The following is a 72,089-nucleotide window of genomic DNA, read 5'->3' on the forward strand; positions in this document are numbered from 1 at the left end:
CATCGGAATTAAATAGAAAAGGCACAATGCCGACTTAAGTACAAGAAAAGTGACTCTTCTTACTGTCTATTTTTTGAACCATTCCTGTGACACTAGTTATAGATTCCGATGCTTCACTTCAGGTTTACTGTATCCGTGTGACCTTCTTATTGACGATGAAACACAGAAATTGCATCGGAATTAAATATAAAAGTCACAATACCGACTCAAGTACAAGAAGACTGGCTCTTCTTACTGTCTATGGTTTGAACCTTTCCTGTGAGACCGGTTTTAGATTCCGATGCTTCACTTCGTGTTTACTGTATCCCTTGGACCTTGTTATTGACGACGAAACACAGAAATTGCATCGGAATTAAATAGAAAAGGCACAATGCCGACCTAAGTACAAGAAAACAGACTCTTCTTAATATCAATGTTTTGAATCATTCCTGTGACACTAGTTATAGATTCCGATGCATCACTTCAGGTTTACTGTATCCCTCTGACCCTTTATTGACGATGAGACACAGAAAATGCATCGGAATTAAATACAAAAGGAACAATGCCGACTTAAGTACTAGAAGACTGACTCTTCTTACTGTCTATGTTTGAACCATTCCTGTGACACTAGTTATAGATTCCGGTGCTTCACTTCAGGTTTACTGTATCCCTCTGACCGTCGTATTGACGATGAAACACAGAAATTGCATCGGAATTAAATACAAAAGGCACAATGCCGACTCAAGTACAAGAAGAATGGCTATACCTCCTGTCAATGTTTGAAACCATTCCTGTGACACTAGTTATACATTCCGATGCTTCACTTCAGGTTTACTGTATCCCTATGACCCTCTTATTGACGATGACACACAGAAATTGCATCGAAATTAATTACAAAACTCACAATGCCGACTCCAGTACAAGAAGACTGGCTCATCTTACTGTCTATGGTTTGAACCATTTCTGTGACACTAGTTATAGATTCCGATGCTTCACTTCAGGTTTACTGTATCCCTCTGACCTTCTTATTGACGAGGAAACACAGATATTTCATCGGAAATAAATACAAAAGGCACAATGCTGACTTAAGTACAAGAAGACTGACCCTTCTTACTGTCTATGTTTTGGACCATTCCTGTGACACTAGTTATAGATTCCGATGCTTCACTTCAGGTTATCTGTATCCCTCTGACCTTCGTATTGACGATGAAACACAGAAATTGCATCGGAATTAAATACAAAAGGCACAATGCCGACTTAAGTACAAAAAGAAAGACTCTTCTTACTGTCTATGGTTTAAACCATTCCTGTGACACTAGTTATAGATTCCGATGCTTCACGTCAGGTTTACTGTACCCCTCTGACCTCCTTATTGACGAAGAAACACAGAAATTGCATCGGAATTAAATACAAAAGACACAATGCCGACTTAAGTACAAGAAATCTGACTCTTCTTACTGTCTATGTTTTGAACCATTCCTTTGACACTAGTTATAGATTCCGATGCTTCACTTCAGGTTTATTGTATCCCACTGAGCTTCTTATTGACGATGAAACACAGAAATTGCAATGGAGTTATATACAAAAGGCACAATGCCGACTTAAGTACAAGAAGACTGACTCTTCTTACTGTCTGTGTTTTGAACCATTCCTGTGCCACTAGTTATTGATTCCGATGCTTCACTTCAGGTTTACTGTATCCCTCTGACCGTCGTACTGACGATGAAACACAGAAATTGCATCGGAATTAAATACAAAAGGCACAATGCCGACTTAACTACAAGAAAGCTGACTCTTCTTGCTGTCTATGTTTTGAACCATTCCTGTGACACTAGTTATAGATTCCGATGCTTCACTTCAGGTTTAATGTATCCCTCTGACCTTATTATTGACGATGAAACACAGATATTGCATCTTAATTTAATACAAAAGGCACAATCGAGACGTAAGTACAAGAAGACTGACTCCTCTTACTGTCTATGCTTTGTACCATTCCTGTGACACTAGTTATAAATTCCGATGCTTCACTTCATTTTTACTGTATCCCTCTGACCTTACTATTGACGATCAAACACAGAAAATTCAACGGAATTAAATACAATAGGCGCAATGCCGACTTAAGTACAAGAAGACTGGCTCTCCTTACTGTCTATGTTTTGAACCATTCCTGTGACACTAGTTATAGATTCCGATGCTTCACTTCAGGTTTACTGTATCCCTCCGACCTTCCTATTGACGGTCAAACACAGAAAATTCATCGGAATTAAATGCAAAAGGCACAATGCCGACTTAAGTACAAGAAGACTGGCTCTTCTTACTGCCTATGTTTTGAATGATTCCTTTGGCGCTAGTTATAGATTCCGATGCTTCACTTCAGGTTTACTGTATCCCTCTGACCTTCTTATTGACGATCAAACACAGAAAATTCATCAGAATTAAATACAAGAATTAAGTACAAGTAGACTGACTCTTCTTACTGTCTACGTTTTGAACCATTCCTGTGACACTAGTTATAGATTCCGATGCTTCACTTCGGTTACACTGTATCCCTCTGACCGTCTTATTGATGATGAAACACAGAAATTGCATCGGAATTAAATACAAAAGCCACAATGCCGACTCAAGTGCTAGAAGACTGAATCTTCTTACTAACTATGTTTTGAACCATTCCTCTGACACTAGTTATAGATTCCGATGCTTCACTTCAGATTTATTTAAACCCCCTGACTGTCGTACTAACGATGAACACAGAAATTGCTTCGGAATTAAATACAAAAGACACAATGCCGACTCAAGTACAAGAAGACTGGCTCTTCTTCTTGTCTATGTTTTGAACCATTCCAGTGACACTAGTTATAAATTCCGATGCTTCACTTCAGGTTTACTGTATCCAGCTGACTTTCTTATTGACGATGAAACACAGAAATTGTATCGGAATTTAATACAAAAGGCACAATGGCGACTTAAGTACAAGTTGAGTGACTCTTCTTACTGTCTATGTTTTGAACCGTTCCTGTGACACTAGTTATAGATTCCGATGCTTCACTTCAGTTTTACTGTATCCCTTTGACCGTCTTATTGATGATGAAACACAGAAATAGCATCGGAATTAAATACGAAAGGCACAATGCCAACTCAAGTACTAGAAGACTGACTCTTCTTACTCTCTATGTTTGAACCATTCCTGTGACACTAGTTATAAATTCCGATGCTTCACTTCAGGTTTACTGTATCCAGCTGACCTTATTATTGACGATAAAACACAGCAATTGCAGCGGAATTAAATACAAAAGGCAAAATGCCGACTTAAGTACAAGAAGACTGACTCTTCCTACTGTCTGTGTTTTGAACCATTCCTGTGACACTAGTTATAGATTCCGATGCTTCACTTCAGGTTTACTGTATCCCTCTGTCCGTCTTATTGACGTTGAAACACAGAGATTGCCACAGAATTAAATACAAAAGGCACAATGCCGACTCAGGTACAAGAAGTCTGGCTCTTCTTACTGTCTATGTTTTGAACCTCTCCTGTGAGACCGGTTTTAGATTCTGATGCCTCACTTCTGGTTTACTGTCTCCCTTGGACCTTCTTATTGACGACGAAACACAGAAATTGCATCGGAATTAATTAGGAAAGGCACAATGCCGACACAAGTACAAGAAAACTGACTCTTCTTCCTGTCTATGTTTTGAACCATTCCTGTGACACTAGTTATGGATTCCGATGCTTCACTTCAGGTTTACTGTATCCAGGTGACCTTCTTATTGACGATGAAACACAGAAATTGCATCGGAACTAAATACAAAAGGCACAATGCCAACTCAAGTACTAGAAGACTGACTCTTCTTACTCTCTATGTTTTGAACCATTCCTGTGACACTAGTTATAGATTCCGATGCCTCACTTCAGATTTATTGTAACCCCCTGACCGTCGTACTAACGATGAACACAGAAATTGCTTCGGAATTAAATACAAAAGGCACAATGGCGACTTAAGTACAAGTTGAGTGACTCTTCTTACTGTCTTTGTTTTGAACCATTCCTGTGACACTAGTAATAGATTCCGATGCTTCACTTCAGATTTACTGTATCCCTTTGACCGTCTTATTAATGATGAAGCACTGAAATAGCATCGGAATTAAATACAAAAGGCACAATGCCACCTCAAGTACTAGAAGACTGACTCTTCTTACTCTCTATGTTTTGAACCATTCCTGTGACACTAGTTATAGATTCCGATGCTTCACTTCAGGTTTACTGTATCCCTCTGACCGTCTTATTGACGATGAAACACAGAGATTGCATCGGAATTAAATACAGAATGCACAATGCCGACTCAGGTACAAGAAGACTGGCTCTTCTTCCTGTCTATGTTTTGAACCTTTCCTGTGAGACCGGTTTTAGATTCCGATGCTTCACTTCGGGTTTACTGCCTCCCTTGGACCTTCTTATTGACGACGAAACACAGAAATTGCATCGGAATTAAATAGAAAAGGCACAATGCCGACTTAAGTACAAGAAAACTGACTCTTCTTAATATCTATGTTTTGAACCATTCCTGTGACACAAGTTATAGATTCCGATGCTTCACTTCAGGTTTACTGTATCCAGCTGACCTTCTTATTGACGATGAAACACAGAAATTGCATAGGAATTAAATACAAAAGGCACCATGCGACTTAAGTACAAAGAGACTGACTCTTCTTACTGTCTATGTTTTGAACCATTCCTGTGACACTAGTTATTGATTCCGATGCTTCACTTCAGGTTTACTGTATCCCTTGGACGTTCTTGTTGACTACGAAACACAGAAATTGCATCGGAATTAAATAGAAAATACACAATGCCGACTTAAGTACAAGAAAAAAGACTCTTCTTAATATCTATGTTTTGAACCATTCCTGTGACACTAGTTTTAGATTCCGATGCTTCACTTCAGGTTTACTGTATCCCTCTGACCTTCTTATTGACGATCAAACACAGAAAATTGACCGGAATTAAATACAAAAGGCACAATGCCGACTCAAGTACAAGAAGACTGGCTCTTCTTACTGTCTATGTTTTGAACCATTCCTGTGACACTAGTCATAGATTCCGATGCTTCACTTCATGTTTACTGTATCCAGCTGACCTTCTTATAGACGACGAAACACAGAAATTGCATCGGAATTAAATACAAAAGGCACAATGCCGACTTAAGTACAAGAAGACTGACTCTTCCTACTGTCTATGTTTTGAACCATTCCTGTGACACTAGTTTTAGATTCCGATGCTTCACTTCAGGTTTACTGTATCCCACTGACCTTCTTATAGACGATGAAATACAGATATTGCATCGTAATTAAATACAAAAGGCACAATGCCGACTTAAGTACAAGAAGACTGACTCTTCCTACTGTCCATGTTTTGAACCATTTCTGCGACACTAGTTATAGATTCCGATGCTTCACTTCAATTTTACTGTATCCCTCTGGCCTTTTTACTAACGATTAAACACAGAAATTGCATCGGAATTAAATACAAACGGAACAATGCCAACTCAAGTTCTAGAAGACTGACTCTTCTTACTGTCTATGTTTTACCCATTCCTGTGACACTTGTTATAGAATCCGATGCTTCACTTCAGGTTTACTGCATCCCTCTGACCGTCGTATTGACGATGAAACACAGAAATTGTAACGGAATTAAATACAAATGGCAAAATGCCGACTCGAGTACAAGAAGACTGGCTCTTCTTACCGTCTATATTTTGAACCTTTCCTGTGACACTGGTTTTAGATTCCGATGCATCACTTCAGGTTTACTGTATCCCTCTGACCTTCTTATTGACGATGAAACACAGAAATTGCATCGGAATTAAATATAAAATGCACAATGTCGACTTAAGTACAAGAAATCTGATTCTTCTTACTGTCTACGATTTGAACCATTCCTGTGACACTAGTTCTTGATTCCGATGATTCACTTCAGGTTTACTGTATCCCTCAGACCGTCTTATTGACGAAGAAACACAGAAATTGCATCGGAATTAAATACAAAAGGCACAATGCCGACTAAAGTACAAGAAGACTGGCGCTTCTTACTGTCTATGTCTTGAACCTTTCCTGTGATACCGGTTTGAGATTCCGATGCTTCACGTCAGGTTTACTGTATCCCTTGGTCCTTCTTATTGACGACGAAACACAAAAACTGCATCGGAATTAAATACAAAAGGCACAATGCCGACTTTTGTACCAGAAAACTGACTCTTCTTACTGTCTATGTTTTTAACCATTCCTGTGACACTAGTAATAGGTTCCAATGCATCACTTCAGGTTTACTGTATCCCTCTGACCTTCATATTGACGATGAAACACAGAAATTGCATCGGAATTAAATACATAACGCACAATGCCGACTTATGTATAAGAAAACTGACTCTTCTTACTGTCTATGTTTTGAACCATTCCTGCGACACTAGTTATAGATTCCGATGTTTCACTTCAGGTTTACTGTATCCCTTTGACATTCTTATTGACGATGAAACACAGAAATTGCATCGGCATTAAATACAATAGGCACAATGCCGACTTAAGTACAAGTAAACTGACTCTTCTTAGCGACTATGTTTTGAACCATTCCTGTGACACAAGTTATAGATTCCGATGCTTCACTTCAGTTTTGCTGTATCCCTCTGACCTTCTTATTGACGATGAAACACAGAAATTGCATCGGAATTAAATACAAAAGGCACAATGCCGACTTAAGTACAAGAAGACTGACTCTACCTACTGCCTATGCTTGAACCATTCCTGTGACACTAGTTTTAGATTCCGATGCTTCACTTCAGGTTTACTGTATCCCTCTGACCGTCGTACTGACGATGAAACACAGAAATTTCATCGGAATTAAATACAAAAGGCACAATGCCGACTCGAGTATAAGAAGACTGGCTCTTCTTACTGTCTATGTTTTGAACCACTCCTGTGACAGTTTTATAGATTCCGATGCTTCACTTCAGGTATACTGTATCCCTCTGACCTTCTTATTGACGATGAAACACAGAAATTGCATCGGAATTAAATACAAAAGGCACAATGCCGACTTTTCTACAAGAAAACTGACTCTTCTTAGCGACTATGTTTTGAACCATTCCTGTGACACAAGTTATAGATTCCGATGCTTCACTTCAGTTTTGCTGTATCCCTCTGACCTTCTTATTGACGACGAAACACAGAAATTGCATCGGAATTAAATACAAAAGGCACAATGCCGACTTAAGTACAAGAAGACTGACTCTTCTTGCTGTCTATACTTTGAACCATTCCTGTGACTCTAGTTTTAGATTCCGATGCTTCACTTCAGGTTTACTGTATCCCTCTGACCTTCTTATTGATGATCAAACGCAGAAAATTGATCGGAATAAAATACACAAGGCACAATGCGGACTCAAGTACAAGAAGACTCGCTCTTCTTACTGTCTATGTTTTGAACCATTCCTGGGATACTAGTCATAGATTCTGATGCTTCACTTCAGGTTAACTGTATCCAGCTGACCTTCTTATTGACGATGAAACACAGAAATTGCATCGGAAGTAAATACAAAAGGCACAATGCCGACTTATGTACAAGAAGACTGGCTCTTCTTACTGTCTATGCTTTGAACCATTCCTGTGACACTAGTTATAGATTCCGATGCGACACTTCAGGTTTACTGTATCCCTCTGACAGTCTTATTGACGATGAAACAAAGAAATTGCATCGGAATTAAATACAAAAGGCACCATGCGACTTAAGTACAAGGAGACTGGCTCTTCTTACTGTCTATGTTTACAACCATTCCTGTGACACTAGTTATTGATTCCGATGCTTCACTTCAGGTTTACTGTATCCCTTGGACGTTCTTGTTGACTACGAAACACAGAAATTGCATCGGAATTAAATAGAAAATACACAATGCCGACTTAAGTACAAGAAAAAGACTCTTCTTAATATCTAAGTTTTGAACCATTCCTGTGACACTAGTTTTAGATTCCGATGCTTCACTTCAGGTTTACTGTATCCCTCTGACCTTCTTATTGACGATCAAACACAGAAAATTGACCGGAATTAAATACAAAAGGCACAATGCCGACTCAAGTACAAGGAGACTGGCTCTTCTTACTGTCTATGTTTTGAACCATTCCTGTGACACTAGTCATAGATTCCGATGCTTCACTTCATGTTTACTGTATCCAGCTGACCTTCTTATAGACGACGAAACACAGAAATTGCATCGGAATTAAATACAAAAGGCACAATGCCGACTTAAGTACAAGAAGACTGACTTTTCCTACTGTCTATGCTTTGAACCATTCCTGTGACACTAGTTTTAGATTCCGATGCTTCACTTCAGGTTTACTGTATCCCACTGACCTTCTTATAGACGATGAAATACAGATATTGCATCGTAATTAAATACAAAAGGCACAATGCCGACTTAAGTACAAGAAGACTGAATCTTCCTACTGTGCATGTTTTGAACCATTTCTGTTACACTAGTTATAGATTCCGATGCTTCACTTCAGTTTTACTGTATCCCTCTGACCTTTTTATTAACGATTAAACACAGAAATTGCATCGGAATTAAATACAAACGGCACAATGCCAACTCAAGTACTAGAAGACTGACTCTTCCCACTCTCTATGTTTTACCCATTCCTGTGACACTTGTTATAGAATCCGATGCTTCACTTCAGGTTTACTGCATCCCTCTGACCGTCGTATTGACGATGAAACACAGAAATTGTAACGGAATTAAATACAAATGGCAAAATGCCGACTCGAGTACAAGAAGACTGGCTCTTCTTACTGTCTATATTTTGAACCTTCCCTGTGAGACTGGTTTTAGATTCCGATGCATCACTTCAGGTTTACTGTATCCCTCTGACCTTCTTATTGACGATGAAACACAGAAATTGCATCGGAATTAAATACAAAATGCACAATGTCGACTTAAGTACAAGAAAACTGATTCTTCTTACTGTCTACGATTTGAACCATTCCTGTGACACTAGTTATTGATTCCGATGCTTCACTTCAGGTTTAGTGTATCCCCCTGACCGTCTTATTGACGAAGAAACACAGAAATTGCATCGGAATTAAATACAAAAGGCACAATGCCGACTAAAGTACAAGAAGACTGGCGCTTCTTACTGTCTATGTCTTGAACCTTTCCTGTGATACCGGTTTGAGATTCCGATGCTTCACGTCAGGTTTACTGTATCCCTTGGTCCTTCTTATTGACGACGAAACACAGAAACTGCATCGGAATTAAATACAAAAGGCACAATGCCGACTTTTGTACCTGAAAACTGACTCTTCTTACTGTCTATGTTTTGAACCATTCCTATGACACTAGTAATAGGTTCCAATGCATCACTTCAGGTTTACTGTATCCCTCTGACCTTCATATTGACGATGAAACACAGAAATTGCATCGGAATTAAATACATAAGGCACAATGCCGACTTAAGTACAAGAAGACTGACTCTTCCTACTGCCTATGCTTGAACCATTCCTGTGACACTAGTTTTGGATTCCGATGCTTCACTTCAGGTTTACTGTATCCCTCTGACCGTCGTACTGACGATGAAACACAGAAATTGCATCGGAATTAAATCCAAAGGCACAATGCCGACTTAAGTACAAGAAGACTGACTCTTCCTACTGTCTATGCTTTGAACCATTCCTGTGACACTAGTTTTAGATTCCGATGCTTCACTTCAGGTTTACTGTATCCCACTGACCTTCTTATAGACGATGAAATACAGATATTGCATCGTAATTAAATACAAAAGGCACAATGCCGACTTAAGTACAAGAAGACTGAATCTTCCTACTGTGCATGTTTTGAACCATTTCTGTTACACTAGTTATAGATTCCGATGCTTCACTTCAGTTTTACTGTATCCCTCTGACCTTTTTATTAACGGTTAAACACAGAAATTGCACCGGAATTAAATACAAACGGCACAATGCCAACTCAAGTACTAGGAGACTGGCTCTTCTTACTGTCTATGTTTTGAACCATTCCTGTGACACTAGTCATAGATTCCGGTGCTTGACTTCATGTTTACTGTATCCAGCTGACCTTCTTATAGACGACGAAACACAGAAATTGCATCGGAATTAAATACAAAAGGCACAATGCCGACTTAAGTACAAGAAGACTGACTCTTCCTACTGTCTATGCTTTGAACCATTCCTGTGACACTAATTTTAGATTCCGATGCTTCACTTCAGGTTTACTGTATCCCACTGACCTTCTTATAGACGATGAAATACAGATATTGCATCGTAATTAAATACAAAAGGCACAATGCCGACTTAAGTACAAGACGACTTAATCTTCCTACTGTGCATGTTTTGAACCATTTCTGTTACACTAGTTATAGATTCCGATGCTTCACTTCAGTTTTACTGTATCCCTCTGACCTTTTTATTAACGATTAAACACAGAAATTGCATCGGAATTAAATACAAACGGCACAATGCCAACTCAAGTACTAGAAGACTGACTCTTCTTACTCTCTATGTTTTACCCATTCCTGTGACACTTGTTATAGAATCGGATGCTTCACTTCAGGTTTACTGCATCCCTCTGACCGTCGTATTGACGATGAAACACAGAAATTGTAACGGAATTAAATACATATGGCAAAATGCCGACTCGAGTACAAGAAGACTGGCTCTTCTTACTGTCTATATTTTGAACCTTTCCTGTGAGACTGGTTTTAGATTCCGATGCATCACTTCAGGTTTACTGTATCCCTCTGACCTTCTTATTGACGATGAAACACAGAAATTGCATCTGAATTAAATACAAAATGCACAATGTCGACTAAAGTACAAGAAAACTGATTCTTCTTACTGTCTACGATTTGAACCATTCCTGTGACACTAGTTATTGATTCCGATGCTTCACTTCAGGTTTACTGTATCCCCCTGACCGTCTTATTGACGAAGAAACACAGAAATTGCATCGGAATTAAATACAAAAGGCACAATGCCGACTAAAGTACAAGAAGACTGGTGCTTCTTACTGTCTATGTCTTGAACCTTTCCTGTGATACCGGTTTGAGATTCCGATGCTTCACGTCAGGTTTACTGTATCCCTTGGTCCTTCTTATTGACGACGAAACACAGAAACTGCATCGGAATTAAATACAAAAGGCACAATGCCGACTTTTGTACCTGAAAACTGACTCTTCTTACTGTCTATGTTTTGAACCATTCCTGTGACACTAGTAATAGGTTCCAATGCATCACTTCAGGTTTACTGTATCCCTCTGACCTTCATATTGACGATGAAACACAGAAATTGCATCGGAATTAAATACATAAGGCACAATGCCGACTTATGTATAAGAAAACTGACCCTCCTTACTGTCTATGCTTTGAACCATTCCTGTGACACTAGTTATAGATTCCGATGCTTCACTTCAGGTATACTGTATCCCTCCGACCTTATTATTGACGATGAAACACAGAAATTGCATCGGCATTAAATACAATATCCACAATGCCGACTTAAGTACAAGAAAACTGACTCTTCTTAGCGACTATGTTTTGAACCATTCCTGTGACACAAGTTATAGATTCCGATGCTTCACTTCAGTTTTGCTGTATCCCTCTGACCTTCTTATTGACGATGAAACACAGAAATTGCATCGGAATTAAATACAAAATTCACAATGCCGACTAAAGTACAAGAAGACTGACTCTTCCTACTGCCTATGCTTGAACCATTCCTGTGACACTAGTTTTAGATTCCGATGCTTCACTTCAGGTTTACTGTATCCCTCTGACCGTCGTACTGACGATGAAACACAGAAATTGCATCGGAATTAAATACAAAAGGCACAATGCCGACTCGAGTACAAGAAGACTGGCTCTTCTTACTGTCTATGTTTTGAACCACTCCTGTGACAGTTGTTATAGATTCCGATGCTTCACTTCAGGTTTACTTAATCCCTCTGACCTTCTTATTGACGATGAAATACAGATATTGCATCGGAATTATATGCAAAGTGCACAATGCCGACTTAAGTACAAGAAGACTGACTCTTCTTGCTGTCTATACTTTGAACCATTCCTGTGACTCTAGTTTTAGATTTCGATGCTTCACTTCAGGTTTACTGTATCCCTCTGACCTTCTTATTGATGATCAAACGCAGAAAATTGATCGGAATAAAATACAAAAGGCACAATGCGGACTCAAGTACAAGAAGACTCGCTCTTCTTACTGTCTATGTTTTGAACCATTCCTGTGACACTAGTCATAGATTCTGATGCTTCACTTCAGGTAAACTGTATCCAGCTGACCTTCTTATTGACGATGAAACACAGAAATTGTATCGGAATTAAATACAAAAGGCACAATGCCGACTTATGTACACGAAGACTGGCTCTTCTTACTGTCTATGCTTTGAACCATTCCTGTGACCCTAGTTATAGATTCCGATGCGACATTTCAGGTTTACTGTATCCCTCTGACCTTCTTATTGACGATCAAACACAGAAAATTAATCGGAATTAAATACAAAAGGCACAATGCCGACTCAAGTACAAGAAGACTAGCTTTTCTTCCTGTCTATGCTTTGAACCATTCCTGTGACACTAGTTATAGATTCCGATGCTTCACTTCAGGTTTACTGTATCCCACTGACCTTCTTATAGACGATGAAATACAGATATTGCATCGTAATTAAATACAAAAGGCACAATGCCGACTTAAGTACAAGGAAACTGAATCTTCCTACTGTGCATGTTTTGAACCATTTCTGTTACACTAGTTATAGATTCCGATGCTTCACTTCAGTTTTACTGTATCCCTCTGACCTTTTTATTAACGATTAAACACAGAAATTGCACCGGAATTAAATACAAACGGCACAATGCCAACTCAAGTACTAGGAGACTGGCTCTTCTCACTGTCTATGTTTTGAACCATTCCTGTGACACTAGTCATAGATTCCGATGCTTGACTTCATGTTTACTGTATCCAGCTGACCTTCTTATAGACGACGAAACACAGAAATTGCATCGGAATTAAATACAAAAGGCACAATGCCGACTTAAGTACAAGAAGACTGACTCTTCCTACTGTCTATGCTTTGAACCATTCCTGTGACACTAGTTTTAGATTCCGATGCTTCACTTCAGGTTTACTGTATCCCACTGACCTTCCTATAGACGATGAAATACAGATATTGCATCGTAATTAAATACAAACGGCACAATGCCAACTCAAGTACTAGAAGACTGACTCTTCTTACTCTCTATGTTTTACCCATTCCTGTGACACTTGTTATAGAATCGGATGCTTCACTTCAGGTTTACTGCATCCCTCTGACCGTCGTATTGACGATGAAACACAGAAATTGTAACGGAATTAAATACATATGGCAAAATGCCGACTCGAGTACAAGAAGACTGGCTCTTCTTACTGTCTATATTTTGAACCTTTCCTGGGAGACTGGTTTTAGATTCCGATGCATCACTTCAGGTCTACAGTATCCCTCTGACCTTCTTATTGACGATGAAACACAGAAATTGCATCTGAATTAAATACAAAATGCACAATGTCGACTTAAGTACAAGAAAACTGATTCTTCTTACTGTCTACGATTTGAACCATTCCTGTGACACTAGTTATTGATTCCGATGCTTCACTTCAGGTTTACTGTATCCCCCTGACCGTCTTATTGACGAAGAAACACAGAAATTGCATCGGAATTAAATACAAAAGGCACAATGCCGACTAAATTACAAGAAGACTGGCGCTTCTTACTGTCTATGTCTTGAACCTTTCCTGTGATACCGGTTTGAGATTCCGATGCTTCACGTCAGGTTTACTGTATCCCTTGGTCCTTCTTATTGACGACGAAACACAGAAACTGCATCGGAATTAAATACAAAAGGCACAATGCCGACTTTTGTACCTGAAAACTGACTCTTCTTACTGTCTATGTTTTGAACCATTCCTGTGACACTAGTAATAGGTTCCAATGCATCACTTCAGGTTTACTGTATCCCTCTGACCTTCATATTGACGATGAAACACAGAAATTGCATCGTAATTAAATACATAAGGCACAATGCCGACTTATGTATAAGAAAACTGACTCTTCTTACTGTCTATGCTTTGAACCATTCCTGTGACACTAGTTATAGATTCCGATGCTTCACTTCAGGTATACTGTATCCCTCTGACCTTATTATTGACGATGAAACACAGAAATTGCATCGGCATTAAATACAATATCCACAATGCCGACTTAAGTACAAGAAAACTGACTCTTCTTAGCGACTATGTTTTGAACCATTCCTGTGACACAAGTTATAGATTCCGATGCTTCACTTCAGTTTTGCTGTATCTTTCTGAACTTCTTATTGACGATGAAACACAGAAATTGCATCGGAATTAAATACAAAAGGCACAATGCCGACTTAAGTACAAGAAGACTGACTCTTCCTACTGCCTATGCTTGAACCATTCCTGTGACACTAGTTTTAGATTCCGATGCTTCACTTCAGGTTTACTGTATCCCTCTGACCGTCGTACTGACGATGAAACACAGAAATTGCATCGGAATTAAATACAAAAGGCACAATGCCGACTCGAGTACAAGAAGACTGGCTCTTCTTTCTGTCTATGTTTTGAACCACTCCTGTGACAGTTGTTATAGATTCCGATGCTTCACTTCAGGTTTACTTAATCCCTCTGACCTTCTTATTGACGATGAAATACAGATATTGCATCGGAATTATATGCAAAGTGCACAATGCCGACTTAAGTACAAGAAGACTGACTCTTCTTGCTGTCTATACTTTGAACCATTCCTGTGACTCTAGTTTTAGATTTCGATGCTTCACTTCAGGTTTACTGTATCCCTCTGACCTTCTTATTGATGATCAAACGCAGAAAATTGATCGGAATAAAATACAAAAGGCACAATGCGGACTCAAGTACAAGAAGACTCGCTCTTCTTACTGTCTATGTTTTGAACCATTCCTGTGACACTAGTCATAGATTCTGATGCTTCACTTCAGGTTAACTGTATCCAGCTGACCTTCTTATTGACGATGAAACACAGAAATTGCATCGGAATTAAATACAAAAGGCACAAAGCCGACTTATGTACAAGAAGACTGGCTCTTCTTACTGTCTATGCTTTGAACCATTCCTGTGACACTAGTTATAGATTTCGATTCGACATTTCAGGTTTACTGTATCCCTCTGACCTTCTTATTGACGATCAAACACAGAAAATTAATCGGAATTAAATACAAAAGGCACAATGCCGACTCAAGTACAAGAAGACTGGCTTTTCTTCCTGTCTATGCTTTGAACCATTCCTGTGACACTAGTTATAGATTCCGATGCTTCACTTCAGGTTTACTGTATCCCTCTGACAGTCTTATTGACGATGAAACACAGAAATTGCATCGGAATTAAATACAAAAGGCACAATGAAGAGTGAAGTACAAGCAGTCTTGCTCTTCTTACTGTCTATATTTTGAACCTTTCCTGTGATACCGGTTCTATATTCCGATGCTTCACTTCAGGTTTACTGTATCCCTTGGACCTTCTTAATGACGACGAAACACAGAAATTGCATCGGAATTAAATAGAAAAGGCACAATGCCGACTTATGTGCAAGAGGACTGAATCTTCTTCCTGTCTATGTTTTGAACCACTACTGTGACACTAGTTATAGGTTCCGATGCATCACTTCAGGTTTACTGTATCCCGCTGACCTTCTTATTGACGATGAAACACAGAAATTGCATCGGAATTAATTACAAAAGGCACAATGCCGACTTAAGTACAAGAAAACTGACTATTCTAGCTGTCTATATTTTGAACCATTCCTGTGACACTAGTTATACATTCCGATGCTTCACTTCATGTTTACTGTATCCCTCAGACCTTCTTATTGACGATGAAACACAGAAATTGCATCGGAATTAAATACAAAAGGCACAATGCCGACTTACGTACAAGAAGACTTGCTCTTCTTACTGTCTATGTTTTGAACCATTCCTGTGACACTAGTCAAAGATTCTGATGCTTCACTTCAGGTTTACTGTATCCAGCTGACCTTTTTACTGACGATGAAACACAGAAATTGCATCGGAATTAAATACAAAAGGCACAATGCCGACTTATGTACAAGAAGACTGACTCTTCTTACTGTCTATGCTTTGAACCATTCCTGTGACACTAGTTATAGATTCCGATGTGACACATCAGGTTTACTGTATCCCTCTGACCTTCTTATTGACGATCAAATACAGAAAATGGATCGGAATTAAATACAAAAGGCACTATGCCGACTCAAGTACAAGAAGACTGGCTCTTCTTACTGTCTATGCTTTGAACCATTCCTGTGACACTAGTTATAGATTCCGATGCTTCACTTCAGGTTTACTGTATCCCTCTGACAGTCTTATTGACGATGAAACACAGAAATTGCATCGGAATTAAATACAAAAGGCACAATGAAGAGTGAAGTACAAGCAGTCTTGCTCTTCTTACTGTCTATATTTTGAACCTTTCCTGTGATACCGGTTCTATATTTCGATGCTTCACCTCAGGTTTACTGTATCCGTTGGACCTTCTTAATGACGACGAAACACAGAAATTGCATCGGAATTAAATAGAAAAGGCACAATGCCGACCTAAGTGCAAGAGAACTGAATCTTCTTCCTGTCTATGTTTTGAACCACTACTGTGACACTAGTTATAGGTTCCGATGCATCACTTCAGGTTTACTGTATCCCTCTGTCCTTCTTATTGACGATGAAACACAGAAATTGCATCGGAATTAAATACAAAAGGCACAATGCCGACTTAAGTACAAGAAGACTGGCTCTTCTTACTGTCTATGTTTTGAACCACTCCTGTGACACTAGTTATAGATTCCGATGCTTAACTTCATGTTTACTGTATCCCTCTCATCTTTTTATTGACGATGAATCACAGATATTGCATCGGAATTAAATACAAAAGGCATAATGCCGACTTAAGTACAAGATGACTGACTCTTCTTACTGTCTATGTTTTGAACCATTCCTGTGACACTAGTTATAGATTCCGATGTTTCACTTCAGGTTTACTGTCTCCCTCTAACATTCTTATTGACGACGAAACACAGAAATTGCATCGAAATTAAATACAAAAGGTACAATGATGACTTAAGTACCAAAAGACTGACTCTTCTTAATCTCTATATTTTGAACCATTCCTGTGACACTAGTTATAGATTCCGATACTTCACTTCAGGTTTACTGTATCCCTCTGACCTTCTTATTGAGGATGAAACACAGAAATTGCATCGGAATTAAATACAAAAGGCACAATGCTAACTTTAGTACAAGAAAACTGACTCTTCTTACTGTCTATTTTTTGAACCATTCCTGTGACACTAGTTATAGATTCCGATGCTTCACTTCAGGTTTACATTATCCCTCTGACCTTCTTATTGACGATGAAACACAGAAATTGCATCGGAATTATATACAAAAGGCACAATGCCGACTTAAGTACAGGAAGACTGACTCTTCTTACTGTCTATGATTTGAATCATTACTGTGGCACTAGTTATAGATTCCGATGCTTCACTTCAGGTTTAGTGTTACCAGCTGACCTTCTTATTGACGATGATACGCAGAAATTGCATCGGAATTAAATACAAAAGGTACAATGCCCTACTAAAGTACAAGAAGACTGACTCATCTAACTGTCTATGTTTTGAATCACTCCTGTGACACAAGTTATAGATTCCGATGCTTCACTTCAGTTTTACTGTATCCCTCTGACCGTCTTATTGACGATGAAACACAGAAATTGCATCGGAATTAAATACAAAAGGCACAATGCCGACTCAAGTACTAGAAGACTGACTTTGCTTACTGCCTATGTTTTGAACCATTCCTGTGACACTAGTTATAGACTCCGATGCTTCACATCAAGTTTACTGTATCCCTCAGACCGTCGTATTGTCGATGAAACACAGAAATTGCATCGGAATTAAATACAAAATGCAAAATGCCGACTCGAGTACAAGAAGACTGGCTCTTCTTCCTGTCTATGTTTTGAACCATTCCTGCGACACTAGTTATAGACTCCGATGCTTCACGTCTGGTCGACTGTATCCAGATGACCTTCTTATTGACAATGAAACACAGAAATTGCATCGGAATTAAATACAAATGGCACAATGCCGACTTAAGTACAAGAAGACCGACTCTTCTTACTGTCTATGCTTTGAACCATTCCTGTGACACTAGTTATAGATTCCGAAGCTTCACTTCAGTTTTACTGTATCCCTCTGACCTTCGTATTGACGATGAAACACAGATATTGCATCGGAATTATATACAAAAGGCACAAAGCCAAATCAAGTACTAGAAGACTGACTCTTCTTACTGTCTATGTTTTGAACCATTCCTGTGAGACCGGTTCTAGATTCTGATGCTGCACTTCAGGTTTACTGTATCCCTTGGACCTTCTTATTGACGACGAAAAATACAGAAATTGCATCGGAATTAAATAGGAAAGGCACAATGCCGACTTAAGTACAAGAAAACTAACTCTTCTAACTGTCTATGTTATGAACTATTCCTGTGACACTAGTTATAGATTCCGATGCTTCACTTCAGGTTTACTGTTTCCTTCTGACCTTCTTATTGACGATGAAACACACTAATTGCATCTGAATTAAATACAAAAGGCACAATGCCGACTCAAGTACAAGAAGACTGGCTCTTCTTACTGTCTATGTTTTAAACCGTTCCTGTGAGACCGGTTTTAGATTCCGATGCTTCACTTCAGGTTTACTGTATCCCTTGGACCTTCTTATTGACGATCAAACACAGAAATCGCATCGGAATTAGATACAAAATGCACAATGCCGACTTAAGTACAAGAAGACTGACTCTTCTTACTGTCTATGCTTTGAACCATTCCTGTGACACTAGTTATAGATTCCGATGCTTCACTTCAGGTTTACTGTATCCCTCCTACCTTTTTATTGATGATGAAATACAGAAATTGCATCGGAATAAATACAAAAGGCACAATGCCGACTTAAGTACAAGAAATCTGATTCTTCTTACTGTCCATGTTTTGAACCTTTCCTGTGAGACCAGTCTTTGATTTTGATGCTTGACTTCAGGTTTACAGTAAGCCTTGGACCTTCTTATTGACGATGAAACACAGAAATTGCATCGGAATTAAATAGAAAAGGCACAATGCCGACTTTAGAACAAGAAAACAGAGTCTTCTTACTGTCTATGTTTGAACCATTCCTGTGACACTAGTTATAGATTCCGATGCTTCACTTCAGGGTTTTAGTATACCTCTGACATTCTTATTGACGATGAAACACAGAAATTGCATCGGAATTAAATACAAAAGGCACAATGCCGACTTAAGTACAAGAAATCTTATTCTTCTTACTGTCTATGTTTTGAACCTTTCCTGTGAGACCAGTCTTTTATTTTGATGCTTGACTTCAGGTTTACAGTATCCCTCTGCCCTTCTTATTGACGATGAATCACAGAAATTGCATCGGAATTAAATACAAAAGGCACAATGCCGACTTACGTATAAGAAAACCGACTCTTCTTACTGTCTATGCTTTGAACCATTCCTGTGACACTAGTTATAGATTCCGATGCTTCACTTCTGGTGTACTGTATCCCTCTGTCCTTTTTATTGACGATGAAACACAGAAATTGCATCGGAATTAAATACAAAAGGCACAATGCCGACTGAAGTACAAGAAGACTGGTTCTTCTTACTGTCTATGTTTGAACCATTCCTGTGACACTAGTTATTGATTCCGATGCTTCACTTCAGGTTTACTGTAACCCTCTGAACATCTTATTGACGATGAAACACAGAAATTGCATCGGAATTAAATAGAAAAGGCAGAATGCCGACTTTAAAACAAGAAAACAGAGTCTTCTTACTGTCTATGTTTGAACCATTCCTGTGACACTAGTTATAGATTCCGATGCTTCACTTCAGGTTTATAGTATACCTCTGACCTTCTTATTGACGATTAAACACATAAATTGCATCGGAATTATATACAAAAGGCACAATGCCGACTTAAGTACAAGAAGACTGACTCTTCTTACTGTCTACGTTTTGAATCATTCCTGTGGCACTAGTTATAGATTCCGATGCTTCACTTCAGGTTTACTGTATCCCTCTTACCTTCTTATTGACGATCAAACACAGAAAATTGATCGGAATTAGATACTAAAGGCACAATGCCGACTCAAGTACAAGAAGACTGGCTCTTCTAACTGTCTATGTTTTGAACCATTCCTGTGACACTAGTTATAGATTCCGATGCTTCACTTCAGGTTTACTGTATCCAGCTGTCCTTCTTATTGACGATGAAACGCAGAAATTGCATCGGAATTAAATACAAAAGGTACAATGCCCTAGTTAAGTACAAGAAGACTGACTCATCTTACTGTCTATGTTTTGAATCACTCCTGCGACACAAGTTATAGATTCCGATGCTTCACTTCAGTTTTACTGTATCCCTCTGACCTTCTTATGGACGATGAAACATAGAAATTGCATCGGAATTAAATACAAAACGCAGAATGCCGTCATAAGTACAAGAAGACTGACTCTTCCTACTGCCTATGTTTTGAACCATTCCTGTGACACTAGTTTTAGATTCGGATGCTTCACTTCAGGTTTACTGTATCCCCCTGACCTTCATATTGACGATGAAACACAGAAATAGCATCGGAATTAAATACAAAAGGCACAATGCCGACTCAAGTACTAGAAGACTGACTTTTCTTACTGCCTATGTTTTGAACCATTCCTGTGACACTAGTTATAGACTCCGATGCTTCACATCAGGTTTACTGTATCCCTCAGACCGTTGTATTGACGATGAAACACAGAAATTGCATCGGAATTAAATACAAAAGTCACAATGCCGACTCGAGTACAAGAAGACTGGTTTTTCTTCCTGTCTATGTTTTGAACCATTCCTGCGACACTAGTTATAGATTCCGATGCTTCACTTCAGGACTACTGTATCCAGCTGACCTTCTTATTGACGATGAAACACAGAAATTGCATCGGAAATAAATACAAATGGCACAATGCCGACTTAAGTACAAGAAGACTGACTCTTCTTACTGTCTATGCTTTGAACCTTTCCTGTGACACTAGTTACAGATTCCGAAGCTTCACTTCAGTTTTACAGTATCCCTCTGACCTTCGTATTGACGATGAAACACAGATATTGCACCGGAATTATATACAAAAGGCACAAAGCCAAATCAAGTATTAGAAGACTGACTCTTCTTACTGTCTATGTTTTGAACCTTTCCTGTGAGACGGGTTTTAGATTCCGATGCTTCACTTCAGGTTTACTGTATCCCTTGGAGCTTCTTATTGACGACGAAAAATACAGAAATTGCAACGGAATGAAATACAAAAGGCACAATGCCGACTTAAGTACAAGAAAACTGATTCTTCTTACTGTCTATGTTTTGAACCTTTCCTGTGAGACCAGTCTTTTATTTTGATGCTTGACTTCAGGTTTACAGTATCCCTTGGATCTTCTTATTGACGACGAAACACAGAAATTGCATCGGAATTAAATAGAGAAGGCACAATGCCGACTTTAGACCAGAAAACAGAGTCTTCTTACTGTCTATGTTTGATCCATTCCTGTGACACTAGTTATATATTCCGATGCTTCACTTCAGCCTTTACTGTATCCCTCTGTCCTTCTTATTGACGATGAAACACAGAAATTGCATCAGAATTAAATACAAAAGGCACAATGCCGACTTAGGTACAAGAAAACTGACTCTTCTTACTGTCTATGTTATGAACCATTCCTGTGACACTAGTTATAGATTCCGATGCTTCACTTCAGGTTTACTGTATCCCTCTGACCTCCTTATTGACGATGAAACACAGAAATTGCATCGGAATTCAATACAAAAGGCACAATCCCGACTTAAGTACAAGAAAACTGATTCTTCTTACTGTCTATGATTTTAACCATTCCTGTGACACTAGTTATAGATTCCGATGCTTCACTTCAGGTTTACTGTATCCCTCTGACCGTCTTATTGACGATGACACACAGAAATTGCATCGGAATTAAATACAAAAGGCACAATGCCGACTCAAGTACTAGAAGACAGGCTCTTCTTACTGTCTATGTTTTGAACCTTTCCTGGGTTACCGGTTTTAGATTCCGACCCTTCACTTCAGGTTTACTGTATCCCTTGGACCTTCTTATTGACGACGAAACACAGAAACTGCATCGGAAGTAAATAGAAAAGGCACAATGTCGACTTAAGTACAAGAAAACTGACTCTTCTTACTGTCTATGATTTGAACAATTCCTGTGACACTAGTTTTAGATTCCGATGCTTCACTTCAGGTTTACTGTATCCCTTGGACCTTCTTATTGACGACGAAACATAGAAATTGCATCGGAATTAAATACAAAAGGCACAATGCCGACTTAAGTACAAAAAACTGACTCTTCTTACTGTCTATGTTATGAACCATTCCTGTGACACTAGTTATAGATTCCGATGCTTCACTTCAGGTTTACTGTATCCCTCCGACCTTCTTATTGACGATGAAACACAGAAATTGCATCGGAATTAAATACAAAAGGCACAATGCCGACTGAAGTACAAGAAGACTGGTTCTTCTTACTGTCTATGTTTGAACCATTCCTGTGACACTAGTTATTGATTCCGATGCTTCACTTCAGGTTTACTGTAACCCTCTGAACATCTTATTGACGATGAAACACAGAAATTGCATCGGAATTAAATAGAAAAGGCAGAATGCCGACTTTAAAACAAGAAAACAGAGTCTTCTTACTGTCTATGTTTGAACCATTCCTGTGACACTAGTTATAGATTCCGATGCTTCACTTCAGGTTTACTGTATCCCCCTGACCTTCATATTGACGATGAAACACAGAAATAGCATCGGAATTAAATACAAAAGGTAAATGCCGACTCGAGTACAAGAAGACTGGCTCTTCTTCCTGTCTATGTTTTGAAACATTCCTGTGACACTAGTTATAGATTCCGATGCTTCACTTCAGGTCTACTGTATTCAGCTGACCTTCTTATTGACGATGAAACACAGATATTGCATCGGAATTAAATACAAATGGCACAATGCCGACTTAAGTACAAGAAGACTGACTCTTCTTACTGTCTATGCTATGAACCATTCCTGTGACTCTAGTTGTAGATTCCGATGCATCACTTCAGGTTTACTGTATCCCTCTGACCGTCGTATTGACGATGAAACACCGAAATTTCATCGGAAGTAAATTCAAAAGCACAATGCCGACTCAGGCACAAGAAGACTGGCTCTTCTTACTGTCTATGTTTTGAACCTTTCCTGCGAGACCGGTTTTAGATTCCGATGCTTCACTTCAGGTTTACTGTATCCCTTGGACATTCTTATTGAAGATCAAACACAGAAATTGCATCGGAATTAAATACAAAAGGCACAATGCCGACTTAAGTACAAGAAGACTGACTCTTCTTACTGTCTATGCTTTGAACCATTCCTGCGACTCTAGCTGTAGATTCCGATGCATCACTTCAGGTTTACTGTATCCCTCCGACCTTCTTATTGACGATGAAACACAGAAATTGCATCAGAATTAAATACAAAAGGCACAATGCCGACTCAAGTAAAAGAAGACTGGCCCTACTTACTTTCTATGTTTTGAACCTTTCCTGTGAGACCGGATTTAGATTCCGATGCTTCACTTCAGGTTTACTGTATCCCTTGGACCTTCTTATTGACGACGTAACACAGAAACTGCATCGGAAGTAAATAGAAAAGGCACAATGTCGACTTAAGTACAAGAAAACTGACTCATCTTACTGTCTATGATTTGAACAATTCCTGTGACACTAGTTATAGGTTCCGATGCATCACTTTAGGTTTACTGTATCCCTCTGCCCTTCTTATTGACGATGAATCACAGAAATTGCATCGGAATTAAATACAAAAGGCACAATGCCGACTTACGTATAAGAAAACCGACTCTTCTTACTGTCTATGCTTTGAACCATTCCTGTGACACTAGTTATAGATTCCGATGCTTCACTTCTGGTGTACTGTATCCCTCTGTCCTTTTTATTGACGATGAAACACAGAAATTGCATCGGAATTAAATACAAAAGGCACAATGCCGACTGAAGTACAAGAAGACTGGTTCTTCTTACTGTCTATGTTTGAACCATTCCTGTGACGCTAGTTATTGATTCCGATGCTTCACTTCAGGTTTACTGTAACCCTCTGAACATCTTATTGACGATGAAACACAGAAATTGCATCGGAATTAAATAGAAAAGGCAGAATGCCGACTTTAAAACAAGAAAACAGAGTCTTCTTACTGTCTATGTTTGAACCATTCCTGTGACACTAGTTATAGATTCCGATGCTTCACTTCAGGTTTATAGTATACCTCTGACCTTCTTATTGACGATTAAACACAGAAATTGCATCGGAATTATATACAAAAGGCACAATGCCGACTTAAGTACAAGAAGACTGACTCTTCTTACTGTCTACGTTTTGAATCATTCCTGTGGCACTAGTTATAGATTCCGATGCTTCACTTCAGGTTTACTGTATCCCTCTTACCTTCTTATTGACGATCAAACACAGAAAATTGATCGGAATTAGAAACTAAAGGCACAATGCCGACTCAAGTACAAGAAGACTGGCTCTTCTAACTGTCTATGTTTTGAACCATTCCTGTGACACTAGTTATAGATTCCGATGCTTCACTTCAGTTTTACTGTATCCCTCTGACCTTCTTATGGACGATGAAACACAGAAATTGCATCGGAATTAAATACAAAACGCAGAATGCCGTCATAAGTACAAGAAGACTGACTCTTCCTACTGCCTATGTTTTGAACCATTCCTGTGACACTAGTTTTAGATTCGGATGCTTCACTTCAGGTTTACTGTATCCCCCTGTCCTTCATATTGACGATGAAACACAGAAATAGCATCGGAATTAAATACAAAAGGCACAATGCCGACTCAAGTACTAGAAGACAGACTTTTCTTACTGCCTATGTTTTGAACCATTCCTGTGACACTAGTTATAGACTCCGATGCTTCACATCAGGTTTACTGTATCCCTCAGACCGTTGTATTGACGATGAAACACAGAAATTGCATCGGAATTAAATACAAAAGTCACAATGCCGACTCGAGTACAAGAAGACTGGTTTTTCTTCCTGTCTATGTTTTGAACCATTCCTGCGACACTAGTTACAGATTCCGATGCTTCACTTCAGGACTACTGTATCCAGCTGACCTTCTTATTGACGATGAAACACAGAAATTGCATCGGAAATAAATACAAATGGCACAATGCCGACTTAAGTACAAGAAGACTGACTCTTCTTACTGTCTATGCTTTGAACCATTCCTGTGACACTAGTTACAGATTCCGAAGCTTCACTTCAGTTTTACAGTATCCCTCTGACCTTCGTATTGACGATGAAACACAGATATTGCACCGGAATTATATACAAAAGGCACAAAGCCAAATCAAGTATTAGAAGACTGACTCTTCTTACTGTCTATGTTTTGAACCTTTCCTGTGAGACCGGTTTTAGATTCCGAAGCTTCACTTCAGTTTTACAGTATCCCTCTGACCTTCGTATTGACGATGAAACACAGATATTGCACCGGAATTATATACAAAAGGCACAAAGCCAAATCAAGTATTAGAAGACTGACTCTTCTTACTGTCTATGTTTTGAACCATTCCTGTGACACTAGTTATAGATTCTGATGCTTCACTTCAGGTTTACTGTATCCCTCTGACCGTCGTATTGACGATGAAACACCGAAATTGCATCGGAATTAAATTCAAAAGTACAATGCCGACTCAAGCGCAAGAAGACTGGCTCTTCTTACTGTCTATGTTTTGAACCTTTCCTGTGAGACCGGTTTTAGATTCCGATGCTTCACTTCAGGTTTACTGTATCCCTTGGACCATCTTATTGACGACGAAAAATACAGAAATTGCAACGGAATTAAATACAAAAGGCACAATGCCGACTTAAGTACAAGAAAACTGATTCTTCTTACTGTCTATGTTTTGAACCTTTCCTGTGAGACCAGTCTTTTATTTTGATGCTTGACTTCAGGTTTACAGTATCCCTTGGATCTTCTTATTGACGACGAAACACAGAAATTGCATCGGAATTAAATAGAGAAGGCACAATGCCGACTTTAGACCAGAAAACAGAGTCTTCTTACTGTCTATGTTTGATCCATTCCTTTGACACTAGTTATATATTCCGATGCTTCACTTCAGCCTTTACTGTATCCCTCTGTCCTTCTTATTGACGATGAAACACAGAAATTGCATCAGAATTAAATACAAAAGGCACAATGCCGACTTAAGTACAAGAAAACTGACTCTTCTTACTGTCTATGTTATGAACCATTCCTGTGACACTAGTTATAGATTCCGATGCTTCACTTCAGGATTACTGTATCCCTCTGACCTCCTTATTGACGATGAAACACAGAAATTGCATCGGAATTCAATACAAAAGGCACAATCCCGACTTAAGTACAAGAAAACTGATTCTTCTTACTGTCTATGATTTTAACCATTCCTGTGACACTAGTTATAGATTCCGATGCTTCACTTCAGGTTTAATGTATCCCTCTGACCGTCTTATTGACGATGAAACACAAAAATTGCATCGGAATTAAATACAAAAGGCACAATGCCGACTCAAGTACTAGAAGACAGGCTCTTCTTACTGTCTATGTTTTGAACCTTTCCTGGGTTACCGGTTTCAGATTCCGACCCTTCACTTCAGGTTTACTGTATCCCTTGGACCTTCTTATTGACGACGAAACACAGAAACTGCATCGGAAGTAAATAGAAAAGGCACAATGTCGACTTAAATACAAGAAAACTGACTCTTCTTACTGTCTATGATTTGAACAATTCCTGTGACACTAGTTTTAGATTCCGATGCTTCACTTCAGGTTTACTGTATCCCTCCGACCTTCTTATTGACGATAAAACACAGGAATTGCATCGGAATTAAATACAAAAGGCACAATGCAGACTTAAATACAAGAAAACTGATTCTTGTTACTGTCTATGTTTTTAACCATTCCTGTGACACTAGTTATAGATTCCGATGCTTCACTTCAGGTTTACTGTATCCCTCTGACCGTCTTATTGACGATGAAACGCAGAAATTGCATCGGAATTAAATACAAAAGGCACAATGCCGACTTTAGTACAAGAAAACTGACTCTTCTTACTGTCTATGTTTTTAACCATTCCTGTGACACTAGTTATAGATTCCGATGCTTCACTTCAGGTTTACTGTATCCTTCTGACCTTCTTATTGACGATGAAACACAGTAATTGCATCGGAATTAAATACAAAGGGGAACAATGCCGACTCAACCACAAGAAGATTGTCTCTTCTTACAGTCTATGTGTTGAACCATTCCTGTGACACTAGTTATAGATTCCGATGCTTCACTTCAGGTTTACAGTATCCCTCTGACCTTCTTATTGACGATGAAACACAGAAATTGCATCGGAATTATATACAAAAGGCACAATGCCGACTTAAGTACAAGAAGACTGACTCTTCTTACTGTGTATTTTTTGAATCATTCCTGTGGTACTAGTTATAGATTCCGATGCTTCACTTCAGGTTTACTGTATCCCCCTTACCTTCTTATTGACGATCAAACACAGAAAATCGATCGGAATTAAATACGAAAGGCACAATGCCGCCTCAAGTACAAGAAGACTGGCTCTTCTTACTGTCTATGTTTTGAACCATTCCTGTGACACTAGTTATAGATTCCGATGCTTCACTTCAGGTTTACTGTATCCAGCTGACCTTCTTATTGACGATGAAACGCAGAAATTGCATCGGAATTAAATACAAAAGGTACAATGCCCTACTTAAGTACAAGAAGACTGACTCATCTTACTGTCTATGTTTTGAATCACTCCTGTGACACAAGTTATGGATGCCGATGCTTAACTTCAGTTTTACTGTATCCCTCTGACCTTCGTATTGACGATGAAACACAGAAATTGCATCGGAGTTAAATACAAAAAACTGAATGCCGTCTTAAGTACAAGAAGACTGACTCTTCCTACTGCCTATGTTTTGAACCATTTCTGTGACACTAGTTTTAGATTCGGATGCTTCACTTCAGGTTTACTGTATCCCCCTGACCTTCATATTGACGATGAAACACAGAAATTGCATCGGAATTAAATACAAAAGGCACAGTGCCGACTCAAGTACTAGAAGACTGACTTTTCCTACTGCCTATGTTTTGAACCATTCCTGTGACACTAGTTATAGACTCCGATGCTTCACATCAGGTTTACTGTATCCCTCAGACCGTCGTATTGACGATGAAACACAGAAATTGCATCGGAATTAAATACAAAATGTAAATGCCGACTCGAGTACAAGAAGACTGGCTCTTCTTCCTCTCTATGTTTTGAAACACTCCTGTGACACTAGTTATAGATTCCGATGCTTCACTTCAGGTCTACTGTATTCAGCTGACCTTCTTATTGACTATGAAACACAGAAATTGCATCGGAATTAAATACAAATGGCACAATGCCGACTTAAGTACAAGAAGACTGACTCTTCCTACTGTCTATGTTTTCAACCATTCCTGTGACACTAGTTACAGATTCCGATGCTTCTCTTCTGGGGTGCTGTATCCCTCTGACCTTATTGGCGATGAAACACAGATATTGCATCGGAATTATATACAAAAGGCACAAAGCCAAATCAAGTACTAGAAGACTGACTCTCCTTACTGTCTATGTTTTGAACCATTCCTGTGACACTACTTATAGATTCTAATGCTTCACTTCAGGTTTACTGTATCCCTCTGACCGTCGTATTGACGATGAAACACCGAAATTGCATCGGAAGTAAATTCAAATGCACAATGCCGACTCAAGCACAAGAAGACTGGCTCTTCTTACTGTCTATGTTTTGAACCTTTCCTGTAAGACCGGTTTTAGATTCCGATGCTTCACTTCAGGTTTACTGTATCCCTTGGACCTTCTTATTGACGACGAAAAATACAGAAATTGCATCGGAATTAAATAGAAATGGCACAATGCCGACTTAAGTACAAGAAAACTAACTCTTCTTACTGTCTATGGTTTGAACTATTCCTGTGACACTAGTTATAGACTCCGATCCTTCACTTCAGGTTCACTGTTTCCCTCTGACCTTCTTATTGACGATGAAACACAGAAATTGCATCTGAATGAAATACAAAAGGCACAATGCCGACTCAAGTACAAGAAATTTGGCTCTTCTTACTGTCTATGTTTTGAACCTTTCGTGCGAGACCGGTTTTAGATTCCGATGCTTCACTTCAGGTTTACTGTATCCCTTGGACATTCTTATTGACGATCAAACACAGAAATTGCATCAGAATTAAATACAAAAGGCACAATGCCGACTCAAGTACAAGAAGACTGGCTATTCTTACTGTCAAGGTTTTGAACCTTTCCTGTGATACCGGTTTTAGTTGCGGATGATTCACTTCAGGTTTACTGTATCCTTTGGACCTTCTTTTGACGACGAAACACAGAAACTGCATCGGAATTAAATAGAAAAGGCACAATGTCGACTTAAGTACAGGAAAACTGACTCTTCTTACTGTCTATGCTTTGACCATTCCTGTGACACTAGTTATAGATTCCGATGCTATACTTCAGGTTTACTGTATCCCTCTGACTTTCGTATTGACGATGAAACACAGAAATTGCATAGGAATTAAATACAAAAGGCACGATGCCGACCCAAGTACTAGAAGACAGGCTCTTCTTACTGTCTATGATTTGAACCTTTCCTGGGTTACCGGTTTTAAATTCCGACCCTTCACTTCAGGTTTTCTGTATCCCTTGGACCTTCTTATTGACGACGAAACACAGAAACTACACCGGAAGTAAATAGAAAAGGCACAATGTCGACATAAGTACAAGAAAACTGACTCTTCTTACTGTCTATGATTTGAACCATTCCTGTGACACTAGGTATAGGTTCCGATGCATCACTTCAGGTTTACTGTATCCCTCTGCCCTCTTATTGACGATGAAACACAGAATTTGCATCGGAATTAAATACAAAAGGCACAATGCCGACTTAAGTATAAGAAAACCGACTCTTCTTACTGTCTATGCTTTGAACCATTCCTGTGAGACTAGTTACAGATTCCGATGCTTCACTTCAGGTTTACTGTATCCCTCTGACCTTCTTATTGACGATGAAACACAGAAATTGCATCGGAATTAAATACAAAAGGCACATTGCCGACTCAAGTACAAGAAGACTGGTTCCTTTTACTGTCTATGTTTTGAACCTTTCCTGTAAGACCAGTTTTAGATTCCGAAGCTTGTTTCAGGTTTACTGTATCCATTGGACCATCTTATTGACGACGAAACATAGTATATGCATTGGAATTAAATAGAAAAGGCACAATGCCGACTTAAGTATAAGAATACTGACTCTTCTTACTGTCTATGCTTTGAACCATGCCTGTGACACTAGTTATAGATTCCGATGCTTCACTTCAGGTTTACTGTATCCCTCTGACCTTCTTATTGACGATAAGACACAGAAATTGCATCGGAATTAAACACAAAAGGCACAATGCCGACTTAAGTACAAGAAAACTGACTCATCTTACTGTCTATGTTTTGAACCATTCCTGTGACACTAGTTATAGATTCCGATGCTTCACTTCCGGTTAACTGTATCCCTCTGACCTTCTTAATGACGATGAAACACAGAAATTGCATCGGAATTACATACAAAGGGCACAATGCCGACTCAAGCATAAGAAGACTGGCTCTTTGTACTGTCTATATTTTGAACCTTTCCTGTGATACCGGTTTTAGACTCCGATGCTTTACTTCATGTTTACTGTATCCCTTGGACCTTCTTATTGACGACGAAACACAGAAACTGCATCGGAATTAAATAGAAAAGGCACAATGTCGACTTAAGTACAAGTAAACTGACTCTTCTTACTGTCTACGGTTTCAACCATTCCTGAGACACTAGTTATAGGTTCTGATGCATCACTTCAGGTTTACTGTATCCCTCTGACCTTCCTATTGACGATGAAACACAGAAATTGCATCGGAATTAAATACAAAAACCACAAAGCCGACTCAAGTACAAGAAGACTGGCTCTTCTTACTGTCAATGTTTTGAACCTTTCCTGCGATACCGGTTTGAGTTGCGGATGATTCACTTCAGGTTTACTGTATCCTTTGGACCTTCTTTTGACGACGAAACACAGAAACTGCATCGGAATTAAATAGAAAAGGCACAATGCCGACTTAAGTACAAGAAAACTGACTCTTCTTACTGTCTATGTTATGAACCATTCCTGTGACACTAGTTATAGTTTCCGATGCTTAACTTCAGGTTTACTGTATCCCTCTGACCTTCTTATTGACGATGAAACACAGAAATTGCATCGGAATTAAATAGAAAATGCACAATGCCGACTTAAGTACAAGAAAATTGACTCTTCTTACTGTCTATGTTTTGAACCATTATTGTGACACTAGTTATAGATTCTGACGCTTCACTTCAGGTTTACTGTATCCCTCTGACCTTCTTATTGACGATGAAACACAGAAATTGCATCGGAATTAAATACAAAAAGCTGAATGCCGTCTTAAGTACAAGAAGACTGACTCTTCCTACTGCCTATGTTTTGAACCATTCCTGTGACACTAGTTTTAGATTCGGATGCTTCACTTCAGGTTTACTGTATCCCCCTGACCTTCATATCGACGATGAAACACAGAAATTGCATCGGAATTAAATACAAAAGGCACAATGCCGACTCAAGTACTAGAAGACTGACTTTTCTTACTGCCTATGTTTTGAACCATCCCTGTGACACTAGTTATAGACTCCGATGCATCACATCAGGTTTACTGTATCCCTCAGACCGTCGTATTGACGATGAAACACAGAAATTGCATCGGAATTAAATACAAAAGGCACAATGCCGACTCGAGTACAAGAAGACTGGCTCTTCTTCCTGTCTATGTTTTGAACCATTCCTGTGACACTAGCTATAGATTCCGATGCTTCACTTCAGGTCTACTGTATCCAGCTGACCTTCTTATTGACGATGAAACACAGAAATTGCTTCGGAATTAAATAGAAAAGGCACAATGCCGACTTAAGTACAAGAAAATTAACTCTTCTTACTGTCTATGGTTTGAACTATTCCTGTGACACTAGTTATAGACTCTGATGCTTCACTTCAAGTTTACTGTTTCCCTCTGACCTTCTTATTGACGATGAAACACAGAAATTGCATCTGAATTAAATACAAAAGGCACAATGCCGACTCAAGTACAAGAAGACTGGCTCTTCTTACGGTCTATGTTTTGAACCTTTCCTGTGAGACCGGTTTTACATTCCGATGCTTCACTTCAGGTTTCCTGTATCCCTTGGACCTTCTTATTGACGATCAAACACAGAAATTGCATCGGAATTAAATACAAAAGGCACAATGCCGACTTAAGTACAAGAAGACTGACTCTTCTTACTGTCTGTGCTTTGAACCATTCCTGTGACACTAGTTGTAGATTCCGATGCTTCACTTCAGGTTTACTGTATCCCTCTGACCTTCTTATTGACGATGAAATACAGAAATTGCATCGGAATCAAATACAAGAGGCACAATGCCGACTTAAGTACATGAAAACTGATTCTTCTTACTGTCTATGCTTTGAACCATTCCTGCGACACTAGTTATAGATTCCGATGCTTCACATCAGGTTTACTGTATCCCTTTTCCTTTCTTATTGACGATGAAACACAGAAAATGCTTCGGAATTAAATACAAAACGCACAATGCCGACTTAAGTATAAGAATACTGACTCTTCTTACTGTCTATGCTTTGAACCATCCCTGTGACACTAGTTATAGATTGCGATGCTGCACTTCAGGTTTACTGTATCCCTCTGACTTTCTTATTGACGATAAGACACAGAAATTGCTTCGGAATTAAATACAAAGGGCACAATGCCGACTTAAGTACAAGAAAACTGAGTCTTCGTACTAACTATGATTTTAACCTTACCTGTGAGACTGGTTTTAGATTCCGATGCTTCACTTAAGGTTTACTGTATCCCTTGGAGCTTCTTATTGACGACGAAACACAGAAATTGCATCGGAATTAAACACAAAAGGCACAATGCCGACTTAAGTACAAGAAAACTGACTCATCTTACTGTCTATGTTTTGAACCATTCCTGTGACACTAGTTATAGATTCCGATGCTTCACTTCCGGTTTACTGTATCCCTCTGACCTTCTTAATGACGATGAAACACAGAAATTGCATCGGAATTATATACAAAGGGCACAATGCCGTCTCAAGCATAAGAAGACTGGCTCTTCGTACTGTCTATATTTTGAACCTTTCCTGTGATACCGGTTTTAGATTCCGATGCTTCACTTCAGGTTTACTGTATCCCTTGGACCTTCTAATTGACGACGAAACACAGAAACTGCATCGGAATTAAATAGAAAAGGCACAATGTCGACTTAAGTACAAGTAAACTGACTCTTCTTACTGGCTATGGTTTGAACCATTCCTGTGACACTAGTTATAGGTTCTGATTCATCACTTCCGGTTTACTGTATCCCTCTGACCTTCCTATTGACGATGAAACACAGAAATTGCATCGGAATTAAACACAAAAGGCACAATGCCGACTTAAGTACAAGAAAACTGATTCTTCTTACTGTCTATGTTTTGAACCTTTCCTGTGACACTAGTTATAGATTCCGATGCTTCACTTCAGGTTTACCGTACCCCTCCGACCTTCTTATTGTTGATGTAACACAGAAATTGCATCGGAATTAAACAGAAAAGGCACAATGTCGACTTAAGTACAAGTAAACTGACTCTTCTTACTGTCTATGGTTTGAACCATTCCTGTGACACTAGTTATAGGTTCTGATTCATCACTTCAGATTTACTGTATCCCTCTGACCTTCCTATTGACGATGAAACACAGAAATTGCATCGGAATTGAATACAAAAGGCACAATGCCGACTTCAGTATAAGAAAATTGACTCTTCTTACTGTCTATGCTTTGAACCATTCCTGTGACACTAGTTATAGATTCCGATGATTCACTTCAGGTTTACTGTATCCCTCTGACAGTCTTACTGACGATGAATCACAGAAATTGCATCGCAATTAAATACAAAAGACAGAATGAAGGGTCAAGTACAAGACGTCTGGCTTTTCTTACTGTCTATGTTTTGAACCTTTCCTGTGATACCGGTTTTAGATTCCGATGCTTCACTTCAGGTTTACTGTATCCCTTGGACCTTCTTATTGACGGCGAAACACAGAAATTGCATCGGAATTGAGCAGAAAAGGCACAATGCTGACTTAAATACAAGAAAACTGACTCTTCTTACTGTCTATGGTTCGAACCATTCCTGTGACACTAGTTATAGATTCCGATGCTTCACTTCAGGTTTATTGTATCCCTCTCACCTTCTTATTGACGATGCAACACAGAAATTGCATCGGAATTAAATACAAAAGACACAATGCCGACTTAATTATAAGAAAACTGACTCTTCTTACTGTCTATGGTTTTAACTATTCCTGTGACACTAGTTATATATTCCGATACTTCACTTCAGGTTTACTGTATCCCTCTGACCCTCTTATTGACGATGAAACACAGAAATTGCATCGGAATTAATTAAAAAAGGCACAATGGCGACTTAAGTACAGAAAACTGACTCCTCTTACTGTCTATGTTTTGAACCATTCCTGTGTCATTAGTTATAGATTCCGATGCTTCACTTCTGGTTTACTGTATCCCTTGAACCTTCTTATTGACGACGAAACACAGAAATTGCATCGGAATTAAATATAAAAGCTCAATGCTGACTTAAGTACAAGTAAACTGATTCTTCTTACTGTCTATGTTTTTAACCATTCCAGTGACACTAGTTATAGATTCCGATTCTTCACTTCAGGTTTACTGTACGCCTTGGACTTTCTTATTGACGACGAAACACAGAAATTGCATCGGAATTAAATAGAAAAGCACAATGCCGACTTAAGTACAAGAAAACTGACTCTTCTTGCTGTCTATACTTCGAACCACTCCTGTGACACTTATTATAGATTCCGATGCTTCACTTCAGGTCTACTGTATCCCTCTGACATTCGTATTGACGATAAAACACAGAAATTGCATCGGAATACAAACAAAAGGCACAATGCCGACTTACGTACAAGAAGACTGACTCTTCTTACTGTCTTTGTTTTGAACCATTCCTGTGATACGAGTTATTGATTCCGATGGTTCACTTCAGGATTACTGTATCCCTCTGACCCTCTTATTGACGATGAAACTCAGAAATTAGTTCGGAATTAAATGCAAAAGGCACAAAGCCAACTCAAGTTCAAGAAGACTGACTCTTCTCACTGTCTATGTTTTGAACCATTCCTGTGACACTAGTTATGGATTCCGATGTTTCACTTCAGGTTTACTGTATCCCTATGACCTTCTTATTGAAGATGAAATACAGAAATTGCATCGGAATTAAATACAAAAGGCACAATGCCAACTTCAGTACAAGAAAACTGACTCTTCTTACTGTCTATGTCTTGAACCATTCCCGTGACACTAGTTATAGATTCCGATGCTTCACTTCAGGTTTACTATATCCCTCCGACCTTCTTATTGACGACGAAACACAGAAATTGCATCGGAATTAAATAGAAAGGGCACAATGCCGACTTAAGCACACGGAAACTCACGCTTCTTACTGCTATTTTTCGAACCATTCCTGTGACACTAGTTATGGATTCCGATGCTTCACTTCAGGTTTACTGTATCCCTCTGACCGTTTTATTGACGATGAAACACAGAAATTGCACCGGAATTAAATACAAAAGGAACAATGCCGACTCAAGTACAATAAGACTGGCTCTTCTTACTGTCTATGATTTGAACCTTTCTTGTGAGACCGGTTTTAGATTCCGAAGCTTCACTTCAGGTTTACTATATCCCTCTGACCTTCTTATTGACGATGAAACACAGAAATTGCATCGGAATTAAATACAAAAGGCACAGTCACGACTCAAGTACAGGAAGACTGGCTCTTCTTACTGTCTATGTTTTGAACCATTCCTGTGACACTAGTTATAGATTCCGATGCTTCACTTCAGGTTAACTGTACCCCTCCGACCTTCTTATAGATGATGAAACACAGAATTTGCATCGGAATTATACAGAAAAGGCACAATGCTGACTTAAGTACAAGAAAACTGACTCTTCTTACTGTCTATGGCTTTAACCATTCCTGTGACACTAGTTATAGATTCCGATGCTTCACTTCAGGTTTACTGTATCCCTCTGACCTTCTTATTGACGACCAAACACAGAAATTGCATCGGAATTAAATACGAAAGGCACATTGCAGACTTAAGTGCAAGAAAACCGACTCTTCTTACTGTCTATGGTATTAACCATTCCTGTGACACTAGTTATAGATTCCGATGCTTCACTTCAGGTTTACTGTATCCCTCTGACCTTCTTATTGACGATGAAACACAGAAATTGCATCGGAATTAAATACGAAAGGCACATTGCCGACTTAAGTACAAGAAAACTGACTCTTCTTACTGTCTATGGTTTTAACCTGTCCTGTGACACTAGTTATGTATTCCGATGCTTCACTTCAGGTTTACTGTATCCCTCTGACCCTCTTATTGACGATGAAACACAGAAATTGCATCGGAATTAATTAAAAAAGGCACAATGGCGACTCAAGTACAGAAAACTGACTCTTCTTACTGTCTATGATTTGAATCATTCCTGTGTCATTAGTTATAGATTCCGATGCTTCACTTCAGGTTTACTGTATCCCTTGGACCTTCTTATTGACGACTAAACACAGAAACTGCATCGGAATTAAATAGAAAAACAAAATGCCGACTTACGTACAAGAAAACTGATTCATCTTACTGTCTATGTTTTTAACCATTCTTGTGACACTAGTTATAGATTCCGATACTTCACTTCAGGTTTACTGTACCCCTTGGACCTTCTTATTGGCGACGAAACACAGAAATTGCATCGGAAATAAATAGAAAAGCACAATGCCGACTTAAGTACAAGGAAACTGACTCTTCTTACTGTCTATGTTTTAAACCACTCCTGTGACACTTATAGATTCCGATGCTTCACTTCAGGTTTACTGTATCCCTCGCACCGTCTTATTGCCCAAGAAACATAGAAATTGCATCGCAATTAAATTGAAAAGCACAATGCCGACGTAAGTACAAGAAAACAGACTCTTCTTACTGTCTATGTTTTGAACCACTCCTGTGACACTAGTTATAGATTCCGATGCTTCACATCAGGTTTACTCTATCACTCTGACCTTCTTATTGACGATAAAATACAGAAATTGCATCGGAATACAAACAAAAGGCACAATGCCGTCTTAAGTACAAGAAGACTGACTCTTCTTACTGTCTATGCTTTGAACCATTCCTGTGACACGAGTTATTGATTCCGATGGTTCACTTCAGGTTTACTGTATCCCTCTGCCCCTCTTATTGACGATGAAACACAGAAATTGCATTGGAATTAAATACAAAAGGCACAATGCCGACTTAAGCACACGGATACTCACTCTTCTTACTGTCTATGATTTGAACCATTCCTGTGACACTAGTTATGGATTCCGATGCTTCACTTCTGGTTTACTGTATCCCTCTGACCGTCTTATTGACGATGAAACCCAGCAATTGCACCGGAATTAAATACAAAAAGCACAATGCCGACTCAAGTACAATAAGACTGGCTCTTCTTACTGTCTATGATTTGAACCTTTCCTGTGAGACCGGTTTCAGATTCCGATGCTTCACTTCAGGTTTACTATATCCCTCTGACCTTCTTATTGACGATGAAACACAGAAATTGCATCGGAATTAAATACAAAAGGCACAGTCACGACTCAAGTACAATAAGACTGGCTCTTCTTACTGTCTATGATTTGAACCTTTCCTGTGGGACCGGTTTCAGATTCCGATGCTTCACTTCAGGTTTACTATATCCCTCTGACCTTCTTATTGACGATGAAACACAGAAATTGCATCGGAATTAATTACAAAAGGCACAATGCCGACTTAAGTACAAGAAAACTGACTCTTCTTACTGTCTATGTTTTGAACCGCTCCTGTGACATTAGTTATGGATTACGATGGTTCACTTCAGGTTTACTGTATCCCTCTGACCTTCTTATTGACGATGAAACACAGAAATTGCATCGGAATTAAATACAAAAGGCACAATCCCGACTCTAGTACAAGTAGACTGGCTCTTCTTATTGTCTATATTCTGTACCTTTCCTGTGAGACCGGTTTTAGATTCCGATGCTTCGCTTCAGGTATACTGCATCGCTCTGAGTTTCTTAATGACGATGAAACGCAGAAATTGCATCGGAATTAAATACGAAAGGCACATTGCCGACTTAAGTACAAGAAGACTGACTCTTCTTACTGTCTATGATTTGAATCATTCCTGTGTCATTAGTTATAGATTCCGATGCTTCACTTCAGGTTTACTGTATACCTTGGACCTTCTTATTGACGACTAAACACAGAAACTGCATCGGAATTAAATAGAAAAACAAAATGCCGACTTACGTACAAGAAAACTGATTCATCTTACTGTCTATGTTTTTAACCATTCTTGTGACACTAGTTATAGATTCCGATACTTCACTTCAGGTTTACTGTACCCCTTGGACCTTCTTATTGGCGACGAAACACAGAAATTGCATCGGAAATAAATAGAAAAGCACAATGCCGACTTAAGTACAAGGAAACTGACTCTTCTTACTGTCTATGTTTTGAACCACTCCTGTGACACTTATAGATTCCGATGCTTCACTTCAGGTTTACTGTATCCCTCTCACCGTCTTATTGCCCATGAAACATAGAAATTGCATCGCAATTAAATTGAAAAGCACAATGCCGACGTAAGTACAATAAAACAGACTCTTCTTACTGTCTATGTTTTGAACCACTCCTGTGACACTAGTTATAGATTCCGATGCTTCACATCAGGTTTACTCTATCACTCTGACCTTCTTATTGACGATAAAAAACAGAAATTGCATCGGAATACAAACAAAAGGCACAATGCCGTCTTAAGTACAAGAAGACTGACTCTTCTTACTGTCTATGCTTTGAACCATTCCTGTGACACGAGTTATTGATTCCGATGGTTCACTTCAGGTTTACTGTATCCCTCTGCCCCTCTTATTGACGATGAAACACAGAAATTGCATCGGAATTAAATACAAAAGGCACAAAGCCAACTCAAGTACGAGAAGACTGACTCTTCTTACTGTTTATGTTTTGAACCATTCCTGTGACACTAGTTATAGATTCCGATGTTTCACTTCAGGTTTACTGTATCCCTATGACCTTCTTATTGACGATGAAATACAGAAATTGCATCGGAATTAAATACAAAAGGCACAATGCCGACTTAAGCACACGGAAACTCACTCTTCTTACTGTCTATGATTTGAACCATTCCTGTGACACTAGTTATGGATTCCGATGCTTCACTTCTGGTTTACTGTATCCCTCTGACCGTCTTATTGACGATGAAACCCAGAAATTGCACCGGAATTAAATACAAAAAGCACAATGCCGACTCAAGTACAATAAGACTGGCTCTTCTTACTGTCTATGATTTGAACCTTTCCTGTGAGACCGGTTTCAGATTCCGATGCTTCACTTCAGGTTTACTATATCCCTCTGACCTTCTTATTGACGATGAAACACAGAAATTGCATCGGAATTAAATACAAAAGGCACAGTCACGACTCAAGTACAATAAGACTGGCTCTTCTTACTGTCTATGATTCGAACCTTTCCTGTGAGACCGGTTTCAGATTCCGATGCTTCACTTCAGGTTTACTATATCCCTCTGACCTTCTTATTGACGATGAAACACAGAAATTGCATCGGAATTAATTACAAAAGGCACAATGCCGACTTAAGTACAAGAAAACTGACTCTTCTTACTGTCTATGTTTTGAACCGCTCCTGTGACATTAGTTATGGATTACGATGGTTCACTTCAGGTTTACTGTATCCCTCTGACCTTCTTATTGACGATGAAACACAGAAATTGCATCGGAATTAAATATAAAAAGCACAATCCCGACTCTAGTACAAGTAGACTGGCTCTTCTTATTGTCTATATTCTGTACCTTTCCTGTGAGACCGGTTTTAGATTCCGATGCTTCGCTTCAGGTATACTGCATCGCTCTGACTTTCTTAATGACGATGAAACGCAGAAATTGCATCGGAATACAAACAAAAGGCACATTGCCGACTTAAGTACAAGAAGACTGACTCTTCTTACTGTCTATGCTTTGAACCATTCCTGTGACACTAGTTATAGATTCCGATGGTTCACTTCAGGTTTACTGTATAACTCTGACCTTCTTATTGACGATGAAACACAGAAATTGCATAGGAATTAAATACAAAAAGCACAATGCCGACTCTAGTACAAGAAGAGTGGCTCTTCTACTGTCTATGTTTTGAACCTTTCCTGTGAGACCTGTTTTAGATTCCGATGCTCCATTACAGGTTTACTGTATCCCTTGGACCTTCTTATTGACGACGAAACACAGAAATTGCATCGGAAATAAGTAGAAAAGCTCAATGAAGACTTAAGTACAAGAAAACTGATTCTTCTTACTGTCTATGTTTTGAACCATTCCTGTGACACTAGTTATAGATTCCGATGCTTCACTTCAGGTTTACTGTATCCCTCTGACCTTCTTATTGTCGATAAAACACAGAAATTGCATCGGAATACAAACAAAAGGCACAATGCCGACTTAAGTACAAGAAGACTGACTCTTCTTACTGTCTATGTTTTGAACCATTCCTGTGACACGAGTTATTGATGCCGATGGTTCACTTCAGGTTTACTGTATCCCTCTGACCCTCTTATTGACGATGAAACACAGAAATTGCATCGGAATTAATTAAAAAAGGCACAATGCCGACTTAAGTACAAGAAAACTGATTCTTCTTACTGTCTATGCTTTGAACCATTCCTGTGACACTAGTTATAGATTCCGATGCTTCCCTTCAGGTGTACTGAATCCCTTGGACCTTATTATTGACGATGGAACACAGAAATTGCATCGGAATTAAATACAAAAGGCACAATGCAGACTTAAGTACAAGAAAACTGACACTTCTTACTGTCTATGTTTTGAACCATTCCTGTGACACTAGTTATAGATTCCGATGCTTCACTTCAGGCTTACTGTACCCCTCCGACCTTCTTATTGATGATGAAACACAGAATTTGCATCGGAATTAAACAGAAAAGGCACAATGCCGACTTAAGTACCAGAAAACTGACTCTTCTTACTGTCTATGTTTTGAACCATTCCTGTGTCATTAGTTATAGATTCCGATGCTTCACTTCAGGTTTACTGTATCCCTTGGACCTTCTTATTGACGACGAAACACAGAAATTGCATCGGAATTAAATAGAAAAGCTCAATGCCGACTTAAGTACAAGAAAACTGATTCTTCTTACTGTCTATGTTTTTAACCATTCCTGTGACACTAGTTATAGATTCCGATGCTTCACTTCAGGTTACTGTATCCCTCTGACCTTCTTATTGTCGATAAATCACAGAAATTGCATCGGAATACAAACAAAAGGCACAATGCCGACTTCAGGACAAGAAGACTGACTCTTCTTACTGTCTATGTTTTGAACCATTCCTGTGACACGAGTTATTGATGCCGATGGTTCACTTCAGGTTTACTGTATCCCTCTGCCCCTCTTATTGACGATGAAACACAGAAATTGCATCGGAATTAAATACAAAAGGCACAAAGCCAACTCAAGTACAAGAAGACTGACTCTTCTTACTGTCTATGTTTTGAACCATTCCTGTGACACTAGTTATAGATTCCGATGTTTCACTTCAGGTTTACTGTATCCCTATGACCTTCTTATTGACGATGAAATACAGAAATTGCATCGGAATTACATACAAAAGGCACAATGCCGACTTAAGCACACGGAAACTCACTCTTCTTACTGTCTATGATTTGAACCATTCCTGCGACACTAGTTATGGATTCCGATGCTTCACTTCTGGTTTACTGTATCCCTCTGACCGTCTTATTGACGATGAAACCCAGAAATTGCACCGGAATTAAATACAAAAAGCACAATGCCGACTCAAGTACAATAAGACTGGCTCTTCTTACTGTCTATGATTTGAACCTTTCCTGTGAGACCGGTTTCAGATTCCGATGCTTCACTTCAGGTTTACTATATCCCTCTGACCTTCTTATTGACGATGAAACACAGAAATTGCACCGGAATTAAATACAAAAGGCACAGTCACGACTCAAGTACAATAAGACTGGCTCTTCTTACTGTCTATGATTTGAACCTTTCCTGTGAGACCGGTTTCAGATTCCGATGCTTCACTTCAGGTTTACTATATCCCTCTGACCTTCGTATTGACGATGAAACACAGAAATTGCATCGGAATTAATTACAAAAGGCACAATGCCGACTTAAGTACAAGGAAACTGACTCTTCTTACTGTCTATGTTTTGAACCGCTCCTGTGACATTAGTTATGGATTACGATGGTTCACTTCAGGTTTACTGTATCCCTCTGACCTTCTTATTGACGATGAAACACAGAAATTGCATCGGAATTAAATACAAAAGGCACAATCCCGACTCTAGTACAAGTAGACTGGCTCTTCTTATTGTCTATATTCTGTACCTTTCCTGTGAGACCGGTTTTAGATTCCGATGCTTCGCTTCAGGTATACTGCATCGCTCTGACTTTCTTAATGACGATGAAACGCAGAAATTGCATCGGAATACAAACAAAAGGCACATTGCCGACTTAAGTACAAGAAGACTGACTCTTCTTACTGTCTATGATTTGAATAATTCCTGTGTCATTAGTTATAGATTCCGATGCTTCACTTCAGGTTTACTGTATACCTTGGACCTTCTTATTGACGACTAAACACAGAAACTGCATCGGAATTAAATAGAAAAACAAAATGCCGACTTACGTACAAGAAAACTGATTCATCTTACTGTCTATGTTTTTAACCATTCTTGTGACACTAGTTATAGATTCCGATACTTTACTTCAGGTTTACTGTACCCCTTGGACCTTCTTATTGGCGACGAAACACAGAAATTGCATCGGAAATAAATAGAAAAGCACAATGCCGACTTAAGTACAAGGAAACTGACTCTTCTTACTGTCTATGTTTTGAACCACTCCTGTGACACTTATAGATTCCGATGCTTCACTTCAGGTTTACTGTATCCCTCTCACCGTCTTATTGCCCATGAAACATAGATATTGCATCGCAATTAAATTGAAAAGCACAATGCCGACGTAAGTACAAGAAAACAGACTCTTCTTACTGTCTATGTTTTGAACCACTCCTGTGACACTAGTTATAGATTCCGATGCTTCACATCAGGTTTACTCTATCACTCTGACCTTCTTATTGACGATAAAATACAGAAATTGCATCGGAATACAAACAAAAGGCACAATGCCGTCTTAAGTACAAGAAGACTGACTCTTCTTACTGTCTATGCTTTGAACCATTCCTGTGACACGAGTTATTGGTTCCGATGGTTCACTTCAGGTTTACTGTATCCCTCTGCCCCTCTTATTGACGATGAAACACAGAAATTGCATCGGAATTAAATACAAAAGGCACAAAGCCAACTCAAGTACAAGAAGACTGACTCTTCTTACTGTCTATGTTTTGAACCATTCCTGTGACACTAGTTATAGATTCCGATGTTTCACTTCAGATTTACTGTATCCCTATGACCTTCTTATTGACGATGAAATACAGAAATTGCATCGGAATTAAATACAAAAGGCACAATGCCGACTTAAGCTCACGGAAACTCACTCTTCTTACTGTCTATGATTTGAACCATTCCTGTGACACTAGTTATGGATTCCGATGCTTCACTTCTGGTTTACTGTATCCCTCTGACCGTCTTATTGACGATGAAACCCAGAAATTGCACCGGAATTAAATACAAAAAGCACAATGCCGACTCAAGTACAATAAGACTGGCTCTTCTTACTGTCTATGATTTGAACCTTTCCTGTGAGACCGGTTTCAGATTCCGATGCTTCACTTCAGGTTTGCTATATCCCTCTGACCTTCTTATTGACGATGAAACACAGAAATTGCATCGGAATTAAATACAAAAGGCACAGTCACGACTCAAGTACAATAAGACTGGCTCTTCTTACTGTCTATGATTTGAACCTTTCCTGTGAGACCGGTTTCAGATTCCGATGCTTCACTTCAGGTTTACTATATCCATCTGACCTTCTTATTGACGATGAAACACAGAAATTGCATCGGAATTAATTACAAAAGGCACAATGCCGACTTAAGTACAAGAAAACTGACTCTTCTTACTGTCTATGTTTTGAACCGCTCCTGTGACATTAGTTATGGATTACGATGGTTCACTTCAGGTTTACTGTATCCCTCTGACCTTCTTATTGACGATGAAACACAGAAATTGCATCGGAATTAAATACAAAAGGCACAATCCCGACTCTAGTACAAGTAGACTGGCTCTTCTTATTGTCTATATTCTGTACCTTTCCTGTGAGACCGGTTTTAGATTCCGATGCTTCGCTTCAGGTATACTGCATCGCTCTGACTTTCTTAATGACGATGAAACGCAGAAATTGCATCGGAATACAAACAAAAGGCACATTGCCGACTTAAGTACAAGAAGACTGACTCTTCTTACTGTCTATGCTTTGAACCATTCCTGTGACACTAGTTATAGATTCCGATGGTTCACTTCAGGTTTACTGTATAACTCTGACCTTCTTATTGACGATGAAACACAGAAATTGCATAGGAATTAAATACAAAAAGCACAATGCCGACTCTAGTACAAGAAGAGTGGCTCTTCTACTGTCTATGTTTTGAACCTTTCCTGTGAGACCTGTTTTAGATTCCGATGCTCCATTACAGGTTTACTGTATCCCTTGGACCTTCTTATTGACGACGAAACACAGAAATTGCATCGGAAATAAATAGAAAAGCTCAATGAAGACTTAAGTACAAGAAAACTGATTCTTCTTACTGTCTATGTTTTGAACCATTCCTGTGACACTAGTTATAGATTCCGATGCTTCACTTCAGGTTTACTGTATCCCTCTGACCTTCTTATTGTCGATAAAACACAGAAATTGCATCGGAATACAAACAAAAGGCACAATGCCGACTTAAGTACAAGAAGACTGACTCTTCTTACTGTCTATGTTTTGAACCATTCCTGTGACACGAGTTATTGATGCCGATGGTTCACTTCAGGTTTACTGTATCCCTCTGACCCTCTTATTGACGATGAAACACAGAAATTGCATCGGAATTAATTAAAAAAGGCACAATGCCGACTTAAGTACAAGAAAACTGATTCTTCTTACTGTCTATGCTTTGAACCATTCCTGTGACACTAGTTATAGATTCCGATGCTTCACTTCAGGCTTACTGTACCCCTCCGACCTTCTTATTGATGATGAAACACAGAAATTGCATCGGAATTAAATAGAAAAGGCACAATGCCGACTTAAGCACACGGAAACTCACTCTTGTTAATGTCTATGTTTTGGACCATTCCTGTGACACTAGTTATGGATTCCGATGCTTCACTTCAGGTTTACTGTATCCCTCTGACCGTCTTATTGACAATGAAATACAGATATTGCACCGGAATTAAATACAAAAGGCACAATGCCGACTCAAGTACAATAAGACTGGCTCTTCTTACTGTCTATGAATTGAAACTTTCCTGTGAGACCGGTTTTAGATTCCGATGCTTCACTTCAGGTTTACTGTACCCCTCCGACCTTCTTATTGATGATGTAACACAGATATTGCATCGGAATTAAACAGAAAAGGCGCAATGCCGACTTAAGCACACGGAAACTCACTCTTCTTAATGTCTATGTTTTGGACCATTCCTGTGACACTAGTTATGGATTCCGATGCTTCACTTCAGGTTTACTGTATCCCTCTGACCGTCTTATTGACGGTGAAACACAGAAATTGCACCGGAATTAAATACAAAAGGCACAATGCCGACTCAAGTACAATAAGACTGGCTCTTCTTACTGTCTATGAATTGAAACTTTCCTGTGAGACCGGTTTTAGATTCCAATGCTTCTGTTCAGGTTTACTGTATCCCTCCGACCTTCTTATTGACGACGAAACACAGAAATTGCATCGGAATTAAATAGAAAAGGCACAATGCCGACTTAAGCACACGGAAACTCACTCTTCTTAATGTCTATGTTTTGGACCATTCCTGTGACACTAGTTATGGATTCCGATGCTTCACTTCAGGTTTACTGTATCCCTCTGACCGTCTTATTGACCATGAAACACAGAAATTGCATCGGAATTAAACACAAAAGGCACAAAGCCTACTCAAGTACAAGATTACTGGCTCTTCTTACTGTCTATGTTTTGAACCTTTCCTGTGAGACCGGCTTTAGATTCCAATGCTTCACTTCAAGTTTTTCTGTATCCCTTGGACTTCTTATTGACGACGAAACACAGAAACAGCATCGGAATTAAATAGAAAAGGCACAATGCCGACTTAAGTACATTAAAACTGACTCTTCTTACTGTCTATGTTTTGAACCACTCCTGTGACACTAGTTATAGATTCCGATGCTTCACTTCAGGTTTACTGTATCCGTCTGACCTTCTTATTGACGATGAAACACAGAAATTGCATCGGAATACAAACAAAATTCACAATGCCGACTTGAGTACAAGAAAACTGACTCTTCTTACTGTCTATGTTTTGAACCATTCCTGTGATACTAGTTATAGATTCCGATGCTTCACTTCAGGTTTACTGTACCCCACCGACCTTCTTATTGATGTTGTAACACAGAAATTGCATCGGAATTAAATAGAAAAGGCACAATGCCAACTTAAGTACAAGTAAACTGACTCTTCTTACTGTCTATGGTTTTAACCATTCCTGTGACACTAGTTATAGATTCCGTGGCTTCACTTCATGTTTTACTGTATCCCTCTGACCTTCTTATTGACGATGAACCACAGAAATTGCATCGGAATAAATTAAAAAAGGCACAATGCCGACTTAAGTACATGAAAACTGACTCTTCTAACTGTCTATGTTTTGAACCATTCCTGTGACATTAGTTATAGATTCCGATGCATCACTTCAGGTTTACTGTATCCCTCTGATCTTCTTATTGACGATGAAACACAGAAATTGCATCGGAATTAAATACAAAAGCACAATGCTGACTTAAGTACAAGAAAAATGATTCTTCTTACTGTCTATGCTTTGAACCATTAATGTGACACTAGTTATAGATTCCGATGCTTCCCTTTAGGTATACTGAATCCCTTGGACCTTATTATTGACGATGGAACACAGAAATTGCATCGGAATTAATAGAAAAGCACAATGCCGACTTAAGTACAAGAAAACTGACTCTTCTTACTGACTATGTTTTGAACCACTCCTGTGACCCTAGTTATAGATTCCGATGCTTCAGTTCAGGTTTACTGTACCCCTCTGACCGTCTTATTGACCATGAAACACAGAAATTGCATCGGAATTAAATACAATAGGCACAATGCCGACCTAAGTACAAGAAAACTGACTCTTCTTGCTGTCTATGGTATTAACCATTCCTGTGACACTAGTTATAGATTCCGATGCTTCACTTCAGGTTTACTGTACCTCTCCGACCTTCTTATTGATGATGAAACACAGAATTTGCATCGGAATTAAACAAAAAAAGGCACAATGCCGACTTAAGTACAAGAAAACTGCCTCTTCTTATTGTCTATGTTTGAACCAATCCTGTGACATTACATATAGATTCCGATGCTTCACTTCAGGTTTACTGTATCCCTCTGACCTTCTTATTGACGATGAAACACAGAAATTGCTTCGGAATTAAATACGAAAGGCACATTGCCGACTTAAGTACAAGAAAACTGACTCTTCTTACTGTCTATGCTTTGAACCTTTCCTGTGACACTAGTTATAGATTCCGATGTTTCACTTCACGTTTACTGTATCCCTCCGAACTACTTATTGACGATGAAACACAGAAATTGCATCGGAATTAAATAGAAAAGGCACAATGCCGACTTAAGTACACGAAAACTGACTCTTCTTACTGTCTATGGTTTTAACCATTCCTGTGACACTAGTTATAGATTCCGATGCTTCACTTCAGGTTTACTGTATCCCTCTGACCTTCTTATTGACGATGAAACGCAGACATTGCATCGGAATTAAATACAAAATTCACATTTCCGACTTAAGTACAAGCAAACTCACTCTTCTTACTTTCTATGTTTTGAACCATTCCTGTGACATTAGTTATAGATTCCGATGCTTCACTTCAAGTTTTCTGTATCCCTCTGACCTTCTTACTATCGATGAAACACAGAAATTGCATCGGAATTAAATACAAAATGCACAATGCCGACTTAAGTATAAGAAAACTGATTCTTCTTACTGTCTATGTTTTTAACCAATCCTGTGACACTAGTTATAGATTCCAAAGCCTCACTGCAGGTTTACTGTATCCCTTGGACCTTCTTATTGACGACGAAACACAGAAATTGCATCGGAATTAAATAGAAAAGCACAATGCCGACTTAGGTACAAGAAAACTGACTCTTCTTACTGTCTATGTTTTGAACCACTCCTGTGACACTAGTTATAGATTCCGATGCTTCACTTCAGGTTTACTGTATCCCTCTGACCGTCTTATTGACCTTGAAACACAGAAATTGCATCGGAATTAAATACAAAAGGCACAAAGCCTACTCAAGTACAAGATTACTGGCTCTTCTTACTGTCTATGATTTGAATCTTTCCCGTGGGACCGGTTTTAGATTCCGATGCATCGCTTCAGGTTTACTGTAATGCTTGGACCTTCTTATTGCCGACGAAACACAGAAATTGCATCAGAATTAAATACAAAAGGCACAATGCCGACTTAAGTACAAGAAAACTGACTCTTCTTACTGTCTATGTTTTGAACAATTCCTGTGACACTAGTTATAGATTCCGATGCTTCACTTCAGGTTTACTGTATCACTCTCACCTTCTTATTGACGATGAAACACAGAAATTGCATCGGAATCTAATAAAAAAGGCACAATGCCGACTTAATTATAAGAAAACTGACTCTTCTTACTGTCTATGCTTTGAACATTTCCTGTGGCACTAGTTATAGATTCCGATGCTACACTTCAGGTTTACTGTATCCCTTCTTATTGACGATGAAACACAGAAATTGCATCGGAATTATACAGAAAATGCACAATGCCGACTTAAGTACAAGAAAACTTACTCTTCTTACTGTCTATGGTTTTAACCATTCCTGTGACACTAGTTATAGATTCCGATGCTTCATTTCAGGTTCACTGTATCCCTCTGACCTTCTTATTGACGACGAAACACAGAAATTGCATCGGATTTAAATAGAAAAGCACAATGCCGACTCAGGTACAAGAAGACTGGCTCTTCTTACTGTCTATGTTTTGAACCTTTCCTGTGAGACCGGTTTTCGATTCCAATGCTTCACTTCAGGTTTACTATATACCTTGGACCTTCTTATTGACGACGAAACACAGAAACTGCAGCGGAATTAAATGGAAAAGGCACAATGCCGACTTAAGTATATGAAAACTGACTCTTCTTACTGTCTATGATTTGAACCATTCCTGTGAGACTAGTTATAGATTCCGATGCATCACTTTAGGTTTACTGTATCCCTCTGACCTTCTTATTGACGATGAAACACAGATATTGCATCGGAATTAAATACAAAAGGCACAATGGCGACTTAAGTACAAGAAAACTGACTCTTCTTACTGTCTATGCTTTGATCCATTCGTGTGACACTAGTTATACGTTCCGATGCGTCACTTCAGTTTTACTGTATCCCTCTGAGCTTCTTATTGACGATCAAACACAGAAATTGCATCGGAATTAAATACAAAAGCACAATGCACACTCAAGTACTAGAAGACTGGGTATTCTTACTGTCTATGATTTGAACCTTTCCTGTGAGACCAGTTTTAGATTCCGATGCTTGACTTCAGGTTTACTGTATCCCTTGGACCTTCATATTGACGACGAAACACAGAAATTGCATCGGAATTAAATAGAAAAGGCACAATGCCGACTTAAGGTTAAGAAAACTGATTCTTCTTAATGTCAATGTTTTGAACCATTCCTGTGACACTAGTTAAAGTTTCCGATGCTTCACTTCAGGTTTACTGTATCCCTCTGACCGTCTTATTGACGATGAAACACAGAAATTGCATCGGAATTAAATACAAAAGGAACAATGCCGACTTAATTATAAGAAAACTGACTCTTCTTACTGCCTATGGTTTGAACCACTCCTGTGGCACTAGTTATAGACTCCGATGCTTCACTTCAGGTTTACTGTATCCCTTCTTATTGACGATGAAACACAGAAATTGCATCGGAATTAAATACAAAAGGCACAATAACGACTCAAGTACGAGAAGACTGGCTCTTCTTACTGTCTATGTTTTGAACCATTCACGTGAGACCAGTTTTGGATTCCGATGCTTGACTTCAGGTTTACTGTATCCCTCTGACCTTCTTATTGACGATGAAACACAGATATTGCATCGGAATTAAATACAAAAGGCACAATGACGACTCAAGTACAAGAAAACTGACTCCTCTTACTGTCTATGTTTTGAACCTTTCCTGTGAGTCCGGTTTTAGATTCCGATGCTTCACTTCAGGTTTACTGTATGCCTCTGAGCTTCTTATTGACGAACAAACACAGAAATAACATCGGAATTAAATACAAAAGGCACAATGCACACTCAAGTACAAGAAGACTGGCTCTTCTTGCTGTCTATGTTTTGAACCTTTCCTGTGAGACCAGTTTTAGATTCCGATGATTGACTTCAGGTTTACTGCATCCCGTGGACCTTCATATTGACGACGAAACACAGAAATTGCATCGGAATTAAATAGAAAAGCACAATGCCGACTTATGGTCAAGAAAACTGATTCTTCTTAATGCCCATGTTTTGAACCATTCCTGTGACACTAGTTATAGATTCCGATGCTTCACTTCAGGTTTTCTGTATCACTCTGACCGTCTTAGTGACGATGAAACACAGAAATTGCATCGGAATTAAATACAAAAGGCACAATGACGACTCATGTACAAGAAGACTGGCTCTTCTTACTGTCTATATTTTGAACCTTTCCTGTGTGTCCGGTTTTAAATTCCGATGCTTCAATTCAGGTTTACTGTATCCCTTGGTTCTTCTTATTGACGACGTAACACAGATATTGCATCGGAATTATATAGAAAAGGCACAATGCCGACTTAATTACAAGAAAACTGACTCCTCTTACTGTCTATGTTTTGACCCATTGCTGTGACACTAGTTATAGATTCCGATGCTTCACTTCAGGTTTTTTGTATCACTCTGACCGTCTTATTGACGATGAAACACAGAAATTGCATCGGAATTAAATACAAAAGTCACAATGCTGACTTAATTATAATAAAACTGACTCTTCTTACTGTCTATGTTTTGAACCATTCCTGAGGCACTAGTTATAGACTCCGATGCTTCACTTCAGGTTTACTGTAACCCTCTGACCTTCGTATTGACGATGAAACAGAGAAATTGCATCGGAATTGAATACAAAAGGCACAATGCCGACTTAAGTACAAGAAGACTGACTCTTCTTACTGTCTATGTTTTGAACCATTCCTGTGACACTAGTTATAGATTCCGATGCTTCACTGCAGGTTCACTGTATCCCTCTGACCTTCTTATTGTCGATGAAACACAGAAATTGCATGGGAATTAAATACAAAAGGCACTATGCCGACTTAAGTACAAGAAAACTGACTCTTCTTACTGTCTATACTTTGAACCATTCCTGTGACACTTGTTATAGATTCCGATGCTTCATCTCAGGTTTACTGTATCCCTCTGACCTTATTGACGATGAAACACTGAAATTGCATCGGAATTAAATACAAAAGGCACAATGCCGACTTAAGTACAAGGAAACTGACTCTTCTTACTGTTTGTGTTTTGAATCATTCCTGTGACACTAGTTATAGGTTCCGATGCTTCACTTCAGGTTCACTGTATCCCTCTGACCTTCTTATTGACGATGAAACACAGAATTTGCCTCGGAATTAAATACAAAAGGCACAATGCCGACTTAAGTACAAGAAAACTGACTCTTCTTACTGTCTATGCTTTGATCCATTATTGTGACACTAGTTATAGATTCCGATGCTTTACTTCAGGTTTACTGTATCCCTCCGACCCTCTAATTGATGATGAAACACAGAAATTGCATCGGAATTACACAAAAAATGCACAATGCCGTCTTAAGTACAAGAAAACCGACTCTGCTTACTGTCTATAGTTTTAACCATTCCTGTGACACTAGTTATAGATTCCGATGCTTCACTTCAGGTTCGCTGTATCCCTCTGACCTCCTTATTGACGATTAAACACAGAAATTGCATCCGAATTAAATAGAAAAGCACAATGCCGACTTAAGTACAAGAAGACTGGCTCTTCTTACTGTCTATGTTTTGAACCTTTCCTGTGAGACCAGTTCTAGATTCCAATGCTTCACTTCAGGTTTACTATATCCCTTGGACCTTCTTATTGACAACGAAACACAGAAACTGCATCGGAATTAAATAAAAAAGGCACAATGACGACTCAAGTACAAGAAGACTGGCTCTTCTTACTGTCTATATTTTGAACCTTTCCTGTGAGTCCGGTTTTAGATTCAGATGCTTCACTTCAGGTTTAATGTACCACTTGGCCCTTCTTATTGACGACGTAACACAGATATTGCATCGGAATTATATAGAAAAGGCACAATGCCGACTTAAATACAAGAAAACTGACTCCTCTTACTGTCTATGTTTTGAACCATTGCTGTGACACTAGTTATAGATTCCGATGCTTCACTTCAGGTTTGCTGTATCACTCTGACCGTCTTATTGACGATGAAACACAGATATTGCATCGGAATTAAATACAAAAGGCACAATGCCGACTTCATTATAATAAAACTGACTCTTCTTACTGTCTATGCTTTGAACCATTCCTGTGGCACTAGTTATAGACTCCGATGCTTCACTTCAGGTTTACTGTATCCTTCTGACCTTCTTATTGACGATGAAACACCGAAATTACATCGGAATTAAATACAAAAGGCACAATGCCGACTTAAGTACAAGTAAACTGACTCTTCTTACTCTCTATGATTTGAACCATTTGTGTGACACTAGTTATAGATTCCGATGCTTCACTTCAGGTTTACTGTAACCCTCTGACCTTCGTATTGACGATGAAACAGAGAAATTGCATCGGAATTGAATACCAAAGGCACAATGCCGACTTAAGTACAAGAAGACTGACTCTTCTTACTGTCTATGTTTTGAACCATTCCTGTGACACTAGTTACAGATTCCGATGCTTCACTCCAGGTTTACTATATCCCTTGGACCTTCTTATTGACGACGAAACACAGAAATTGTTGCGGAAATAAATAGAAAAGCACAATGCCGGTTCAAGTACAAGAAGACTGGCTCTTCTTACTGTCTATGTATTGAACCTTTGCTGTGAGTCCGTTTTTAGATTCCGATGCTTCACTTCAGGTTTACAGTATCCCTCTGAGCTTCTTATTGACGAACAAACACAGAAATTGCATCGGAATTAAATACAAAAGGCACAATGCACACTCAAGTACAAGAAGACTGGCTCTTCTTACTGTCTATGTTTTGAACCTTTCCTGTGAGACCAGTTTTAGATTCCGATGCTTGACTTCAGGTTTACTGTATCCCTTGGACCTTCATATTGACGACGAAACACAGAAATTGCATCGGAATTAAATAGAAAAGGCACAATGCCGACTTAAGGTCAAGAAAACTGATTCTTCTTAATGTCCATGTTTTGAACCATTCCTGTGACACTAATTATAGATTCCGATGCTTCACTTCAGGTTTACTGTATCCCTCTGACCTTCTTATTGACGTTGAAACACAGAAATTGCATCGGAATTAAATAAAAAAAGCACAATGACGACTCAAGTACAAGAAGACTGGCTCTTCTTACTGTCTATATTTTGAACCTTTCCTGTGAGTCCGGTTTTAGATTCAGATGCTTCACTTCAGGTTTACTGTACCCCTTGGCCCTTCGTATTGACGACGTAGCACAGATATTGCATCGGAATTATATAGAAAACGCACAATGCCGACTTAAATACAAGAAAACTGACTCCTCTTACTGTCTATGTTTTGAACCATTGCTGTGACACTAGTTATAGATTCCGATGCTTCACTTCAGGTTTACTGTATCCTTCTGACCTTCTTATTGACGATGAAACACCGAAATTACATCGGAATTAAATACAAAAGGCACAATGCCGACTTAAGTACAAGTGAACTGACTCTTCTTACTCTCTATGATTTGAACCATTTGTGTGACACTAGTTATAGATTCCGATGCTTCACTTCAGGTTTACTGTAACCCTCTGACCTTCGTATTGACGATGAAACAGAGAAATTGCATCGGAATTGAATACCAAAGGCACAATGCCGACTTAAGTACAAGAAGACTGACTCTTCTTACTGTCTATGTTTTGAACCATCCCTGTGACACTAGTTACAGATTCCGATGCTTCACTTCAGGTTCACTGTATCCCTCTGAAATTCTTATTGTCGATGAAACATAGAAATTGCATCGGAATTATATACAAAAGCCACAATGCCGACTTAAGTACAAGAAAATTAATTCTTCTTATTGCCTATGTTTTGAACCATTCCTGTGACACTAGTTATAGATTCCAATGCCTCACTTCAGGAATACTGTATCCCTCTGACGTTCGTATTGACGATGAAACACAGAAATTGCATCGGAATTAAATACGAAAGGCACAATGCCGACTTAAGTAAAAGAAAACTGACTCTTCTTACTGTCTATGTTTTGGACCATTCCTGTGACACTAGTTACAGATTCCGATGCTTTACTTCAGGTTTACTGTATCCCTCTGACCTTCTTATTGACGATGAAACACAAAAATTTAGTCGGCATTAAATACAAAAGGCACAATGCCGACTTAAGTACAAGAAATCTGACTCTTCTTACTGTCTATGTTTTGAACATCTCCTTTGACACTAGTTATAGATTCCGATGCTTCTCTTCAGGTTTACTGTATCCCTCTGACCTTCTTATTGACGATGAAACACAGTAATTGCCTCGGAATTAAATACAAAAGGCACAATGCCGACTTAAGTACAAGAAAACTGACACTTCTTACTGTTTGTGTTTTGAACCACTCCTGTGACACTAATTGTAGATTCCGATGCTTCACTTCAGGTTTACTGTATCCCTCTTACTTTCTTACTGACGATGAAACACTGAAATTGCATCGGAATTAAATACAAAAGGCACAATGCCCACTCAAGTACAGGAAGACTGGCTCTTCTTACTGTCTATATTTTGAACCTTTCCTGTGAGTCCGGTTTTAGATTCAGATGCTTCACTTCAGGTTTACTGTACCCCTTGGCCCTTCGTATTGACGACGTAGCACAGATATTGCATCGGAATTATATAGAAAACGCACAATGCCGACTTAAATACAAGAAAAGTGACTCCTCTTACTGCCTATGTTTTGAACCATTGCTGTGACACTAGTTATAGATTCCGATGCTTCACTTCAGGTTTACTGTATCCTTCTGACCTTCTTATTGACGATGAAACACCGAAATTACATCGGAATTAAATACAAAAGGCACAATGCCGACTTAAGTACAAGTGAACTGACTCTTCTTACTCTCTATGATTTGAACCATTTGTGTGACACTAGTTATAGATTCCGATGCTTCACTTCAGGTTTACTGTAACCCTCTGACCTTTGCATTGACGATGAAACAGAGAAATTGCATCGGAATTGAATACCAAAGGCACAATGCCGACTTAAGTACAAGAAGACTGACTCTTCTTACTGTCTATGTTTTGAACCATTCGTGTGACACTAGTTACAGATTCCGATGCTTCACTTCAGGTTCACTGTATCCCTCTGACCTTCTTATTGTCGATGAAACATAGAAATTGCATCGGAATTATATACAAAAGCCACAATGCCGACTTAAGTACAAGAAAATTAATTCTTCTTATTGCCTATGTTTTGTACCATTCCTGTGACACTAGTTATAGATTCCAATGCCTCACTTCAGGAATACTGTATCCCTCTGACGTTCTTATTGACGATGAAACACAGAAATTGCATCGGAATTAAATACGAAAGGCACAATGCCGACTTAAGTAAAAGAAAACTGACTCTTCTTACTGTCTATGTTTTGGACCATTCCTGTGACACTAGTTACAGATTCCGATGCTTCACTTCAGGTTTACTGTATGCCTCTGACCTTCGTATTGACGATGAAACACAAAAATTTAGTCGGCATTAAATACAAAAGGCACAATGCCGACTTAAGTACAAGAAATCTGACTCTTCTTACTGTCTATGTTTTGAACATCTCCTTTGACACTAGTTATAGATTCCGATGCTTCTCTTCAGGTTTACTGTATCCCTCTGACCTTCTTATTGACGATGAAACACAGTAATTGCCTCGGAATTAAATGCAAAAGGCACAATGCCGACTTAAGTACAAGAAATCTGACTCTTCTTACTGTCCATGTTTTGAACATCTCCTTTGACACTAGTTATAGATTCCGATGCTTCACTTCAGGTTTACTGTATCCCTCTGACCTTCTCATTGACGATGAAACACAGAAATTGCATCGGAATTAAATACGAAAGGCACAATGCCGACTTAAGTAAAAGAAAACTGACTCTTGTTACTGTCTATGTTTTGAACCATTCCTGTGACACTAGTTATAGGTTCCGATGCTTCACTTCAGGTTCACTGTATCCCTCTGACCTTCTTATTGACGATGAAACACAGAAATGTAATCGGCATTAAATACAAAAGGCACAATGCCGACTTAAGTACAAGAAATCTGACTCTTCTTACTTTCTCTGTTTTGCACATCTCCTTTGACACTAGTTATAGATTCCGATGCTTCACTTCAGATTTACTGTATCCCTCTGACCTTCTTATTGACGATGAAACACAGAAATTGCATCGGAATTAAATACAAAAGGCATAATGCCGACATAAGTACATGAAAACTGGCTCTTCCTACTCTCTATGCTTCTAACCATTCCTGTGACACTAGTTATAGATTCTGATGCTTCACTTCAGGTTTACTGTATCCCTCTGACCTTCTTATTGACGATGAAACACAGAATTTGCATCGGAATTAAATACAAAAGGCACAATGACGACTCAAGTACAAGAAGACTGGCTCTTCTTACTGTCTATGTTTTGAACTATTCCTGTGACACTAGTTATAGATTCCGAAGCTTCACTTCACGTTTACTGTATCCCTTTGACCTTCTTATTGACGATGAAACACAGAAATTGCAGCGGAATTAAATACAAAAGGCACAATGACGACACAAGTACAAGAAGACTGGCTCTTCTTACTGTCTATGTTTTAAACCTTTCCTGTGAGACCGGTTCTAGATTCCAATGCTTCACTTCAGGTTTACTATATCCCTTGGACCTTCTTATTGACGACGAAACACAGAAATTGCTGCGGAAATAAATAGAAAAGCACAATGCCGGTTCAAGTACAAGAAGACTGGCTCTTCTTACTGTCTATGTATTGAACCTTTGCTGTGAGTCCGGTTTTAGATTCCGATGCTTCACTTCAGGTTTACAGTATCCCTCTGAGCTTCTTATTGACGAACAAACACAGAAATTGCATCGGAATTAAATACAAAAGGCACAATGCACACTCAAGTACAAGAAGACTGGCTCTTCTTACTGTCTATGTTTTGAACCTTTCCTGTGAGACCAGTTTTAGATTCCGATGCTTGACTTCAGGTTTACTGTATCCCTTGGACCTTCATATTGACGACGAAACACAGAAATTGCATCGGAATTAAATAGAAAAGGCACAATGCCGACTTAAGGTCAAGAAAACTGATTCTTCTTAATGTCCATGTTTTGAACCATTCCTGTGACACTAGTTATAGATTCCGATGCTTCACTTCAGGTTTACTGTATCCCTCTCACCTTCTTATTGACGTTGAAACACAGAAATTGCACCGGAATTAAATACAAAAGGCACAATGACGACTCAAGTACAAGAAGACTGGCTCTTCTTACTGTCTATATTTCGAACCTTTCCTGTGAGTCCGGTTTTAGATTCAGATGCTTCACTTCAGGTTTACTGTACCCCTTGGCCCTTCGTATTGACGACGTAGCACAGATATTGCATCGGAATTATATAGAAAACGCACAATGCCGACTTAAATACAAGAAAACTGACTCCTCCTACTGTCTATGTTTTGAACCATTGCTGTGACACTAGTTATAGATTCCGATGCTTCACTTCAGGTTTGCTGTACCACTCTGACCGTCTTATTGACGATGAAACACAGAAATTGCATCGGAATTAAATACAAAAGGCACAATGCCGACTCAAGTACAAGAAGACTGGCTATTCTTACTGTCAATGTTTTGAACCATTCCTGTGACACTAGTTATAGATTCCGATGCTTCACTTCAGGTTTACTGTATCCCTCTGACCTTCATATTGACGACGAAACACAGAAATTGCATCGGAATTATATACAAGAGGCACAATGCCGACTTAAGTACAAGAAGACTGACTCTTCTTACTGTCTATGTTTGAACCATTCCAGTGACACTAGTTACAGATTCCGATGCTTCACTTCAGGTTTACTGTATCCCTCTGACCCTCTTATTGACGATGAAACACAGAAATTGCATCTTAATTAAACACAAAAGGCACAATGCCGACTTAAGTACAAGAAAACTGACTCTTCTTACTGTCTATGTTCTGAACCATTCCTGTGACACTAGTTATAGGTTCCGATGATTCACTTCAGGTTTGCTGTATCCCTCTGACCGTCTTATTGACGATGTATCACAGAAATTGCATCGGAATTTAAAAAAAACTCACAATGCCGAATCAAGTACAAGATGACTGGCTCTTCTTACTGTCTATGTTTTGACGCTTTCCAGTGAGACCGGTTTTAGATTCCGATGCTTCACTTCAGGTTTACTGAATCCCTTGGACCTACTTATTGACGACGAAACACAGAAATTGCATCGGAATTAAATACAAAAGGCACAATGCCGACTTAAGTACAAGAAAACCGACTCTTCTTAGTGTCTATGCTTTGAAGCATTCCTGTGACACTAGTTACAGGTTCCGATGGTTCACTTCAGGTTTACTGTATCCCTCTGACCTTCTTATTGACGATGAAACACAGAATTTGCATCGGAATAAAATACAAAAGGTGCAATGACGACTTAAGTACATGTAAACTGACTCTTCTTACTGTCTATATTTTGAAGCATTCCTGTGACACTTGTTATAGATTCCGATGCTTCTCTTCAGGTTTACTGTAACCCTCTGAACATCTTATTGACGATGAAACACAGAAATTGCATCGGAGTTAAATACAAAACGCACAATGCCGACTTAAATACAAGAAGACTGGCTATTCTTACTGTCAATGTTTTGAACCATTCCTGTGACACTAGTTATAGATTCCGATGCTTCACTTCAGGTTTACTGTATCCCTCTGACCCTCTTATTGACATTGAAACACAGAAATTGCATCTTAATTAAACACAAAAGGCACAATGCCGACTTAAGTACAAGAAAAAGGACTCTTCTTACTGTCTATGTTTTGAACCATTCCTGTGACACTAGTTATAGGTTCCGATGCTTCACTTCAGGTTTGCTGTATCCCTCTGATCGTCTTCTTGACGATGTAACACAGAAATTGCATCGGAATTAAAAAAAAACTCACAATACCGACTCAAGTACAAGATGACTGGCTCTTCTTACTGTCTATGTTTTGACGCTTTCCAGTGAGACCGGTTTTAGATTCCGATGCTTCACTTCAGGTTTACAGTATCCCTCTGAGCTTCTTATTGACGAACAAACACAGAAATTGCATCGGAATTAAATACAAAAGGCACAATGCACACTCAAGTACAAGAAGACTGGCTCTTCTTACTGTCTATGTTTTGAACCTTTCCTGTGAGACCAGTTTTAGATTCCGATGCTTGACTTCAGGTTTACTGTATCCCTTGGACGTTCATATTGACGACGAAACACTGAAATTGCATCGGAATTAAATAGAAAAGGCACAATGCCGACTTAAGGTCAAGAAAACTGATTCTTCCTTATGTCCATGTTTTGAACCATTCCTGTGACACTAGTTATAGATTCCGATTCTTCACTTCAGGTTTACTGTATCCCTCTGACCTTCTTATTGACGTTGAAACACAGAAATTGCATCGGAATTAAATACAAAAGGCACAATGACGACTCAAGTACAAGAAGACTGGCTCTTCTTACTGTCTATATTTTGAACCTTTCCTGTGAGTCCGGTTTTAGATTAAGATGCTTCACTTCAGGTTTACTGTACCCCTTGGCCCTTCGTATTGACGACGTAGCACAGATATTGCATCGGAATTATATAGAAAACGCACAATGCCGACTTAAATACAAGAAAACTGACTCCTCTTACTGTCTATGTTTTGAACCATTGCTGTGACACTAGTAATAGATTCCGATGCTTCACTTCAGGTTTGCTGTACCACTCTGACCGTCTTATTGACGATGAAACACAGAAATTGCATGGGAAATAAATACAAAAGGCACATTGCCGACTTCATTATAATAAAACTGACTCTTCTTACGGTCTATGCTTTGAAACATTCCTGTGGCACTAGCTATAGACTCCGATGCTTCACTTTAGGTTTACTGTATCCCTCTGACCTTCTTATTGACGACAAAACACAGAAATTGCATTGGTATTAAATACAAAAGGCACAATGCCGACTTAAGTACAAAATGACTGACTCTTCTTACTCTCTATGTTTTGAACCATTCCTGTGACACTAGTTATAGATTCCGATGCTTCACTTCAGGTTTACTGTATCCCTCCGACCGTCTTATTGACGATGAAACACAGAAATTGCATCGGAATTAAATACAAAAGGCACAATGCCGACTCAAGTACAAGAAAACTGGCTATTCTTACTGTCAATGTTTTGAACCATTCCTGTGACACTAGTTATAGATTCCGATGCTTCACTTCAGGTTTACTGTATCCCTCTGACCCTCTTATTGACATTGAAACACAGAAATTGCATCTTAATTAAACACAAAAGGCACAATGCCGACTTAAGTACAAGAAAAAGGACTCTTCTTACTGTCTATGTTTTGAACCATTCCTGTGACACTAGTTATAGGTTCCGATGCTTCACTTCAGGTTTGCTGTATCCCTCTGATCGTCTTCTTGACGATGTAACACAGAAATTGCATCGGAATTAAAAAAAAACTCACAATACCGACTCAAGTACAAGATGACTGGCTCTTCTTACTGTCTATGTTTTGACGCTTTCCAGTGAGACCGGTTTTAGATTCCGATGCTTCACTTCAGGTTTACAGTATCCCTCTGAGCTTCTTATTGACGAACAAACACAGAAATTGCATCGGAATTAAATACAAAAGGCACAATGCACACTCAAGTACAAGAAGACTGGCTCTTCTTACTGTCTATGTTTTGAACCTTTCCTGTGAGACCAGTTTTAGATTCCGATGCTTGACTTCAGGTTTACTGTATCCCTTGGACCTTCATATTGACGACGAAACACTGAAATTGCATCGGAATTAAATAGAAAAGGCACAATGCCGACTTAAGGTCAAGAAAACTGATTCTTCCTTATGTCCATGTTTTGAACCATTCCTGTGACACTAGTTATAGATTCCGATTCTTCACTTCAGGTTTACTGTATCCCTCTGACCTTCTTATTGACGTTGAAACACAGAAATTGCATCGGAATTAAATACAAAAGGCACAATGACGACTCAAGTACAAGAAGACTGGCTCTTCTTACTGTCTATATTTTGAACCTTTCCTGTGAGTCCGGTTTTAGATTAAGATGCTTCACTTCAGGTTTACTGTACCCCTTGGCCCTTCGTAATGACGACGTAGCACAGATATTGCATCGGAATTATATAGAAAACGCACAATGCCGACTTAAATACAAGAAAACTGACTCCTCTTACTGTCTATGTTTTGAACCATTGCTGTGACACTAGTAATAGATTCCGATGCTTCACTTCAGGTTTGCTGTACCACTCTGACCGTCTTATTGACGATGAAACACAGAAATTGCATGGGAAATAAATACAAAAGGCACATTGCCGACTTCATTATAATAAAACTGACTCTTCTTACGGTCTATGCTTTGAAACATTCCTGTGGCACTAGCTATAGACTCCGATGCTTCACTTTAGGTTTACTGTATCCCTCTGACCTTCTTATTGACGACAAAACACAGAAATTGCATTGGTATTAAATACAAAAGGCACAATGCCGACTTAAGTACAAAATGACCGACTCTTCTCACTCTCTATGTTTTGAACCATTCCTGTGACACTAGTTATAGATTCCGATGCTTCACTTCAGGTTTACTGTATCCCTCTGACCTTCATATTGACGACGAAACACAGAAATTGCATCGGAATTATATACAAGAGGCACAATGCCAACTTAAGTACAAGAAGACTGACTCTTCTTACTGTCTATGTTTGAACCTTTCCAGTGACACTAGTTACAGATTCCGATGCTTCACTTCAGGTTTACTGTATCCCTCTGACCCTCTTATTGACATTGAAACACAGAAATTGCATCTTAATTAAACACAAAAGGCACAATGCCGACTTAAGTACAAGAAAAAAGACTCTTCTTACTGTCTATGTTTTGAACCATTCCTGTGACACTAGTTATAGGTTCCGATGCTTCACTTCAGGTTTGCTGTATCCCTCTGACCGTCTTCTTGACGATGTAACACAGAAATTGCATCGGAATTAAAAAAAAAACTCACAATGCCGACTCAAGTACAAGATGACTGGCTCTTCTTACTGTCTATGTTTTAACGCTTTCCAGTGAGACCGGTTTTAGATTCCGATGCTTCACTTCAGGTTTACTGAATCCCTTGGACCTTCTTATTGACGACGAAACACAGAATTTGCATCGGAATTAAATACAAAAGGCACAATGCCGACTTAAGTACAAGAAAACTGACTCTTCTTATTGTCTATGCTTTGAAGCATTCCTGTGACACTAGTTACAGGTTCCGATGGTTCACTTCAGGTTTACTGTATCCCTCTGACCTTCTTATTGACGATGAAACACAGAATTTGCATCGGAATAAAATACAAAAGGTGCAATGTCGACTTAAGTACAAGTAAACTGACTCTTCTTACTGTCTATATTTTGAAGCATTCCTGTGACACTTGTTATAGATTCCGATGCTTCTCTTCAGGTTTACTGTAACCCTCTGAACATCTTATTGACGATGAAACACAGAAATTGCATCGGAATTAAATACAAAACGCACTATGCCGACTTAAGTACAAGAAGACTGACTCTTCTTACTGTCTATGTTTTGAACCATTCCTGTGACACTAGTTATAGATTCCGATGCTTCACTTCAGCTTTACTGTATCCCTCTGACCTTCATATTGACGATGAAACACAGAAATTTCATGGGAATTAAATAAAAAAATCGCAATGCCGACTTGTGTACAAGTAAACTGACTCTTCTTACTGTCTATGCTTTGATCCATTCCTGTGACACTAGTTATAGATTCCGATGCTTCACTTCAGGTTTAGTGTATCCCTCTGATCTACGTATTTACGATGACACACAGAAATTTTATCGGAATGAAATACGAATGGCACAATGCCGACTTAAGTACAAGAAAACTAACTCTTCTTACTGTCTATGTTTTGAACCATTCCTATGACACTAGTTATAGATTGCGATGCTTCACTTCAGATTTACAGTATCCCTCTGACCTTCATATTGACGATGAAACACAGAAATTGCATCGGAATTAAATACAAAAGGCACAATGCCGACTTAAGTACAAAATGACTGTCTCTTCTTACTGTCAATGTTTTGAACCATTCCTGTGACACTAGTTATAGATTCCGATGCTTCACTTCAGGTTTACTGTATCCCTCTGACCTTCATATTGACGATGAAACACAGGAAATTGCATCGGAATTATATACAAGAGGCACAATGCCGACTTAAGTACAAGAAGACTGACTCTTCTTACTGTCTATGTTTTGAACCATTCCAGTGACACTAGTTACAGATTCCGATGCTTCACTTCAGGTTTACTGTATTCCTCTGACCCTCTTACTGACGATGAAACAGAGAAATAGCATCTTAATTAAACACAAAAGGCACAATGCCGACTTAAGTACAAGACAACTGACTCTTCTTACTGACTATGTTTTGAACCATTCCTGAGACACTAGTTATTGATTCCTATGCTTCACTACAGGTTTACTGCATCCCTATGACCTTCATATTGACGATGAAACACAGAAATTGCATGGGAATTAAATAAAAAAATCGCAATGCCGACTTGTGTACAAGTAAACTGACTCTTCTTACTGTCTATGCTTTGATCCATTCCTGTGACACTAGTTATAGATTCCGATGCTTCACTTCAGGTGTAGTGTATCCCTCTGATCTACGTATTTACGATGACACACAGAAATTTTATCGGAATGAAATACGAAAGGCACAATGCCGACTTAAGTACAAGAAAACTGACTCTTCTTACTGTCTATGTTTTGAACCATTCCTATGACACTAGTTATAGATTGCGATGTTTCACTTCAGGTTTACTGTATCCCTCTGACCTTCACATTGACGATGAAACACAGAAATTGCATCGGGATTAAATACAAAAGGCACAATGCCGACTCAAGTACAAGAAGACTGGCTATTCTTACTGTCAATGTTTTGAACCATTCCTGTGACACTAGTTATAGATTCCGATGCATCACTTCAGGGTGTACTGTATCCCTCTGACCTTCTTATTGACGATGAAACACAGAAATTGCATCGGAATTAAATACAAAAGGCACAATGCCGACCTAATTATAAGAAAACTGACTCTTCTTATTGTCTATGCTTTGAAGCATTCCTGTGACACTAGTTACAGGTTCCAATGGTTCACTTCAGGTTTACTGTATCCCTCTGACCTTCTTATTGACGATGAAACACAGAATTTGCATCGGAATAAAATACAAAAGGTGCAATGTCGACTTAAGTACAAGTAAACTGACACTTCTTACTGTCTATATTTTGAAGCATTCCTGTGACACTTGTTATAGATTCCGATGCTTCTCTTCAGGTTTACTGTAACCCTCTGAACATCTTATTGACGATGAAACACAGAAATTGCATCGGAATTAAATACAAAACGCGCAATGCCGACTTAAGTACAAGAAGACTGACTCTTCTTACTGTCTATGTTTTGAACCATTCCTGTGACACTAGTTATAGATTCCGATGCTTCTCTTCAGCTTTACTGTATCCCTCTGACCTTCATATTGACGATGAAACACAGAAATTGCATCGGAATTAAAAAAAAAATCACAATGCCGACTTGTGTACAAGTAAACTGACTCTTCTTACTGTCTATGTTTTGATCCATTCCTGTGACACTAGTTATAGATTCCGATGCTTCACTTCAGGTATAGTGTATCCCTCTGATCTACGTATTTACGATGACACACAGAAATTTTATCGGAATTAAATACGAAAGGCACAATGTCGACTTAGGTACAAGAAAACTAACTCTTCTTACTGTCTATGCTTTGAACCATTCCTATGACACTAGTTATAGATTGCGATGCTTCACTTCAGGTTTCCTGTATCCCTCTGACCTTCATATTGACGACGAAACACAGAAATTGCATCGGAATTATATACAAGAGCCACAATGCCGACTTAAGTACACGAAGACTGACTCTTCTTACTGTCTATGTTTGAACCATTCCAGTGACACTAGTTACAGATTCCGATGCTTCACTTCAGGTTTACTGTATCCCTCTGACCCTCTTATTGACGATGAAACACAGAAATTGCATCTTATTTAAACACAAAAGGCACAATGCCGACTTAAGTACAAGAAAACTGACTCTTCTTACTGACTATGTTTTGAACCATTCCTGTGACACTAGTGATTCCGATGCTTCACTTCAGGTTTACTTTATGCCTATGACCTTCTTATTGACGATGAAACACAGCGATTGCATCGGAAAATAACACAAAAGGCACAATGCCAACTCAAGAACAAGAAGACAGGCTGTTCTTACTGTCTATGATTTGACCTTCCCTGTGAGACCGGTTTTAGATTCCGATGCTTCCTTCAGGTTTACTGTATCCATTGGCCCTTCTTATGGACGACGAAACATAGAAAGTGCATCGGAATTAAATAGAAAAGGCACAATGCCGACTTAAGTACAAGAAAACTGACTCTTCTTACTGTCTATGTTTTGAACCATTCCTGTGACACTAGTTGTACATTCCGATGCTTCACTTCAGGTTTGCTGTATCCCTCTGACCGTCTCATTGACGATGTAACACAGAAATTGCTTCGGAATTAAAAAAAAAACTCACAATGCCGACTCAAGTACAAGAAGACTGGCTCTTCTTACTGTCTATGTTTTGACGCTTTCCAGTGAGACCGGTTTTAGATTCCGATGCTTCACTTCAGGTTTACTGAATCCCTTGGACCTTCTTATTGACGACGAAACACAGAAATTGCAACGGAATTAAATACAAAAGGCACAATGCCGATTTAAGAACAAGAAAACTGACTCTTCTTACTGTCTATGTTTTGAATCATTCCTGTGACACTAGTTATAGATTCCGATGCATCACTTCAGGGTTTACTGTATCCCTCTGACCTTCTTATTGACGATGAAACACAGAAATTGCATCGGAATTAAATACAAAACGCACAATGCCGACTTAAGTACAAAATGACTGACTCTTCTTACTGTCAATGTTTTAAACCATTCCTGTGACACTAGTTATAGATTCCGATGCTTCACTTCAGGTTTACTGTATCCCTCTGACCTTCATATTGACGATGAAACACAGGAAATTGCATCGGAATTATATGCAAGAGGCACAATGCCGACTTAAGTACAAGAAGACTGACTCTTCGTACTGTCTACGTTTTGAACCATTCCAGTGACACTAGTTACAGATTCCGATGCTTCACTTCAGGTTTACTGTATTCCTCTGACCCTCTTATTGACGATGAAACAGAGAAATTGCATCTTAATTAAACACAAAAGGCACAATGCCGACTTAAGTACAAGAAGACTGACTCTTCTTACTGACTATGTTTTGAACAATTCCTGTGACACTAGTTATTGATTCCTATGCTTCACTACAGGTTTACTGCATCCCTATGACCTTCTTATTGACGATGAAACACAGAAATTGCATCGGCATTAAATACAAAAGGCACAATGCCGACTCAAGTACAAGAAGACTAGCTCTTCTTACTGTCTATGATTTGAACCTTTCCTGTGAGACTGGTTTTAGATTCCGATGCTACACTTAAGGTTTACTGTATGCCTTGGCCCTTCTTATCAACGACGAAACGCAGAAAGTGCATCGGAATTAAATAGAAAAGGCACAATGCCGACTTTAGTACAAGAAAACTGACTCTTCTTACTGTCTATGTTTTGAACCATTCCTGTGACACTAGTTATAGATTCCGATGCTTCACTTCAGGTTTGCTGTTTCCCTCTGACCGTCTTATTGACGATGTAACACAGAAATTGCATCGGAATTAAAAAAAAACTCACAATGCCGACTCAAGTACAAGAAGACTGGATCTTCTTACTGTCTATGTTTTGAAGCTTTCCAGTGAGACCGGTTTTAGATTCCGATGCTTCACTTCAGGTTTACTGAATCCCTTGGACCTTCTTATTGACGACTGAACACAGAAATTGCATCGGAATTAAATAAAAAAGGCACAATGCCGACTTAAGTACAAGAAAACTGACTCTTCTTACTGTCTATGTTTGAAGCATTTCTGTAACAATAGTTACAGATTCCGATGCTTCACTTCAGGTTTACTGTATCCCTCTGACCTTCTTATTGACGATGAAACACAGAAATTTCATCGGAATTGAATACAAAAGGCACAATGTCGACTTAAGTACAAGTAAACTGACTCTTCTTACTGTCTATGTTTTGAACCATCCCTGTGACACTAGTTATAGATTCCGATGCTTCACTTCAGGTTTGCTGTTTCCCTCTGACCGTCTTATTGACGATGTAACACAGAAATTGCATCGGAATTAAAAAAAAACTCACAATGCCGACTCAAATACAAGAAGACTGGCTCTTCTTACTGTCTATGTTTTGAAGCTTTCCAGTGAGACCGGTTTTAGATTCCGATGCTTCACTTCAGGTTTACTGAATCCCTTGGACCTTCTTATTGACGACTAAACACAGAAATTGCATCGGAATTAAATAAAAAAGGCACAATGCCTGCTTAAATACAAGTAAACTGACTCTTCTTACTGTCTAAGCTTTGAACCATTACTGTGACACTAGTTATAGATTCCGATGCTTGACTTCAGGTTTACTGTATCCCTCTGACCTTCTTATTGACGATGAAACACAGATATTGCATCGGAATTGAATACAAACGGATCAATGTCGACTTAAGTACAAGTAAACTGACTCTTCTTACTGTCTATGTTTTGAACCATTCCTGTGACACTAGTTATAGATTCCAATGCTTCACTTCAGGTTTACTGTAACCCTCTGAACATCGTATTGACGATGAAACACAGAAATTGCATCGGAATTAAATACAAAACGCACAATGCCGACTTAAGTACAAGAAGACTGACTCTTCTTACTGTCTATGTTTTGAACCATTCCTGTGACACTAGTTATAGATTCCGATGCCTCGCTTCAGGTTTACTGTATCCCTCTGACCTTCTTATTGACGATGAAACACAGATATTGCATCGGAATTAAATACAAGTGGCACAATGCCTACTTATGTACAAGAAAACTGACTCTTCTTACAGTCTATGCTTCGAACCATTCCTGTGGCACTAGTTATAGATTCCGATACTTCACTTCAGGTTTACTGCATCCCTCTGACCTTCTTATTGACGACGAAACACAGAAATTGCATCGGAATAGAATACAAAAGGCACAATGCCGCCTTAAGTACAAGAAAACTGGCTCTTCTTACTGTCTATGTTTGAACCATTCCTGTGACCCTAGTTATAGATTCCGATGCTTCACTTCAGGTTTACTGTATCCCTCTGATCTTCTTATTGACGATGAAACACAGAAATTGCATTGGAATTAAATACAAAAGGCACAATGCCGACTTAAGTACAAAATGACTGACTCTTCTTACTCTCTATGATTTGAACCATTCCTGTGACACTAGTTATAGATTCCGATGCTTCACTTCAGGTTTACTGTACCCCTCCGACCATCTTATTGACGATGAAACACAAAAATTGCATCGGAATTAAATACAAATGGCACAATGCCGACTCAAGTACAAGAGGACTGGCTCTTCTTACTGTCTATGTTTTGAACCATTCCTGTGACACTAGTTATAGATTCCGATGATCACTTCAGGTTTACTGTATCCCTCTGACCTTCATATTGACGATGAAACACAGATATTGCATTGGGATTAGATACAAAAACCACAACGCCGACTTAAATACAAGAAGACGGACCTTTCTTACTGTCTATGTTTTGAACCATTCCTGAGACACTAGTTATAGATTCCGATGCTTCACTTCAGGTTTACTGTATCCCTCTGACTTTCTTATTGACGATGAAGCACAGAAATTGCATCGGAATTGGATACAAAAGACACATTGCCGACTTATGTACAAGAAAACTGACTCTTCTTACTGTCTATGTTTGAACCATTCCTGTGACACTAGTTATAGATTCCGATGCTACACCTCAGGTTTACTGTATCCTTCTGACCGTCTTATTGACTATGAAACACAGAAATTGCACCGGAATTTAATACAAAAGGCACAATGCCGACTCAAGTACAAGAAGACTGGCTCTTCTTACTGTCTATGATTTGAAGGTTTCCTGTGAGACCGGTTTCAGATTCCGATGCTTCTCTTCAGGTTTACTGAATTCCTTGGACCTTCATATTGACGACGAAACACAGAAATTGCATCGGAATTAAATAGAAAAGGCACCATGCCGACTTAAGTACTAGAAAACAGACTCTTCTTACTGCCTATGTTTAGAACCATTCCTGTGACACTAGTTATAGATTCCGATGCTTCACTTCAGGTTTACTGTATCCCTCTCACCTTCCTATTGACGATGAAACGCAGAAATTGCATCGTAATTAAATACAAAAGGCACAATGCCGACTTAAGTACAAGAAAACTGACTCTTCTTACTGCCTATGGTTTTAACCATTCCTGTGTCACTAGTTATATATTCCGATGCTTCACTTCATGTTCACTGTATCTCTCTGACCTCCCTATTGACGACGAAACACAGAAATTGCATCGGAATTAAATAGAAAAGCACAATGCCGACTCAAGTACTAGAAGACGGGCTCTTCTTACTGTCTATGTTTAGAACCTTTCCTGTGAGACCGGATTTAGATTCCAATGCTTCACTTCAGGTTTACTAAATCCCTTGGACCTTCTTATTGACGACGAAACACAGAAACTCATCGGGATTAAATAGAAAAGGCACAATGCCGACTTAAGTACATGAAAACTGACTCCTCTTTATGTCTATGCTTTGAACCATTCCTGTGACACTAGTCTTACATTCCGATGCTTCACTTCAGTTTTACTGTATCCCTCTGAGCTTCTTACTGACGATCAAACACAGAAATTGCCTCGGAATTAGATGCAAAAGGAACAATGCACACTCAAGTACAAGAAGACTGGCTCTTCTTACTGTCTATGTTTCGAACCTTTCCTGTGTGACCAGCTTTAGATTCCGATGCTTGACTTCAGGTTTACTGTATCCCTTGGACCTTCATATTGACGACGAAACACAGAAATTGCATCGGAATTAAATAGAAAAGGCACAATGCCTACTTAAAGTCAAGAAAACTGATTCTACTTAATGTCTATATTTTGAACCATTCCTGTGACACTAGTTATAGATTCCGATGCTTCACTTCAGGTTTTCTGTATCCCTCTGACCTTCTTATTGACGATGAAACATAGAAATTTCATCGGCATTAAATACAATAGGCACAATGCCGACTTAAGTACAAGAAATCTGACTCTTCTTACCGTCTATGTTTTGAACCATTCCTGTGACACTAGTTATAGATTCCGATGCTCCACTTCAGGTTTACTGTAGCCCTCAGACCTTCTTATTGACGATCAAACTCAGAAATTGCATCGGAATACAAACAAAATGCACAATGCCGACTTAAGTTCAAGATGACTGACTCTTCTTACTGTCTATGTTTTGAACCATTCCTGAGACACTAGTTATAGATTCCGATGCTTCGCTTCAGGTTTACTGTATCCCTCCGACCATCGTATTGACGATGAAATACAAAAATTGGATCGGAATTAAATACAAAAGGCACAATGCCGACTCAAGTACAAGAGGACTGGCTCTTCTTACTGTCTATGCTTTGAACCATTCCTGTGACACTAGTTATAGATTCCGATGCTTCACTTCAGGTTTACTGTATCCCTCTGACCTTCAT

This window comes from Schistocerca americana, chromosome 7 (genome assembly GCF_021461395.2).
Source record: "Schistocerca americana isolate TAMUIC-IGC-003095 chromosome 7, iqSchAmer2.1, whole genome shotgun sequence".
NCBI classification, from domain to species: Eukaryota; Metazoa; Arthropoda; class Insecta; order Orthoptera; family Acrididae; genus Schistocerca; species Schistocerca americana.